A 72,089-nucleotide genomic window follows, 5' to 3' on the forward strand; every position below is an offset into this window, starting at 1 on the left:
AAAAGCAGCTACTGAAAGGTACCTTTGCCTCGTCCTGCATTCACAAATATGAATTTTCAAATAAAACTGGCTATTTATTTTTTTTGTAAACATCTAGATAGTCTCACTAAAATGTCTAAATTTCACATCGTAAATGTCATTGAAATAGGAAAACTTTTTGAATATTTTACACTCCTGCATTTGGTGATTGTGTGTCAAAGAAAACTAGAACCCATTTTGCTCAGTCCAGCAATATAAAACTTCAACAGGTATGAAGCATTTCTCATTGTGAATATATTTGAAAATAAGATATTATTCATCATGTCTAGTATGGTAATTCCTTAGGACCAATCTTTGTGCTAAGCACTGTAAATTTTGGTAGACAGTCTCTGTCCCAAAGAACTTACAATCTAAACAGACTAGTGTGACAGAGTCTTACATATTGTCTCTGCCCCATGCTGGAGGCATTGGCACCCTGACACCACTACTGCTTAAGAAAGGGCTACTAACAACACTTAGTCCTCCAGAGGCCTAGAAGGACCAGGAGACACTAACAATTGGGAGCCAGCAGGCCTTTTGAGAAGGCTTGCCTGCTTCCTCTCAGAGCCAATACTGGGTGAGACGGGGACAGCAGAGCTGTCCCGTAGTACTAGCCCAGAACTGGATCAGGCCCTTGGCTTAAAGCACTGTGACCAAGCAGTTGCCTTTTATGTTTGTTTGTTTAAAGGTGAAAACAGCCAAATTCTGAGTTTTATTATTTAACTCTTTAAAGACTAATGCTGAGAGTATGGCACAAGCTGCCACCTCTTGGAAACTTAGGCAGAGAATGCATGCAGTGTCATGTATGACCAGATGGGGGTGTGATGGGGCAGCCATAGCTGGGACAGGAAAATAGACACAGCACAGGGGAAAGAAAGTAAAACACATAACCAGAAAAATCAGTATGATGGTGGCAAGCATCCTGTCGTAGTTGTTTTGGGTGGGGTTTACCTGGCAGGGGATATGCTAAATGGAATGAAAAGGGAAAGGGAAAAGAGAACAGTAAGAGGGACAGGTGTGGTGTGAAGATGAGGTGAAAAGACTCTGAGGAAGGAGGCTGGAGAAGGGTAGAACAAACAGACAATCAGTGCAGCGCAGAGAATACCCAGTCAGAACTGTAGAAAATTCTCTGACCTCATCAGTGTCTTTGGGTCCCTGCTTTGGCTGTTTCTGCAGCTGTTCCTGCCAGCTTGAGTCTCTGGCTGGCTCCTTCTCTGAAGTTTCTTTCCCTGACCCCACATGGCTGCAAGGAGCAAGGATACAACCTGGGTCTTAGTGTGCAGTGGGGTAGTCTCCCTGCACAGTTCTGGGTCTGGGGGATTTTGGAGTAGGGGGAAGGATGTCCTTGGTTGGGATCTATTTTATCCCTCCCCTCCCTCAGTGCAGCCGTCTCTGCTTTAGTTGCTTCTGCAGCTGCTCCTACTGGCTTGAGTCTCTGGTTAAGTTGTAACTGTCATTTATCCTTTGTGTGTTCAGATTGTTTATTCATTTTTCAAACAACACTGTAATGGAGTGTACCGGCCCTTTGAAGCCTGCAAAGGGAACTCTGCTGGGCCAGCCTCATCTCATTCTAGGTTATTCTTTAAAAACATGTGGGGCACAGTCACTGATGAGGAAGAAACAGTTTTAGGGTGGCAGACTGGAGTTTTTAAAGAAGCCCATGCTATTGGTCTCACTTTTAGGTTCAGAGTTCCACAAGTAGGATGGACGGTAACTTGCCTCATTGATGAGGGATCAAGAGGGCTCTTTGTGGATCCATTGCCAGTCCAGAAGAGTTTCGCGTTGTAGGGCTTGTATACTTTCCTACACAAATATTTCTTCTCTTCTCTTATGCCTCTCTATTCCATGTGGCACATAGGGCCTTCACCACTGCCTTCCATCTTTTCCAGTCTCCTGCTGCAGTCTTAGCTTCTTCCCATGTCATTTTGACAGCTTTACATTCTGCTTCTCCATGTTATTCTTGGTCTACCTCATCCCCTCTTGCCCTGGGAGTTCCAGTCCAACTCCTGCCTTGTTACATTCTTCAGCTCTTTCTTCCGTGTCATGCTATAATTTCCAGTCTTTTCAGTTTTTGTTTCATTTTGCTCCAGAGTTTTTTGTTTGTGATTCTCCCCCCCCACCCTCCAGGGCCATTTGATATTGAGGATTTGTCTAAGGCACCTGTTTATGAAAAATTGGGGTTTAAATAGTAGGGTCTTAAGTCTCCAAGTTTCAGTGCTATATAGTAAGCATGATTAAAAGTGTTAAATATTCAAAGTTTTCTTTGAGGGGAAAAATTTCTGTTTCTGGACATCTTGTAGAGAAGAAATATCATTTATCACAGTGGAAAACTATGTCAGACTAACAAAAGAAACAAAAAAACCCAACAACTTTAGTTCTCCCTTAATGCTGTTTTAACCATAGTAGAATAAGCAATTTCAAGGTCATATTCAGTTTTTCTATGTCACACCCCCATGAAGTAGGAACCCAACAAGGAATTCTGATTCAGTCAGCATCTCTCCTGGCGCTCTGGCACAGGGCAAGCTGTAGCAGCAGCTCTGTTACCCCATGCCTGACTTCATGCCATCTCAGCTCAGCTCTTGTGGCACTGCCCTCAGCCTTCCCCTGCCTCAGCTCAGAGCTGCTGTTGTGTTTGATACAAAAATATGGAAGAATCTCCTTTTTCCTTCACGCACTCGGCGCAACCTGGCACTCAATGGTAAAATACTCTGCAGTTCTTTCTTCAGTCAATGTGAGGTTTCCCCTGTACTAGACTGCAAGGTTGAGGTCAATATTTTGTTTAATGTTTAATCACTTTGTTCATTGATACAGTGCCAAATTTTCCAAAGTGGACACTTAAGAATTGGGTATTCAGAAGTGCTCCACATTGACCTATCTCTGCTCTCATTGAAAGTTATCCACCATGAGAACAGAATTAAGTCGACGCTGGACACTACTGAAAATCTCACCCTTTATGTTGACTCCTTCAGTTTTTGGGTGCCCACCTAGATCCTGTCCTGTCTCAAATCAAGCACCCAAAATCAATGGGCACTTTTGCTGTTATGCCACATGTAATGCCTGTCACGTGCGACTCACACCTGAAGCCCCCCACTTTACTCATTCTCTCAGGCCAGCTTTAATGTCACACAGACTGTTTGACAAGCAGGAGATCTTGGGGTGAAGGTGATCCAGTCTGTCACCGGGGGCTGATTTGTACTTGCTGAGCAGGCAGGCAGGGGGCCTCTCTGCTTCCCATTCTGTCTGCTGTCTGATCCCCCTCCAGCCACAGGAGGAAAGGACCCAGTGGCAGCAGCAGCATCTCACTGGGCATGTGAGGGGTAATGGGAAGGAAAGAGGGACTAAAAGGGCTGCAGGAGCTAATGGAGGAAGGGAAATTAATGGAAGCAGAAGCTCAGGAGTGGAAAGAGGGCAATGGGGAATAATAGGGGAGCAAGAATGAAAGGGCTGTGGGGGTCAGGAGCTAATGGGAAAGCAGAAAGGGGACAAGGATTAACAAGAGAGGGTAATGCCACCCTGTAGCAACCCCCCCCCAAATGTTCACTCCAGTAACCCTCAGGTGCCCCTCTGAGTGCCAAGCAGCTACACTTCCCACCCCCACCTCCCAAAAAGCTTTCCCCATCCGTAGGCCTGTTTCTGAGTGGTGCAAAGGGCTCTGTCAGCAAAATCTGTGACTTGTGAGTGCTGGTGTCAGTTAGATGCCATTTTGCCAGCACTACAACCCTACAATATTTTTTTAAAATTAAAGTTTATGGTTTTACGAACATTATTGGGGTTATGCAAATGATCTCATCACACAATTTCCATAAAATGTCACACGACTTGGCATCTATGATGTTTGAAAATGCATCTCTCTCTCTCAGGATTTTTCACCAGTGCCCATCACCACAGTATCTGAGTGGCAACAATGTTAATTAGCTTGGGATAGTGAGTTCCCTAGTGGAATTCATGACATATCACGTGTTATATGTGTCACTATCTGTGTTATAGGTATCACAAGCACCCTATTGATTTTCAGTATTTTAAACTACATTAATTACATATTGATGTGAAATGTGATAGACTGTAAATGTGATAGACCTCAGGCCAAAAATGTCCAATATATTCTCTAATTTGAAGAGCCTCAATTTTTAGCCAGAATCTACCCTAATGGTTCCCTTCACCTATATCCTTGTTGCCCTATTTATATCTTGTCTCTTAGCATCCCAAAACTATGGGTGTCTCTACATAGCAAGTTACTGTGCTTGCAAGCTAGGCTGTGAATCTATAGTGCACCAACTGGCTGCACAGTAACATCCCATCTGGACACTGCTGCAGCATGCTGCAAGTCCCCACATTCGGGTTGGCATAAAGACATAAGAACATAAGAATGTCCATACTGGGTCAGACCAATGGTCTGTCTAGCCTAGTGTCCTGTCTTCCAACAAAGGCCAATGCCAGATGCTTCAAAGGGAATGAACACAACAAGTGGTCCATTCCCTGTCATCCAGTCCCAGCATGTGGCAGTGAGAGGCTTAGGGACACCCAGAGCATGAGGTTGCATCCATGACCATCTTGTTAATAGTCATTGATGGAGCTATCTTTCATGAACTTACCTAATTCCTTTTTTTAACCCAGTTATAGTTTTGGCCTTCACAACATCTCCTGGCATTGAGTTCCACGGTTGACTGTGCGTTGTGTGAAGAAATACTTTCTTAAGTTTATTTTAAACCAGCTGCCTATTAATTTCATCAAGTGCCCCCTAGTTCTGGTGTAATGTGAAGGGGTAAATATCACTTCCTTATTCACTGTCTCCATATCATTCATTATTTTATAGACCTCTATCATCTCCCCCCTTAATCATCTCTTTTCAAAGCTGAACAGTCCCAGTCTTTTTAATCTTTCCTCATATGGAAGCTGTTCCATACCCCTAATCATTGCTGTTGCCTTTCTCTCTACCTTTTCCATTTCTAATATATCTTTTTTGAGATGGTGCACCCACAACTGCATATAATATTCAAGGTATGGGCGTACCATGGATTTATATAGTGAAATTATTATATTTACTGTCTTATTATCCATCTCTTTCCTTCTGGTTCCTAACATTCTATTAGCTTGTTTGTCTACTACTTCTGACTGTGAACCACTTCCATTACATTTTCAAGTAGTAGAAGTGGTTCACAGTCAGAAGAGCAACATTATGATTCATTAAAAGCCGGTACAGTCTCTCTTGTACAGTTAAAAGATATCTGGATAATTTTTATTAATCCTCATTAGCTCCATAAGGACAATCACTTAGGAGATCTGGTTCATTTTCCAGTATTTCAGCTCTGTCACAGACTTGCTATGTAACCTTCATCAAGTCGCTTCATCCACCTGTGCCTCAGCTTCCCATTAATAAAATGGGGATAATAATACTTCCTTTCTCCCATCTTTAATGTTTGGTGTTGATATAGATTGTAAATTCTTAGTGGCAGGCACAATCTCTTAGTATGTGTTTGTACGACACCTAGCACAATGGGGCCATCAATCTGTTGGGCCCTCTAGTTGTTAGTTAATGTAAGACAAATAATAACAATAATTATACATTTGAAGGCCTTTAGCTCTGAACTGAGTCTTTACTGCAGTTATGCCATAAGATTGCTTTTTCTTGGCGTTTGCATTAAAAATACATAAGAAAATCTGGGCCAGATTCTCCCCTGGTGTAAATCAGCATAGTTCCATTAAAGCTCGATGAAGCTAGGCTGAGTTACACCAACTGAAGACCAGGCATCCCCATCCCCAACACTTTTTCCTTTGCATTGCAATTTTGATTCTTAAAAAACATCTAATTGGATAAGGATTGTGGGAATGACTTTTCCATGACAATACGATCATTGTACACATTTGAAAGGTATAATAAAAAATAATCTTCAAAGGATCAGATGAATGCCAACATTTTGATTGCCATCTATTAGTCAAAAGTACAGCCATATTCCCAGGCAATGCAACATGGTTAAACTGTGTTTTATTAAAATTAGAATTAATGACATTATAGTTTTCATTCACTGAATTTATAATTGGCATATACTGAATTTTTAGGATGTTGAGTTTTGTAGGATTAAAAGGAAGCTACAGTCATTACATGACAAGCCACAATACCACTGTATGCAGTATAAACAAGACACATTTGAAAAAATCATTCTGGTTGCTTCTTACATGGTATGTCTGCATTAAAAGTTGATGTACAGCTACAGGTGTAAGTTTGACCAGATCAGCTAGTCTTAAAGGTCATGGCAGCAGTTGCTAGTGTTGAGTTTCTTGCACTTTATGCCTTGTAATGTTTGATCATTTCAAGCTAATGTGCTGATTTATCTAAACATGCCTTTGCACCACAAACTTCCACATTACTGAAAGAATGAAACAGTATTCTACTATACTTGCAGTTTACTTTATATCTTATCATAGGATTTAAGGTAAAGGTCAGTGTTTCAGCACAAAAGTGGTAGACTGGTTAATAGCTGTCACACGAATTGCATATGTGAAGTGTGGAAGTAGTATCCCAATCTAAAGCTTTTAGCACAAAGTCCCATGGACTCTCTTGTGTTTACAGCAGTGCACTTGCCATAGATGTTCTAGAGCAGAGGTTCTCAAACTGTGGTCCGTGGACCACCAGTGGTCCGCGAGCTCCATTCAGGTGGTCCGCGGATAGTTTGCTCTAAGGTGCGTACCTGGGCAGCTGCACACAAGAGAATGAAGGACCACCCACCTAATTAGTGGAGCTGTGCAGATATGGCACCACTAATTAGGTGCCTGGACCCTGGAGAAGACGCACATGTAAGGTGAGGCGGTGGCCTTGGGGGGAATAGGGGGTAGGTGGGAGGGGGCAGTGGGGTGAGAACAGGGATGGGGTCAATTTGGATGTGCAGGGCTGCGGTGGCCTGAGAAAGAGACAATTTTCCCCAGCTCCAGGGCTGCGGCTGCCGGGGAGAGACTGCCCTCCTTCCCAGCCTCGGCTCTGTGGCTGCTGTGGTGGGGGAGAGACCCCTCTCTTTTCCAGCCCCAGCTCGGGGGCTGTTGCAGTGAAAGAGAGAGGGAGAGACCCCGTTCCTTCCCAGCCCCAGCTCAGGGGCTGCTGCAGTGTGGGAGAGAGGGCACATCCATTGCATTAGAAAGGTAAGACTACTGATATTAAAATATGAGTTGTGTGCTTTTATTTGTAGAACAAAAACGTTAATCATTATTACATTTTTTATAAGCTCTTTTATCCAAAGCGCTTTACAATAGCTAGCTAATGGTACAAAGAACATTTGGAAAGATCATTAAGTGGTCCACCGAGACCCTCAGCAATTTTCAAGTGGTCCGCAAAAAAAAAGTTTGAGAACCAGTGTTCTAGGGGCTTGTTTACACAGTGCCTTAGTCCACGCTAAAGGGGTGTAAATTCTAGTGCACACTAGCATATTGTGCTCTAGTTGGCCCCTTGTAGATCCTGCTGGCATGGACTAAAAGTTTCTTAGTGCATTTTCATGTAGCATTAATGCATGCCAGGGATCTTTTACACTAGGTAATTCTTCACTACATATTCCTTTCAGCAGCATGTAGAGTACATACATTCTGTGCACCCCTAGCACAGGTATAAATAGCAGTGTAGGTGATGAGGCATTGCATAGGTGAGCAGACTAGAACCATGCCTGAATGCTGTGGGCATGTACCCCACACTGCTCTTTATTTGCCCAAGCAGTGCCTCCCCTGTCTACACAGCTATTTGTAATAACGTAGTGTCCCACTGCCTCCGCTTTGCTGTAGTCTTTTCCCACTGCAAGGAAAGGCTCCAGCAGCTCCCTGCTACCAGAGCCTTTCACTGATCATGTAACCACGCATCTCAGTGTAGATGCAGGCTACCTTTCACTGCAGTGTGTAGCTACACATGCCCTACATGCTGCCAAAAGTGGCGGGCAGTGTAGATGTACCCTTAGTGCACGCCAGTAGGATCCATACAGGCCAGCTGCTGCACAACACACTACTACTGCAAACTAGCATTTACCCCCCTGTAGGGCAGACTAAAGCACATTGTAAACAAGCCATAAGAGAAAGTGAAACATGTCTTTTACCCCAGAGACTGCAGTCCTTCATCATCTGCTTTCTGCTAATGGTGCTTTCATCGTTCTTAATATCACCCGTGGGGAAAAATATAAGTCTTGGTTGGTGTTGTGCCCTGTTCTGGATTGGGGTGTGTTTTAGAGAGCTGTGATGTGTTGATCACAAGATAAACCTGAATCTGGAGTAAGATAATACCCCCTTTTAGCCACTATTTAAGTTCTAACACACACATATACACACCCATGCTGCTCTTGATCTTCCTCCCTCTCTTTCTCTCTCTGCTTTAAGGGACTGTCTACAAATTCTGCTCAAATTCAACGTAAATTCTGCACAATATAAACAGGATTCTGCACTAAAAATGCATCACATCACTGTGTGATAGAGCATTTTGTATTTTAGAGGCTCCAGTCGTATTCTTTTATTAATCAGGACAGACATATACACTGGATAAAGCTTTATAAAGTGACAGACATATTAAATAACACCCATTAATCAAACTGTATGGTCTCCTAACTAAAACAGCTCATTAAACTAAAAGGGCCAGATCCTGACCCCCGTCCCATGAAACCAAGAGGTGTGTAAGCCACTTACTCCTATGATTGTTGACTGGCTTCATAGAGGCATAGCAGAGAATGCCAAGCAGCTCCTTAGCCACACAATATAGTAGAGCCTCAGAGGAGGGGTGTGAAACTGAAACTCAGACAAATTAGCTCCCCGCTCTTTTCATTATTCCTCCACAGATCCTGACCCCCTCTGTCTCTCTCACATACAGACCCTGCAGGCGTTGGAAAGCAACCTACAAGGGAAGACAGAAGCTCCTGGATGTGAGGGCTTAATTAACTCCCCCCCCCCCGAAAAAAGAAGTGTTTGTGGGTACCGGAGAATGGCTGTGTCTCTCTGCCTTGCCCTGATTACCCTGGGAGTGGGGCCATGTTTGTCCCTTAGCTGAGAAGTTCTCAGTCCCCCATGGCCAGATATAGCAGTGAGGGCCAGAGTATCTTATCCTGATCTTCCTCTGCATTAGGGTACTTCTAGCAGTGCAAAGTTGATGTAGAACCAGCCACAAAAGGATCTCCCCAGAGGAGAGGGAACCTTCAGGTGATACAGAACCATCATAGTGTGTGTGCACTTTCTGAAGCCATAATGCCCTCCTGCAGCCATTGACAGTTGGCACAAATCGAAGCAGCCCTCAGACTACTCTAAGTGATTCGGGGTAACCAAATAACCCAGAATGACTTCAGAAAGTGCACACACACTAATCTACACCATGTTCTCCTTGGTTACAGCTGAGAATTATGGCTTGTGGTTTCATCTCCATAGTCACAGGCCTGGATAGCCAGCCACTGAACCAAACTCATGGCCACTGGAGGATGGGGGCCTCTCAGGAATTTTGTAGTGTTCTGTGAGTACTGGCTGGGCCAGAGTTGTTGCCAGGTTCCCTGCCTATAGAACATGAAGGTCAGGATGTCCACTGAGAAGATCTGTACAGTAATTCCACTAGCTGGAAACTGATAAAAGTGTTCAGGTGCATTAGTGTCTCTTTTAATTTCAGCTCTTTTAATCTATATACACAACCTTGTCTGAACCATTAAACTGTCATGTAATTAGATAAAGGTGTTCAGAAGTCTTGCAAATGACTATTTTTTGTGGGAAACATTTTCTTGGTACCAATATGCTCCTGCTATCACCCCTCCAGTCTAGCTCTCACACTGCCGCAACACATCACATACCACCAATTCACACACAACCTTCTTCATCAGTTGATTCCATGTCCCTCTTCACCCAGCCCATTCCATCCCCCTCTCAGCTCAGAACTTTTCCAATCCTCACAACTTCCAACCCAACCCCATTCACCAGACACACACATACTCGCTTGTGTCTTAGGCTGAAAATCCCCCATTTCCTATATAAACATCTTCTTTGCTCTGCACTAACTGCTTCAGTTCTGAAACTTCCCCCACGCAATACTTCAAAGCTCAGAACACCATCCTGACTCCCCTCCTTCCCTATTGCCACCTTTCACTTCTCCAGCCCCAATACTCCAGGCTCAACAAGCCATTGCTAAGCTTAGAACCCTCCCCTGGCCCTGACATACACCACAACCAAACTCAGAACCCTGCTGCCCACCCACCAATGCAGAAGCTCCCCACTTGTTGCTGGGTTTGGAAAAGCAAAGGCAGAGGCAGGAAGGTGCATCTTTAGGCACTCGTAGCTCTACCTCTAGTGATGAACAAAAAGAGCCCCTCAGAAGCCTGTCATCTCCGCTCTGTCCCTCCTTTCTCTGCTGCCTGTGGTCTGTATGCTGCACAGACAGAAGGCCAACAGTGGCAACCAGCAATACATCAGCCACACAGTACATGTTTGTGACATTATTGGTGGTTTTAAGCCTCACTGTCTTCTACTAACCAGCTGCCCAGACACAAACTTCCTTGAGTCTCTTCAGAATTTTAGTTGAAAGTTACATTTAGATAAGAGGAAATGCTGAAATGCGAAAACTCATTTATCCGTTAGACGTATAGTTCAGACAGCCACCATGAGATATTCCCTAATTTGTACCCTTGATATAGTAAAGAAAGACTTTCTTTCAAATTAAATGTGATTTAGTCTCTATGTTAGATCAGTACTGGGCTTCTCATAGTGACAAGCCTGCAAGCTGTATAGAACCATACCATCCATTTTGTTTAGTGTGCAGCAGTGGCTATTATTGGCTAACCAGATTCATGCTGTTAGAACTACTAGACAGGTTAAATGTGATTTTTTAAATGCTTAAGCCAATAAACCATTCCTTCATGGAAATAAGTAAAAACACAAAGATGAATATTTTCCCAGTGTTATAAGGGTAGTGTTTTCAGACTACAAAGAAAGGTAAGAGGATTTTTAAAAGGTATATCAAATGTTAAACAAAAAAAAGATAGAATGAATAGCTTTGTTGTTTTAAGCACATAAGTAAAAGTTCAGGCACCTGTGTTCACAGATCAATCTAGAGCTATGTTTTGCAATCATAAGATATGATATGCTAACTAAACATCGTAAATATAGAATACAGAAATCCCATTCCAAATCTGAGAAATGCTAACAGTATTCCACTTGTATTTAGATTAAACTATGCTCACTCTAACATTCAAATATTTACTCTAAATTTCAACTCAGAATATTTGTACATGTTAAAATGGCAAAGTTTGAGATTCCTAACCTACTGGACACAGGGATGAATGGAACTCGGCTATCTGGAGCTAGCTTACCGTGTATATTTACTATATGAAGGGACAGAAAAAAATTATATAATTTAGATGATCTTCAGCTATTTGTTTAAACTACATTATAACACAGAACAGATTAGAAGGACACTGATTCTTTTTCTTTTGAATGCATATTCATAAAAAATGTATCATACCGGTGTAGCTCAAATACGTACATATTTATTCGGCTCATCTGTAGTTTGCATGTACTCTCCCAGGGGCTTTCCCTAGTTTTGCCTGGCTATTGCTCAAAGACTGATCTAGATGAAGTGCACTGATGTTCTTCCACCCTTAATTCTGGTCCCACCATTTATCCCTCCCTTCCTTTCTGACTGTGACAGGACAGATGAATCAAGACCAAGCGAAGAACACCAAACAAAGTTTGAGTTCAAATAAATGAAAGAAGCCACATGTGACCACTTCATTAAATACAGATGGCTTTCCACACCAAAGTGTCCCTATTCTTCTAGCATGGATCAGCTGCTAGTTCAATCCAACACAGAGCAAGAGAATCCTCCAGGTCTCATGCCTCTTGCAATCCCTCAAAATTCAGGGATCACCTTACCTGAGCTAGTCACATTTCCTTTCATGACTGGATTCCCTGGCTGCCCTTCTAATAAGGACTGTGTTACTACAAGTTTCCCTGGCAACTGTTTGAAGCCTCTAGGCACCTACTAACATCACCCAGGTCAGGATTGCAGTGAACAGTAGTCCATATATTCAACCACCAGTACATACATCAGCAGTAGGTCATCAACACCGTTCCATACCCCACGGAATGGATCACTTCCATGATGCTCCAAAGGTTCACCCTCCTGGAGAACAGGAAAGTCAAGGTCACTCCTGTAGCAAGGTCTCCTAACATTCTGCTACAAGTAAGTGAGCTTTCAAAAATTTGTTTCAGTGCTTAACTAATGATTGAAACAAGTGATTAACCTGACCGTTATCTAGCTTCAGCCACATTTTGCACTTAAGTCTTTTGCAGCCTCCACAATGGCCCAGGTCTTCAGCTATGCAGAGCTGCGAGGAGACGAACCTATGTGGCTCAAAGCCACTTTTGCCCTTCTTCAATCTCTGGGGTCTCAGTAACATTATGCAGCCTCAGGGCTACTCCACGGTATGCTTGGTTGCAATGATTCCCCGCAGGCTTTTCTGCAGCTAGAAATTGCTGGAGTGCTGCATGCTCTGGCCACTCCCTTTCCTCTTCTGACATGCTCCTGGCATGCCTGTACACTGGAAAAGAGTGTCTTAGAAGCAGTGAACCTCCCAGCACGCCCCCTACGTTCGGAGTCCCCCAACTACCTTGTTAGGGGCTATTGTGTACCGCCACAGCAGCACAATGGAGCCTTTTTGGAGGCAAGGCTCATGTCCCATGTTTTCCTTCAGGGTTTATTTTACTGTGCTCTAATGAGACCTAGTTAGCTTATAAAAAAAGGCCACAAACCCAATTCTGAACACGCCACACACAATCAAATCATTCACTCTTTTTTTTTTTTATTTAATGCTTTGAAGATACGAATGCCTTTCTTAAACAACACTGGTGAAAAACATCATTCAAAAGGTCTATCTGGAATAATTTTGAATTCAATTAAATTCTTCAGCTGTGTTACACAGTCTTCATTTACAAAAAATATATAAATATGATCTGAAGACAACCCATCTATAAATGTTTGTGCAAGTGAATGATAACAGGCTCATAGCTGTATCCTTCAGCTCGGTAGTATGAAAGTAGCGAATATATTCTGCTGAAGTATTACGTATTCAAAGTTACATAATGTTACTGGAGTCTAAGCTTGATATTTTCAGATATGAATATTATTATTGCACTAACTCAAAACAATGAAATAAAAAACTGAAAGAACTATTCAATCTACCAACAAATTTCACCTCTCAAAATGTATTGGTTAATTACAGTAGTAGATCACCATTTGCAAGATCAATATTAAAGTACTGACTTAGCCATAATGCCATTCCCCTGTTATCTACTGTATAAAACCTTAGAAAAACTCAGAAAAAACCATGAAGCTTTACTGCAAGAGAAATTAATGCAAGAAATGGTGTTTTTAAGTACTGCAGAGATATGAAGCATTGCAACCTCCCAGCCTGCTAAGGAGCAACATCTGTACTTAATTTTAACTTGACGTGCTTCAGATCTCATATTCATATAGGTATTTAATGATCCAAACATAATGGTCCTATATAGAATAATTACTTATATGAAGAAGCAAACTTCATATGTATTCCTTTTTGAAAGATGCTTCAAGAGAAAACTCGCTCTGGTTCTAAAAATGAATATTTCCTTTTAACAATTAAAATGCTTTAGGGTGGGGGGAAGTAATCAACCTCAAACCTTAAGTACAGTATGTAGACAATTAAACTTAATGTTATTCCTTTTTGACAGACTCCTTGCTTCTTCCTCCCTCCCAGTATAGCCAATACAAGGAAAATAGATAGAGTGCAAAGCAAACCATTAAATCATAGTGGTAGATTGTTACAACAAATACAACAAACAAGAGGAAATAAAAGATTCTGTAACTGATATGCTTTAAAACTAGAGACTCACTAGGTAAATTATGTGCTTCGCTTTTCTGGTCAGAAATATCTGAAGAATCAGAAATGTGCTGGTTTTCGTGCTCTGAGTCATCAGGCCAGTTTAATATTTTTCCCTCAGTTATTAAACCTTCAGATTCAGAGCTTGTCTCTTCTATTTCTTCAGTAGGCTCACTAATTAAAATCATTGGCCCTAATGACTCCTCTTGTCTGAACTCTGTTTGATGGAAACACTGGCCTGTATTCCTTTCTTTTCCATCACTTGAAGTCAACATGTCCGAAGTCTCAAGAACTTCTTTGTGTTCAACCTCAGCAGAGGTGTTTTTATTAATACATGTCATTTCACTTGGTAGGCTGAAAGAATATCCTGACTCAGCAGAAATATTGGCAATGGATTTGAATGCAGGGGCTGTATATGGATGCTCCATATTTTCTACATCCGCAGTAACCACCTCAATAGACTCTTCAGAAGTTGTCGCTGGAGAGCTTTCATAATGACAACTGGGCACAATATTTGTATCAGAGGGTGGTGGTTTTGTTTCAGCTTTGGCACCTGAATGGGAAAGTGTTCCAAAAATGCTTTCTTCCTTATGAAGTTCTTCAGCTTCATCACTGTACAGACACTGCTCAGGATTCGGGGGAGCTTTCGGTGATTCTTCTGAATATAAATCCTGCTCCAAACCTGCTTTTCCTTCTACAGCAGAAGCCCGTAATGTTTCCTCTACAGGTGGATTATTTCGAGTGTCATGTTCTGCTTTGGAAACTTTTTCCTTGGTATTGCATACAGACATCATTTCTCCTTGCAGTGTTTCACGTACATGTGCATTATAAATATCTAAAACTGATTCCTTTTCAAATTCGGTGTCATATAATACACCCACTGTATTGCGTTGACAAAGAGTATAATGTGAACCATCATTTCTCCCTTCATGTGTATCAAACGCTGTTTCCTTTTCCTCTGTGGGCCTGTCACTTACTGCAGTCTCTTGAGGTAGCTTAGCAATTACTGCTTTTTCACTAGCAGACATTTTTTCTGAAGCACTTTCTGATGTTGTTTTAATTATATAAGCTGTACCTGCTTCTGCTTCCTCTATATTACCATGTTCAGCTACAGAAGACTTTTCACACCTCACTGTTTCTTGGCAGGTAAACAATTCTTCTGTGGGAGTAACATTCAAATACCTTGTCTTATCCCTCATTCCCAACGTGACTTCACCATCTGTTTGCTCTTTAATCTCTTCTGTTCTATTTTTCTCACTCTCTCTTTCTACTGGTTGACTTCCTAAAACACTCCACTTTTGATTTTCACACCTTGCCCTACTTTGATCATCTGTAACCACGCTGTCTGATTTCTCAATTTGAAGTTGACAAGGATCTGTCTCCAAAATATTTTTGTTTGTTGGGAAATTATCTTGGCTGTACATTCGATCCTCAAAAAGCTTATGATCATTCTCCTTAGTATCAAGCGTATCCTCTGGGTTCAATGACGCAGTACTTGTAGCTCTTGCTTTGCCAGTTGTCACTGCAAAGTCTGGGTAACCAGCGGGGAAAGTAGTCATTTTACTCTGAGTAGCATCAGGGTATCTACTGTCTGTTTTCCTCAAGTCATCACTTAACTCACTGTATTCCTCTTTCCCTGGTTTGCCTTCAACAGAGCTTGTGATTTCTTTTCCTTGACTTCTGTTGTCAGAGCTTCCCCTATCTTTTAGCCAAGTAAACTCTTTGAATTCATGACTGTCTTCAGCTCTTCTTTCATCAGCTACATGGGAAATCATCCGGTCTTCTGCTTGTGAAGGCTTGGCTTCATGTTTATTATCTGAAGCTGATGGCAATGTTTTGGTTTTTGTTTCAAAAATATATTTTCCATGAACACTGAAAAGTTTCGGAGCTATGGTGTCAACACTCTCCTGCTCTTTAATTAGTCCTAACTCATCTAACTTGATTTCCTCCTCCTCTTTTCCTATATCAGAGTTATAGTCTTTCTTTGATACTTCTGCCACAACTTCTTTTTCTGTATACGGGCTTTTCGAGGAATCTATTGAGATATCAGAATGTGCAAAAGCATCAGCACATATATCTCCTCTTAAATGTACCTGATCTTTGCTTAAAATCATCTCGCCTTTCTCTTCATGTTTGTCACTGTCTGGCAATACCGAGGTTAGCATTAGGTGAGATGTTTGCAGAATGTGTCGTTCTGGAGCTGGATTAGCATTGTCATCCAGTGCTTCAGTTACGCATGTATTTAATTGCATTGATTCATCATGCTCTGAAGAAATTGTTTCTGGTCTCATTTCACAGGCCTCTTTGTAGATATCAGCATCTTCCCCACTGATGAATAACCTCTCCATCATTTCGCTTCCTGAGGCACTATCTGTTTCACCTTTTGAAATATCTACATGGCTCATTCCTTGTCTGCTTAAGACAGTATCTTTAATATGGATAGTCACATTTTGCATTGTTCCAGGCAAATAATCCTGTGATAAAAGCATTTCACTGGTACCAATGCATTCCAAAGGCTGCTCAGTATTGTTTACAGAGCCTGCAGTAAGTTCCTTTGCTAATGGCTGACTATAATCATATTTTATGGAATACTTTTCCTTATCATGTAATTCTTTTCCTAGCTCTTGTAAAGTATTTTCTGAAGGGGAACTGATAGGCACAGGCTCCCTGAGCAAGTCAGTGCCTGTTTCCATAAGTGCTAGCTTATTCGCCAGTCCTTGGGCTTCATTTGGAAAATTAACTGGCTCTGTTGTGCATAAATTCCTTTCATCTCTGGAAGAAGTACCTCTAGTTCTTGTGAACTGCCGACTTAGCTGAAAAAATAGAATAGAAAAGAATGATCAGAATGAGCTCTATAAAAATATTCAAAATGAATGAGGCAAGCTTTCATTATGGAAAGTTTTGTTTTCTGTTTCAAAGCTTTTATGGAAACATGTTCCGAACAATTTGCAAAATTTTCATTGTATGTATTTTTTAACATATGTAATGAGATTTATAGTGCGTCTGAAAGAAAGACATCAATAGTATTCAGAATGCTGTTTCTTTATTCATGAATTCAGTAAGCTGCAAGTGCATTTTATACAAATGAAACCTAAAGAGAATATTCTCTAAATGGGAGGCTAACATTTCAGTTAGCTCTGCACATTCAGTTCTAGGGTTGTAAGTTTTTTGTTGGGTTTTTGTTTGTTTGTTTGTTTGTTTGTTTGTTTGTTTGGGTTGTTTTGTTTTGTTTTTAGTGAGAGCATTGATACAGTACATCAAAGCCTGGTAACATTCAGTATTGTCCAGTAAAACAAAGACATGTTGCACACTGACAAGTACCGTTAGAATGATCTTTGCTTCATTTCTCTTAGGAACCATTTTGCAGACGTCAAACCAGAATGTTTTTAGACAATCTAGTAAGGCAGACATTGGGAATGAGATTAGTGAAGAAAAAGGCCAGAAACTAATCATTCTCCTTCCCTAGCTCCCAAATATCATATTGTATTATTCAGCTGTGCCTGCTTGTCATTGCACTCTCTCTTCACTTTAGGATACTCACACTGATAGCTCCATGCTGATCAATTAGAGGATAGCTTCTCAGGCACACCTTGTTACATTTACACTTGCTGTAGATATCCCCATTACAATTTCTCTTATTAATATGTTTTCTGCAAAGCCGCTGCAAACTATTAATAGTAAAACGTCACTCAAAGAAAAGTGAGGGAGCTAATGTCTCTGCAAATTCTGTTTTAATGACCCTCTGCCAACTGGTGCTCAAATGTATTTGAGCTCTTCGGTGATGCCAACTGTCAGGATTTAACAGTGAGATGCCTGTGGTTTTTTTGCTTCTCATAACTGACATTTGCATGATCTCAATAATTATATGCAAATCTTACGATTTCCCCTTCTTCTCACATAAGGCTCATGTTACTTGTCAACTGCACAGCTGTCTTGTGAGCCAATGCCTGTGGGTTTCAAAGATTTGATTGTATTTCCATCTATTATAGATCTTCATTGTTTAATTCATTAAAGAATGCATAGTACAAATTAACATCTAAATTACAGCTTCCCTCTTCATTTACTGTATGGACAATCTCTGTAATTTATAAACAAACTGTTATATTTGAACCTGCTCATTGTAACAGGGTAAATCAAGAAAAAAGATGTGATTTTTAGCGCCTTTTTAAAAAATATATGTTTTGTTTAAAAAAAAATGGAGATGTTGATTTTTCAGGCAGTAGGAGCTCCCACAATAGGTGACAACTTTGAACTTTCTTAAAGTTAGAGCTAAGAAAATTTCATACTTAAGTGTGAGGAAATAATTCTCCTCCCTATCAAAAAGACTGAGTGGCACTCCTCTTCCTCTCTGGTCTGATTCAGCATTCACATTTTCACAGACAGTAGCCATTTTAATCGATGATTATGAATCTATGTACCCAAAAGACATAAGCTCAGAACAGACACCGAGAATAATAGATGGCTGTATGTGTCTCATTTACTGCCATTTCTTCCTTCATGGTGCAAAATGCAAGCCAACTCATAAAAATCCCCAAATAGATTGAATGTTCACTGAATGTGAAATTTATGATAACAAATTTAATGCTAAATACAGGTCTAGAAAAGTCTACTGTAGTAGTTATATAATTTTTCCTGTTAAAACTATAGACATTGGAATTTTGTTCATGTAGTGTATTACATAGTTAATCTCTGAAACATCTGTAAGGCTCACAGTACCATAAATACAGGAATTTTACCAAACGTTAAGTGTTTATGTTAAGTATATACTCATCACAGAGGCTAGGAAGAGAGATCTTTGAAAGGTCACTGTTCTAATTCTTTGAAATGATCACTTAGATCCTCTGATAAGGAAGTAACAGAGAGAAGCCATTAATTTAAGACCACAAGAACTTAATGAAATTTACTGAAATCACCTTCTATTGTTGATTCAGAGGGAGATACAATGAAAATACAGACTATGGTTTTACATTTGTAAATTAGTACATCCGTCAGTTCTGTTAAAAGGGGCTTTTTCACCACCTTTGATGTGTAAATGGATTCATATCATCTAACACTGTGGATATAATTGTATAACACTTACCAGAAACTCTAATTCTTTTTCATTATCTTCCTTATTATCTTCATTGCATTCAACATTTATATCTTTTACATTTTCATGATGCGATTCAATGTCTTTGTCCTTCTCATGTGAATAAACAATTTCGGGGATGTTTGCCACTGAAGAGTTAACAAAAATATACTTTAACATCCATTTGGACTGTTTGTTACATTATCTATTTTAATTAACATGTGCAGTAAGGAAGAACTAATTAAACTAGCTGTTGTACCTGAAGTCCTTGAATTATTCCATATGTCTTCATCAGATATTGCCAATATTTCTTCTTTGCTGTTAAATGCAAAAGAAACTTAATGTGTTATTCTGCAACAATTATTGTTCCAAATCCTTTTAGACCTAAACCTAAAGACAGCTGGTTAATGATGCACAATCTTTTATGTGATTTGAAATTTGGCAGAAATATAACCTTGCTGATCACAATTTTATAAAAGAAATTTTTTTGTAATGATGTGACATTAACCCTTGGTGAGAGAAGGAACTGATGGAGACATTCTAGTGAATGAAATTTACTGAAATCACCTTCTATTGTTGATTCAGAGAGAGATACAATGAAAACACCTGAAGATAAATGCTGAGTGCCCACTTCAATGGGAGTTGATGGCACTTAGGATCAAGCCCTTGCAAGGATGTAATCTCAAAAAAAAAAAAAAATAGAAAGGACAAATGTAAATTATAATATCAGTTGTTGATTCCATTTCCATGAGACAGAACATTTTTATGTTGGTCTCAGTGAATAAGTTTTGTGAATTGCAAGACCAGTTGTGGTACTGGAAATGGCTTTCTAATATTTTTCAATTAACTTTTTTTCTGTTCCATTTTACTCAAACTTCATTCAGTTGAACTGATATAACATTACTTCTGTCACCAAAAATTCCTTAATTCAGAAGGAGGATGCTAAAAGAATTTGGATATCTACTGTCATCACCTTTTCACAAAATCCTGCCTTTACTCCTCTGGGAACATAGGAATTAGCATCACAGAAATGTAAGATTGGAAGAGACCTTGATAGGTGATCTAGTCTAGTCCCCTGCACTGAGGGAGGACTAAGTAGCATCTAGACCATCCATGAGAGTTATCTGTGTTTAAAAACCTCCAGTGATGGATATTCCACAGTCTCCCTAGGTAATCTGTTCTAGTGCTTAACTTCCTTTACTGTTAGAACGTTTTTCCTAATGTCTAACCTAAATCTCCCATTCTGCAGTTTAAACCCATTGCTTCTTGTCCTCAGTGGTTAAGCCCATTACTTCCTGTCCTCAGTGGTTAAGAACAATTTATCACCCTCCTCTTTATAACAACCTTTTATGTACTTGAAGACTGTTATCATGTCTCTCCTCATTCTTCTCTTCTACAAACTAAACAAATCCATTTTTTCTGTCTTTCCTCAGAGATCGTGTTTTCTAGACCTTTAATAATTTTTATTGCTCTCTTCTGGACTTTCTCCAATTTGTCCACGTCTTTCCTGAAGTGTGGCACCAAGAACGGAACACAATACTCTAGTTGAGACCTAATCAGTGCTGAGTAGAATGGAAGAATTACTTCTCATGTCTTTTCTTACAACACTTCTGCTAATACATCCTGGAATGATGTTCCCTTTTTTTGCAACAGCATTACATTGTTGACTCATATTTCATCTGTGATCCACTATAATTCCAGATCCTTTTCTGCAGTACTCCTTCCTAGGCAGTCTTTTCCCATTTTGTATGTGTGCAACTGATTATTCCTTTCTAAGTGTAGTACTTTGCATTTGTCCTTATTGAATTTCATCCTATTTACTTCAAACCATTTCTTCAGCTTGTTCAGATAATTTTTAATTTTTTTAATACTATCCTCCAAAGCACTTACAACCCCCCTCTTCCCCCGCAGCTTGATATCATATGCAAGCTTTATAAGTATACTCTCTATGCCATTTTCTAAATAATTTATCAAGATATTAAACTGAACCAGACTCAGGACTGATCGCTGCAGGATCCCACTCAATATGCACTTCCCTTGACTGTGAACCACTGACAGCTACTCTCTGAGTAATGTTTTCCAACCAGTTGTTCACCCACCTTACAGTAGGTTCATCTAGGTTATATTTTCCATTTGGTTTATGGCAGGGATCAGCAACCTTTGGCACGCAGCCCATCAGGGAAATCCGCTGGCAGGCCGGGATGATTTGTTTACCTGCAGGTCCACAGGTTCAGCCAACCGCAGTTCCCACTGGCCGTGGTATGCCATTCCAGGCCAATGGGGGCTGCGGATAGCAGCGTTGGCCGAGGGATGTGCTGGCCGCCACTTCCTGCAGCCCCCATTGGCCTGGAACAGCAAACAGCAGACAGGGGGAGCTGTGATCGGCCAAACCTGTGGACGCTGCAGGTAAACAAACTGTCCCGGCCCACCAGCGGCTTTCCCTGACCGGCTGTGTGCCAAAGGTTGCCGATCCCTGGTTTATGAGGTCATGTGAGGCAAGTCAAGATATATCACATCTACAAGTTCCCCCCATTCACAAGGCTTGTTACACTGTCAAAGAAGAATATTAGGTTGGTTTGACATGATTTGTTCTTGACAAATCTATGTTGACTGTTATTTATCACCTTTTTTTCTTTAGGGTGCTTACAAATTGAGTGTTTGTTTATTTGCTCCACTGTCTTTCCAGTTACTGAAAGTTCAAGATGACTGGTCTATAATTCCCCGGGTTGTCCTGATTCCCCATTTTATAGATAAGTACTATATTTGCCCTTTTCCAGTCCTCCAGGATCTTTTCCATCCTCCACAAGTTCTCAAAGATAATTGCTAATCATTTAGAGATCTTTTCAGTTAGTTCCTTAAGTATTCTAGGATGTATTTCATCAGGCGTTGCCAACCTGAAGACATCAAATGGTTAAAATAAAACACTTTGAGTCAAGAAATAGAAATGTTTCATTTTGAAATGGCAGAAACATTTCAACTTTTTCAAAATATGTTTCCTTTTTGGGGGCCAAAACTGTATGCTGAATTTGACCTAAATCTGCAAGTAGTTTTGGTGCTACAAAAAATTCATTTTTCAGCCAATGTACTGATATCTGTGACAAGCCTGAGAAAACAACCAAGATATTCTGTCTTCTTCTATGCCTTATCCACAAGAACCAATCATACAAATGATATGTTTTTAAAACGTCAATTTTCCTAAGTCAGACAGCTGGGACAACCTGAATTCCGGCATTTCCTAACTTTTGAGTGCTTGACTTGCAACCTTAATGTTGAAGCAATGTTTTGAAGTAGTTTTGTATGTAATTTTCTAGGTTTGAAAACAATCTGAACAAAACAAAAATTCCATTGTGTGAGTATTATGACATGGGTCGTCAACTGGGTTTGAAACCAACCTCTTTATATTCACAACACAGACCTCTCCACTCGAGTGAAAAGAACAACCCATAGCAGTAACAGGCTGTTATACTCTTTGTGGCTATAAGGGACCAGAGGGAACATGACACACACTTTGTTTACATGTTTAAAAGGACAAAACTACCTATTTTTCCTAACTTCCTTCTGAGAAATGGATGGATAGCTTTTGCGGAAATTTATTTTAAAAATTCAACCTAAGGCAGAGAGCAAACATGGAAATCTTCAGACAAAATGGTTAAAGATTGGCCAAGTTATAAGCAGCTGAAAACAGGAGCTTAAAATGGAACGTTTTAGGCAACATTAACTCTAGGATCACTACCAACTTCAGGCAACATTAACTCTAGGATCACTACCAACTTCACATATAGGATATATTCAAAAAATACTTTAAACTCTCCAGTTACTCACTGAATATATACAAATTTAAATGATAAATAAGTACATTGGAAAACTAAACTGTTTAAAATCCAAACCCTAGTCCTCCTTCTTTTACATGTGACAACTTGATTTGGGGTTCTGTGTTTCTCCTGTGATACATATAAGGACTTCAGTTAATACCTAAAGCATATACATTATTACTTAGTCTGCCATGCCTCCAGCCTTCTTTCAAGTTCATCCTTAAACTATACTTCTTCTAAAAAGCCTACAAACATTAGTAATCTCCAGGGAGAAATGGTAATTAGATGGGAGAAAATGTCTATTACCATCAAGAGATATTAAACGTCACCATTCAGTGTCACTGCATTTCATTGCATCCATTTCCCCTTCCACTGTTTCTACATTGTTTATCTAGACTTTAAGCCCATCAGGCTATCAGCCAATACTTCATACTCACCTGGAAAGTGCCTAGCTCATTATTGGGGTTATATAAAATATAAATAAAATAATAAATAATTAATGCAGCTCCTGTTTTATGTATTAATGATCTCATTGGTATTGCAGGAGACTCACTGGACTCTACATGCATCTCCCCATGTTTTGGCAGCCACAAAGCCTCTGTTCACTTTCAAAATAGACTCAAAGACTCTAAGGCCAGAAGGGACCATCGTGATCATCTAGTCTGACTCCTGCACATTTCACGCCACAGACCCTCACCCACCCACTCCTGTAATAGACCCATAACCTCTGACTGAGTTCCTGAAGTCCTCAAATCACAATTTAAAGATTTCAAGTTACAGAACGCCCACCATCTACACTAGTTTAAACCTGAAAATGACCTGTGTCCCATGATGCAGAGGAAGGCGGAAAAAAATGTAGGGTCTCTGGTAATCTGACCTGGGGAGGGGGGGATTCCATCCTGATCCCAAATATGGCAGTAAGTTGAACCCTGAGCATTCCGGCAAGACACAACAGCCAGACACCTGGGGAAGAATTATCTGTAATAACTCAGAGCCTCCTCATCTAGTGTCCCATTACTGGCCATTGAGGATATTTGCTACCAGCAGACGCAGATTGGCTAAATGCCATTGTAGGCAGTTTCATCATACCATCCCCTCCATAAACTTAAAAAGCTCAGTCTTTAAGCCAGTTAGGTTTTTTGTGCCCACTATTCCCCTTGGAAAGCTAAACATGTTGATGGTCAGTTTGTATCCATTTGTTCTTGTGTCAACATTTGTGCTTAACTTAAATGACTCCTCTCCCTCCCTGGTATTTATTCCTCCGATGTATTTATAGAAAATACTCATATCTCCCTTCAGCCTTCATTTGCTTAGGCTAAATAAGTGAATCTCTTTGAGTCTCCTCTCATAAGGGAGGTTTTCCATTCCTCTGATCATCCTCGTAGCCCTCTGCACATGCTCCAGTTTGAATTCATCTTTCTTAAACATGGGAGACCAGAACTGCACAATGATATTCCAGATGAGGTCTCACTAGTGCCTTGTATAACGGTACTAACACCTCCCTATCTCAGCTGGAAATATCTTGCCTGATGCATCCTCAGAATGCATTAGCCTTTTTCATGGCCGCATCACACTGGCAGCTCATAACCATCCTGTGATCAACCAATACACCCAGATCTTTCTTCTCCTCTGTCACTTCCAACTGATAAGTCCCCAGTTTATAGCAAAAATTCTTGTTGTTAGTCCCTAAATGCATGACCTTGCACTTTGCACTATTAAATTTAATTCCATTCCTATTACTCCGGTTTTCAAGGTTGTCCAGATCTTCTTGTGTAATATTCCAGTCCTCCTCTGTATTGGTAATACCTCCCAACTTTGTGTCATCTGCAAATTTTATTAGCGCACTCCCACTTTTTTGCCAAGATCAGTAAAAAAATGTTAAATAAGATTAAACTCAAGACTGATCCACTACTAACCTCCCTCCAGACTGACAGTTCACCTTTCAATATGACCCATTGTAGTCTCCCCTTTAACCAGTTCCTTATCTACCTTTCAATTCTCATATTAATCCCCATCTTCTCCAAGTTAACTATGTGGAACTGTATTAAATCCCTTACTGAAATCCAGTTAGATTTGATCTACTACATTTCCTTTATCTAAAAAAATCAGTTATCTTCTCAAAGGAGATTAGGTTGGTCTAGCACAATCTATCCTTTTTAAAACCACGTTGTGTTTTATCCCAATTACTGTTTACTCAATGTCCTTAATTACTTTCTCTTTCAAATTTTTTTCTAAGACATTGCATGCACTTGAGGTCAAACTAACAGGCCCTATAGTTTCCTATATAACATTTTTTCCCTGTCTTAAAAATAGGTACTATATTAGCAATTCTCCAGTCATAGGGTAAAACCCCCCAGTTTACAGATTCATTAAAAATCTTTGTAATTTGGGCTTGTACTTTCATGTGCCAGTTTATTTAATATTCTTTGATGGAGATTATACAGGTCCCTAATTTAGTCTCATTAAACTGTTTGAGTTAAGTTTGACCTCCACCTCGGATGTGGTAATTTTTACTTCCATATTCTCATTTCCGTTAGCCAGGCTGCCACTACCCCTAAGGTCCTCATTATCCTTATTAAAAACTGAGGCAAAATATTTGTTTAGGTATTGGTCCACGCTTAGATTAGCTTTAATCTCCACTGCATCTTCAGTGCTTAGTGGTCCCACTTGTTCTTTTCTGGTTTTCTTCTTATTTACATGGTTATAGAACCTTTTACTGTTGTTTTTAATTTCCTTTGCAAGGTCTGACTCTGCATGCCTTTTGGCAGTTCTCTATTTTCCCCTACAGTTTCTGACCTCCAAGAGATAACTTTTCTTTCTGATCCATCCGATCTCCCATTCCTTGTAGGCTTTCTGCTTTCTCTTAACAACCTGTTTGAGATGCTTGCTCATTCAGCTTGGTCTGCAACCCTTCCCTATGATTTTTCCCCTTGCTTGGGATACAGGCTTCAGATAGTTTCTGCAACTTTGACTTAAAGTAATTTCAAGCCTCCTCCACATTCAGATCCTTGAGTTCTTCGGTCCAGACCACTTCCCTAATTAATTGCCTTAATTTTATAAAGTTTGCCCTTTTGAAATCAAGGACCCTAGTTGCAGATCTATTTTTGTTTATCCTTCCATTTAGTTGAACCAAGATTGTCCCCTACAACCAGTTCTTCTATGAGTTCCTTATTACTCACCAATACCAAATCTAAAAGAGCATCACTGCTTGTAGGTTCAGTGACTATTTGGTATTCCTTTTAATCAACACACGTGTTTAGATAATGATATGGAGCCATAAAAGGCCAGGAGAATACCCATATGGAGTTTCCATTCAGATGGGAAGTCTTTGGGGCCACATGGATGGGTAGGTGTCTTGGGGTATATCTACACTGCATTTTAGAACATGCAGCAGTGAGTGTCAGAGCTCCATGGGATTTCACTATGGTGCTAAAAGCAGCTGAGTAGCTATTTAGGCTTGGGCTCTGAAACCTACCCTCCTCCCCAGGGCTTAAAGCCTGAGCTCCAGCCTGAACATCTACACAGCTGTTTTCGTAGCCATAGCCTGAGCCCCACAAGCCTGAGTCAGTAGCCCTGGGCTCTAAGACTTACTGCCACAGGTTTTAAAAAGCAGTGTATCCTTAGCATCCCAACTCCACAGATCTTGGGGATCTATGTGCGTAGGTTGTCTCAGTCATGTGAATGCAGATGCATCCTGTGTTGGGGAGCGTATCCTACACAAGCTCCGAAAGGGTTGATGTGGGCCTGAGACACCAATTAACCAGGCGGCCACCTGGACCAAGAGCCAGACTTAACTGAGGATGAAGCCCAGCTGGGGAGGGGCAGGGAGAGAACTACAAACAGAGGAAGTTGAGAGCAGAAGAGATCTGGAACTTCACAGGAGAGTGTCATTAGCCTAACCCTTTATAACAGCATCATAAATGACCTTTCAAAGACAATGAGCGCAGGAACAGGCATCACATTATTTGCTGATGATTCTGCTATATGGACGAAAAGCAGAAAGAATCAATAAGGCACTTCAGAGGAGTACAGAATGAGAAAACAAGTGGGTCTGCAAGTTCCGCATTGACAAAACTAAGGGAATGATGTTCACGATATGGAAGATTAAAAAAAAGTAAAATTATAAATACAGCAGATAAATATAGTGAAAAAGAAACAAACTCGTAGGTGTGATATTTGATAACCTGATCTGGAGGGGCCATATTGAAAATATTATAGATAAGTGAAAAGGAAGAATCAACTTATTTATAAGCAAATATGGAAGCTCCAGGGGAGCAGATAAGAAAATGGTGATAATACTGTTTGGAGGACTAATCAGATCTATTACTGAGTATGGCTGGCAGGCCTTTAGGTCAGCATAGAAAACAAATCTGAGAAAACTAGACTGTATCCAAGCACAGGCATTGCAGATAGCATGTGGTGCCTTCATTATTATGATTCTGTGTGTGATGCAGTTAGCCACCATAGAAATGCTTATCACTCTTAGAATGAAGTGCCTAGACTTAACCTTTTGGGCCAGACCACTAGGTAACACTGAAGATGATAAAACTAAACTAATATATGCTGATTGTTGCATATTAAGTGGAAACCAAGTAGGACAGAAACTCAAAATTCCTCATGTAAGTAAGGTAAAGAAGCGGATAAAGGATCTCAGTGAAAAGAAAGGCTTAAAAGAAGCCAAAATCTATAGTTATGGGAAAATACTCTATCACTGGAAAACAAGACAGACATTGAATTATATAATAAACAAAAGCAAAAGAATGATAAATCAATATACCCGTGAGAAGTGGGGACACTATTGCCAAATGTATTCTGACAGCTCCAAAGAGGAAGGAATGGGTAGAGTGGGAACAGCTTTCTGTGTGCCCACATTTGGCGTCAACAAAACCGTAAGACTAACTATCTTTATCTCTGTCTTTACAGCTGAGCTAACAGGGACATTGCTAGCACTAACTTGGCTTTTACATGTGCAGCCAGCTGCCATGGCCATCCTGTCTGATTCCTTATCAATCTTGCAGGTACTATACAATGGCAAGTCTGACAGCAGAAATGATATACTTAATGAAATATTACTACTAACAACCAGATTTCCACAACTGGATATGACCATAGCAGTAGCATGGATCCCTGCACATGTAGGCATAGCTGGCAACATTTTGGCAGACAAAGAGGCTAAAAATGCTATTAAGCATGAACTTGATCTAGAAGAAAAGGAGTACTAGTGGCACCTTAGAGACTAACCAATAGTACTCCTTTTCTTTTTGCGAATACAGACTAACATGGCTGCTACTCTGAAAGTTGACTAGAGATCCCCTTAAGCAAACTGAAATTTAAACACTTAATCAAAAATGAGCTAAGGAAGGAATGGCAAGAACTGTGGGCACATGAAACAAAGGGGGGAAATTTCATGTAGTATGCCCAATAGTTGAAATAATTGATATAATCCAAGGCCCTGAGAGAAAGAGCAAACTGTCTCTACTCGGAATTTTAACAGATCATTGTAGATTAAATAGTAATCTATTTCTAATAAACAAACATAAGGATGGACTATGTGAAACATGAAAGGTCCAGGAAATGACAGATCATCTCTTACAGATCTGTAAAGACTGTACCAGTGAAAGGAGATACTTTTATGGAAAACTCAGATGCCTGAGAGTAACAGAATTTTCTTTACAACACCTAACCAGAATATAAGAAAAATGGGGCACAATTAAAAATGCAATTCTTTAAGAATACTGCAAATGGTGACAGGTTATGACTTAACATCTATCTACAAAATCCAGTGAATGGCAGTCATAGACTCAGAAATGGAGTCTGCTTTGCCACAAAACCCAGGAAAAAGAAGAAGCGGGATGCAGGGAGAAAGTCTGCAGTCACTTTCTGGGATGACAGACAGACATCAAGAGGGACAAGGAGGAAGCGCAGAGGGGACACTAAAACCTGGGATTTTCTCCTGAGTACGGAAGCCTGGGAGGAGTCCAGAAGAGAGGTGAAACAGCCATTGGGTGCAAAGCAGGCTCCAGGGGTACACCCTGGAACAAGGGCATGGTCCAGACTTCCAGGGAGAGAGCTCTGGGAAGTGTTCAGTGGAAGAACAGCAAGAGGAATTTAACAAGCATGAAAGGCCAAGCCCAAGGAAGATGGCTTGAGTTTGTACATTTTGTTTTGATAAGGAATTCAAGGTGTGGGCCCGGAGAGTCCCAGCCCTGAGAGAAGGGTGAGCCTAGAGAGGCTGTGGGGCAAAATGTTCTGAGAAAGACTGAGTAGGAAGAATCCTAGGGAGGCAGCAGTGAGGAGTTGGATGGGGCAGTCCGTGGCTGCTAGTTATATGGTCTCTGGACTGTAACCCAGTATAGAGGGAGGGCCCAGGTTCGCCTATCTGCTACTGGTATGGTGTGCAAGGCCAGAGAAGGGTACAAGGATGATAGAGAGCCCTGAGAAAAGGATGGGAGGGCCACAGTGCCCAGAGTTGGGACTGAAGACCTGATACAAGGTCTTGGGCTTTGGTTTGTGGGACTTTTTGTTATCCAAAAAGGGGTGGACTTAAATAATTTCCTGCCTGGAGGGCCGAGTAGTGGGAAAAGGCAGACCACTGGAGGACCAGAGTGACTATTGGCAGGGTGCACCAGATGGGGAGAGCACCACTGTGCCACTCCTAGCCATGAGGAGTCGCTCTAGTAGTGAGTCCTCTCCTCTTCACATATCCACATGGAGGTCCCTCCATAATGCTCAGCTGACATCCTCCTCCCACCCCTTCTCCCATTTCACTTTAACAGCTTGGCTATTTGAAGAGACACACTGCCAATGGCTGACTAACTCCTTCCATGGCTGCTACTCTGAATAGCATTAAATCCTATTTGATTATAGGGTATAACGCAACAGAGAGCAGCTGCCCTCTACTCCTCTTCTCCTGCCCCTTGCCTACCCCCAAATTCCATGGAGTTCTGGCAGATGAGCTGTCCTGGGGTCATAGGAAAAATATGAATGATGCTGCAGAATCAGCACTCTGCCACAGACTACAGGTTGGTCCCCTCTGCTGGTAGAAGAGGAAGGGACAATCTAGCTCTTAAACAGCAAAACACAACTTAGTTTCCAATGCAGATACACATTTGGAATGCAAATCTGGGATTTTCAAAGAGTTTCATCCTGATTATCCTTGGGTTTTGAATTTTCAGTGAGAGCACTTAGCACTACCCAAATGGGAAACCCCCTGAATTCTTTGGCAGTATTACAGCCACTATGACAAACAGCTAAACATCTCAAGGGGTATGGGTTTCAGCAAATTCTGCCTTTGTGAGTTTAGCCTTTTTTCCTTCTTAAAATGAATGAAGTACATCTCTAATGAAGTATATCAGGATCTTAAGGCAACCACTGCATACACAAAAGATGGTTATGAGCATATGATTCATCCCAGTGATGAAACTCTTCATTGGCTCTTCTAAAGTTGTGTTGAAAGGATTTTCAGGGGTACACACTCACTTCATTTACAATAAGATTAACAATAACAAAATATGACTATGCAAAATGTTAATGTTCCTGAAGGGAGATGACACCTGACAATATCTGAAAATTTACATGAGTTGCAATACCTACAGGGAGATTACAGTGCAAAATTCTCTATTCTTTGTTTTTCATCTTGATTTCTGGATCACAGAATAATCCAGTACTTGATTCTCATCACTGCTGCCATTTCCCAATATAGTTATATACATAGGTGCTGACTCTGTGGGTGCTCCGGGGCTGGAGCACCCACGGGGAAACATTAGTGGGTGCTTTGCACCCACTCTCAGCCAAACTCCCCGCTCCACTCCCCCACCTCACCACCTCCTCCGCCTCCACCTCCTCCCAGCACACCGCGTCTCCGCTCCTCCCCTGCTCCCAGCGCTTGCCGCCGCCAAACAGCAGTAGCAAGCTCTGGGAGGGATGGAGGGAGGAGGAGCTGGAACGTGGCACGCTCAGGGGAGGAGGCAGGGAAGAGGCGTGGCTGGGGCGGGAATTGGGGGAAGGAGTCAAATAGGGGCAGAGAGGGGGCGGAGTTGGGGCAGGGATTTGGGGGAAGGGGTTGGAATGGGGCAGGAGGGGGCAGGGCAGGGATGGAGTCGGGGCAGGGCTGGGCGCAGAGGTGGGTTGAGCACCCACCGGCACCAGAAGTTGGTGCCTACGATTATGTATATATCTGAATGGATAGTTATGCTTTCTGTGTGTTCTAATGTAACTCCTTTAATACAATCTATTAGAGTTACCTTCAAAGACCACCCAGAAGATTCAGCTAGTGCAACATGTGATTACCTGCCTCATAAATTGTGCAGGTCAATATGAACATATAATGCTTGTGCTTTGTTTTTTGCACTGTCACATATCTGCTTCCAGGTACAATTCAAGGTACTAGTTAATATCTATAATATTCTGAATGTCTTAGGAACTGGATATTTCAGAGGCCCTCCCTTTACAGTCCTCTAATGGAAATTTTATTCTTCTAGGATGTTCTACTCCTAGGGTCTAGCGTTGACCCTCAGGACAGCTGACAGGGTATTCTTTATAAATATGCCACTAGTAACTCCCAGGATAAATTTTCTCCAGTGCACAGTTCACCAGGGCCCAACTCCTGAAAATTTTCGAAAGCAATGCAAGTTGAATTTGTTTGCTCTGACTTCTTAGATTTGGGCCTACAGCCAGAAGCTACTAATCTCTGCAATGGGTAGTGTTGGTAGAGGTTATAGTGGTTTTAATTTACACAAATTGTTGGCAGAAGTTTGTAGTGGTTTTAATGTATACAAAGCGTTGGCAGAAGTTGTTTCTGTATGCTTGTATGCCCTGCACCCACCAATCACAATGATAGGTGTGATATTCATAAATGTTATATCTTATACCTTTCTAAATTGAGATTTATTTTATGGAACTCAGGGGCCAGGCTCCAGTCTGAGCCCAGATATCTACAATGCAATTCTATAGCCCTGCAGCCTGAGCGCCACAAGCCCAAGTCATTGGCTAGAGGCCAGCTGCAGGTTTTTATTGCAGTGTAGACATATGCTTTGACACAAGCATTAGGAGAGTCCATTGAAAGACTCTATAGAGTAGCTGTTAATTTGTTTTAGTAAAGGTTTAATATTAATTAAAAAACCTACGTCTAATTACTAGGTAAAGTAAAAGAAGTGAAGAAAATCTTTATATTATACTACTTAAGGAAAAACCACAGTCTCAGATGGTATGTATACTCCTGAACAAAAATGGGAACCAGGAAGGCAAGAAGTAAACCAGCATAGCATTCTAGTCTTCAGGCTCATGGAGGGATACGGGTGTGGCTAGTGGGCCAATGAACTTCATGGATCGCAAACATGGAAATATGGAACAGTGCATTTGACCATTCCATGTGGTATTGGACACACAGCAGAGGCATGGAGGCTACTGCAGGATGGGGTTGTAGAGCCTATTCTGCAGTTCTACGCACAAAATCCCCTTCCCCAGGCTATGCATTCTTTTCAAACATTGCACCCAATAAGGGGAAAGGTGGACATTCAGTATAAAGGTAAATAGGAAAATCATTGTTACTGCAGGAATCAATGTATATTTCTGATTTGCTTACCTCTAAATTTTGCCAAAAATAAAACTGAACACTGCTTGTATGAACTGTATGCTCCCATTTGGAGCTGACATTAATGAATGCAAAGCCCTTTTCTCTCTGTTTGTAACATCAAATTAATTAGCTCCATTCTGACATTGGTATATTTTTCCCATGCAGTTCAGGGCTTTAGCATTTTTCTTCCTTTTTCCAAAGGGCATCTTTAGTGCTTTTTATCTACCATTAGAAGCATGCATCACTTCTGTGTTTCAAGACTAAATACTATCTATTATAAAAACGGATTGTGATGTGATGACTTGGGCCTGTGCTGGCAAAATGCTTTTCAATTGTTATACTACATGGCAAATTGCCCAAACAATTGCTGTAAATGCATGAGCCATAAACTGTACTGCCAAGGACACTGGTAGGTTAGTTCCAACAAAAGAAACAATTAGAGTCTTGAGGTGAAAACAACAGAGATGAGGTGACAATTATCGAAAAGGCAGAATATCTAATTTAATTATGTAAATATAGGTTTGTGGATAACACTGATACTTTTAATGTGTTCAGGATTTATTAAGTGGAATAGAATATTTTGTAGTTTCAAAATGGGACCATATTTTTTTGTTTTTTTAGTATGATGTCTGATTAGGGTGACCATATTTCCCTATGCTGAATATGGGACACCTGGTAAAATTACTCATATTCAAGCGAGTTCAATGGCAATCTATCAAAATTATCAGTACAAACATTCAAATTAACATCAAGTTGACTGAGCCATTGTTAAAAAGAAATACTGCGTAATCGGATTCTTTTTATTTACCTTCTTATCTTTAAGGCTTTAGGGTTCACACGGGGAGGGTGACACAAACACCACTACCCCTCACACACATACAGGGAGAGATGACACACACACACTCTTATACCCCTCTCTCACATGGGGTGGGGGTGACCAACCAACCCCACCCTCCCTGCCAGCTGCTCTCAGCCCTCCATGCCTGGCTGGGCCCCTGGGACATACCCACCTCTCCTGGTATCCAGTGCCATGTCTTCCCAAGGCAACGAGTGGACACATTCCCCGCTCCCCAGATTTCTGCCAGGGTTCAGACCAGAATGTGGCCAGCAGCAGCCTTTTGGCACTGTGTGGGAGGGAAGGGATAGGAGATACTTCCAGCCACAGGGAAGGAAGGGGGGCTGGGAGGGAGGGATGACCTGGCCTGTGTCTTTGCAGAGCTCATCTCTTCTCTCCCTCCCTCCCCACCCCCTAGCCCTCCACCATATGGCTGGAAGCAGCTTCCCACACAGTGCCCACACAGTGTCAAAAGGCAGCTAACACCTCCAGGATGCTGCTGGCCACTGACATAACCCAGCCACCTCCGGCTACAGCGTGGGCAGAAAGGGGTTAAGCCCTAAGGATGCTTTGTGCACCAGGGCCCAGAGAACCTGACTTCAGGGGCTTCAGTGTACCCAGCCACAGAGGTGGCTCAGCAAGGGAGAGTGCCTAGGGGACAAAGCAGCCCCACGCTCCCTGGGGCAGAACCCAGGGCAGGGCGGGGGATGGGTGAAGAGGGTGCTAAGCCTCCCCTGGGGCTGCTATGGAGCCTGCAGGTTCAGGGCATTAACAGGCTGGAAATTGCCTCCACCCCCTCCCGCCACTCCAGAGCTTAGCTGAGAGGCGGAGAGGCTTCCCAGGGCTTGGCTCCTCCTGGCCAGCATCCTGGGTCAGAGGGTCTTGGGCTTTCCCGGGGCACCGGCCCAGCCAGAGGCAGTGGGGGAAGGAAGGAGCCTGCTGGCCAGGTTGTTGGTGAGCTGGGTGATCCAACCAGGGCCTGGTTCTCCACCCAGTGCTGGAAATGGGACGCGCCCTGCTAGAGTGGGGGGGGCAAAGGGGCATGGAGTAGCAGTGGGCATGGGGGGCCAAGGGGCAAAGCAGGGAGAGGACAGCAAGAGGGGGAGCACATAGAGGGCCAATAGGTGGGCAGCAGAGGTGACACGTTACCGGCCACTGCCTGGCACCCGCCCACACTCACCAACCACTGCAGCGCACAGCCCGCACCGTCTGGAAATGGGATGGGGGCTGGGGCCCTGCTGGCTGAGAGCTGGCACACAGTAGGGGCTGCACTGATGGAGCGGCACGGGGAGCGGCTAGCCCTACATGCTGAGTGTTCGCCCTGCCACCAGCCTTGCACATCCATCCCCATTGTTGGCAACTGGGCCCTCCCACTCACCACTGGTGGGCGGGTGGGTGGCGACCAGGTATCTGGCCAGCAGTAGGACTCGCTAGTACTGATGTGGGAGGGGGATGAGAGACAGAAAATACAGGACAATTTGCCTGCTTTTTAGAAAAAGTCGGGGCACCTGCAGGAGGGCTTCAATACCGGACCGTCCCTTTAAAAACGGGACTCTGGTCACCCTATATCTAATGCATTTGTGAACAACTGTTGAAAACATGCTCCCATTATACTAACTCTGCCCCAATTATTAGCCGCCTATTCATTTTTTTATGTTTTTTAGTGTTTTGTTGTTCTAGGTCTGATTTGACCAAAATATTTTCTTTTGAGAAGCTTGTAAATGCTTAGAGTATTACAGCAATCTTTATTTCAGTTTCAGTCTACACACTTCGCTGCTTTATCATCATCATGAGAAAAGTTTCATCCTTCAGCAGCTCCTGCTGAGACAGTCTTAAACTCAGAGAAGGTAGCAGAGAAGAGACACTTTTCTTTATAGCAGACTGTATGTAATTTGCTAGAAATTAAGGGAGGACACCTTTCTTTGGAAATCACATCCAGACACAGAATGAGGCTTTATTCAATTGTCAGAAAGAATTCTGAGCCTTTAAAGCCACTTTTGCTGTATACAGTCATCAGGATGCAGACAAAACAACAACAACAAAATAAAACAGGAAGATGTTTTCGATGGTCTATACTGGATGTAAAGAATATAAGAAAAATTCACATTGCCATTTAAGTAAATAAGGAGAACAAAACCACCATTATCTCTTTAATTAATGACAGGGGGATAAAGTTCAGTGAAATCAAATTCAGCTACTAAATCCCACTGGAGAGTGCAAAAGAACTGAGTAAAAAATTGTGACTGGCTAAGAGGAAAAGTTGCTAGGCACGTAAACAAGACTAGAAGGTGTGCAGGGGAAAGAGAGAGATGTACAACAGGGAAAAGGTAGAGGTAAGAAGGCAGTCAGCACTACAGCATATATGAGTTCTAGAGCAACAACTCCGTTAGAAGGAACAAAACATGAAAGTGACTCTTGGACACAGGCAGAGGGAATTTTTATGAACTCATGCCCTTTTTCAGGGAAGTGTCCCAAATCATGCTCAGATTGCTGCAAACTATTAAGAGAAACAGTTATTAGTCATGCATTTCAACCAGAAGAGCCACAAATGAGTCAGAAGCTGGTTGTGGAGAAATTGGGGAGTGTTGGGGAAGAAAGGGATCTCATTGCCTGTTGAGGGATGAAAAGTTCATCCATTGGAGTTGACACCGGGGTTTCCTAATCCTGTTGAGTGGCCAAGGAGACTCATGTAACTATCAGCGGTAAGGCCAAAGCAGCAGCCTGGGGTCATGCAAATCTTTAACATGTAACTTGAAATTAAACCGTGGATTAGCCATCATTTGCGGTTTCATTGTCACTTCCCTTCTTTTCAGTCTTATGTAGGTTACAATTCAGATTAAAGAAGAATTCTAAGCAGAAATGTATGGCTCCTGTGATAATATATATCTTTAAGTTCTCCTCTATGGTCAGAAAACAATTTTTTTTTTACACTTTTTCTAGTGGAAATGGATACATTACCTTTCTTTCAGTATCAGTATAGACTTTTTCTTTCTACATGAGCACTGTTGCTAGGAAGCAAAGTTCATGTTTTCTGTGTTTGTACCTTTTAAGATGCTATTAAATGTATTCCAGGTAAATATCTTTGGCTGGTGTTTATATACTTGTAATATTCTTTTTCGTATGACTCCTAGAAAAACGGAGAATTGGGAAACACAACAGCAGATTACCTTCAATATAGACAAGAACAAGGTAAGGCATATTTGTATATTGATAGGTTCTGCATTAGTTCTTACTTCTCAAGAAAAGATCTAGAAATTATAGTAGAAAGTTTCGTGAACCCACCTGCTCAATGTACAGCATCATGGTTTTAGCTTTGTTAAAAGGTAAAAATTTTGTGCCATTAGTGGAGATTCTATGACACTGAAGTCATATGTAAAATTTGATACCTTATTGCAAATCTATACAAAATTGCTTTTCCAGAGACTTATTGTAGTACTAGGAGTTTATGTTTTATGTATTTTGTACAATTTAGAATGAAGGATAAAGAATAATAATGTAGCATGTATTAAATGTATTGATGTATGATATGATTTGACCATATTCTGCCAGCCACCCTTTCTGAAAGTGTCCTAATGTCCCACTGGTAAAGATGCATTAGCCAGAATCTTGTGTCTGAAGCTGATTTCAAGGCAACAGTAACAGACCTTTAGGGTCACCACTTTGTTGTAGGTTTAGCATTTTGAAGTAAGTAAAAGAATGCAATGATTGTTTTCTCCTGCATTGCAATTTGCAGTTCCTGTTCAAATGCTTTGTGTAAATCAATTTTGTTTTGTGTGTGAATGAGGAATGTGTGTGTTAGAAGATAAGTGTGAAGGCCATCACCGGACCAGATGTTCTAGGGAGGAATCGAGGATGGACATAAAGGCACCAGGAGATTGCAACTCACCCCTATTGAGATGTCAGAGGAGGGCAGATTGACGACTCTAAAAGATGTGGCAGGCACCCATCAATAGGGACAAGATAGCTGTGATCAAAATAAGCATGGGATAACTCCCTGAGAGACTGATGAAAGAACAAGATAAAGGATGAGAAGAACAATTTAAGAAAACAAGCACTCATCAAATGACAATTGATTACAGCATGACAGTGCAAAACTCATTGGTCCCAATGAAGGAAAATCACTATATAATAAACAGGATGCTTTACCATGAAACTTTGGGTTCATCCTGCCAAGACCTCCCCAGAAGCTTTGTGTCGCGACTGACAGAGCCTGGCTCCTCTCTACCCATGATCAACCTAGCTGGCCACTAGATTGATCCAGACTCTCAACTGGTAACTGTAACATCGACTGGTAACTATAACATCAACCCCAACCCCTCCCAGAGCCTGCACCCCCCCTTTGGCCCCCAAACTCCCTCCCAGAGCCTGCACTTCCTCCCTCCGCCATCCTCTGGCCCCAAACTCCCTCCCAGAGCCTGCACCCCCACCCCATCCCAGAGCTTGCATCCCCACCCACTTCCCACATATCCCCTCCTGCCCCCAAACTCCCTCCCAGAGCCTGCACCCCTCACCCGCTCCTGCACACCCACCCCCTGTCCTAGCCTGGAGCCTGCACACAACATCCAAACTCCATCCCAGAGCCTGCACCCCCACCCCCTTCCCACACACCCTCTCCTGCCCCCAAACTCCCTCCCAGAGCCTGCACCCCCACCCCCAGCCCAGAGCCAGCACCCAAATTCTGTCCCAGAGCTGTACCCCAGACTCCCTCCCCCACCCTCCATCCCTCCCCCTCCTGCACCCCCAGAGCCTGCACCCAGCACCCAAACTCCATCCCAGAGCCCGCACCCCAGACTCCCTCCCCCACCCAAACTGCCTCCCAGAGCCCAACCTCTCACCTGTCCTGCACCCCAATCCCCTGCCCCAGCCCAGGGCCTGCACACCAGACCTCCTCCCCCCACCCATACTCCCTCCCAGAGCCTTAGGCAGGTGGGGGGGGGTGGATTTGAGGGGCGGGGGGCAGGTTCTGAGCACCACCAAAATTTCTAAAAACCTGCCATCCCTGCGTGTGTGTGTGTGTGTGTGTGTGATTGACTGCATATGCTAATTGTTGTATTTCCAATAAATGCGGTGTATTGCCTTTTCCCCTGAAAAAGATCCCGTGTGCTTCTTATAAGCATAACATTATTACATAACCTTCTACTGCCAATCGTCTCAGACGGGCCTCAGTCTAATTCTTAGTGGGCAGATATCACCAAACAAACAACACAACTACCACTAATTAGCTTCTTTGTTGACAGTCATAGCATAGAGGCCAAGGATTGAATGGGTATGGAGACTGAATGACTCTCTCATCATCAAAGGACTAAGTCAGGGTGGAGATATACTAGTAAGACAGTGAGAGGAAGCTTGCATTGCTTCCAGTTCTGTGAATAGAGGACTTCAGTACCCAGGACAGTCAATTTGGTTTAACATAAGAACATAAGAATGGCCATACTGGGTCAGACCAAAGGTCCATCCAGCTCACTATCCTGTCTACCGACAGTGGCCAATGCCAGGTGCCCCAGAGGGAGTGAACCGAACAGGTAATGATCAAGCAATCTCTCTCCTGCCATCCATCTCCAGCCTCTGACAAACAGAGGTTAGGGACACCACAGGCATTATATCTGCACAAAAATTAATCAATCAAACAAGATACACAGCCATAGGGAATCTACATCTGACTGTTTCTACACATAGAGTGAGTAAATTATAAGGTTATATAAACCACTTTGAATATGTTTCCCACTTTTGGTTGCCTCATCTCTAACTAGGAGGTGAAAAAGGTCCATAAAAGGTCCATAAAAGGGCAACAATATTATTTGTGGTTTCAAACATGGAGAGATTAGAAAGAAAGTCTGGAAGCAAATGACTAGGTGGAGATAGTGTATGTAAGAGGAATATACAATAAGGATGAATAATATTATGAGAGCCAATTGATCCAGGGAGCAGCTGCGAGGGAATTGAATGTTTTTGCTAAATAGATAATATCCAATAGGGTTCAGGCAATGTTTGTAATAAACCTATTTTTGATTAAGATTATTTGGAATAGTGCTTCCTGGGGGATTATTGCTTGCAATTGCTAATATTTTCTTCTTTTTTTAAGTCTTAGTTTATGATTGAAATGGGAAGATAGATGGCACAGAACAAAGTGCCTGGCCAGGTCTGGGGATACAAATAATTATAGCCCCAAAGCAAACATAGGCCCTAGAAATAAGGATTTATTTTCTAGCTCATTATAAAAGAGCTTGAATTTAAGTGGCAATCCTGTGGAATCTATAATGTATATCTATGAAGTCCAGCAGCTTTCTAAGTTGGAGACTTTGGTACCATCAAATCCAAACCTGAATCCTAGCCTGGAACTGGGCTCAGACCTAAATTTTTAACCTTAGCATGGTCCATCTCTAATTTTTATGGCTCATCTTAGAGTTGTGATGCTTTTGAAAAGACGTAGACAGTGTATTGCTCATATCTTGAATGAAGCTAGAGTAGCCATATATATGATCGCTGTGTATCTTATCAGATATCACTGTAGCACAGTCATAGAGCATTAAGATATGGAGCATTATGGAGATAGTTGCACAAGAATAATATAAAGAACCTAATCCTGAAGACATGTTACATTGCCCTTTGGTACACAGAACTCTCAGAAACCAGCTTCAGTCACTCATAGCATGGGCTAACTTCTGCAGAGACAAGGTCTGCATGGTGGGCAAGGGGAATACTAAAAAAAGACAGGCATAACAAAGCTGAAGGGGGTGGGGTCTGTTAAGGAACCCTTGTAAATTAGCAATACTACTTCTTGTTACCTGTGTGTCCAACCCCAGTCCACCCTGCTGAAGCTGTGTGCTCTCCCCTTGTATAGCTGCAAAGAGGGAGAAGGATGAGTCAGTGGTTATTAGTTTTTTAAGCTGGGTATGAGAGTGAAAGGGGGGTCTCTTTTCCAGATCACTGAACCTCTGATTCCCATTGGACAAGGAGGGAGTACGGCCCAACCTCAAATTGCTGTTGTGGCAAGGGATTGGGGAGAGGTGTGAGGGTCCCATTCTCTTGTCCCTCCTGAATGCCATTGTGGGGTTTTCATCCTCTTATCCTCATCAGGCTCCTTTACCTCTATCATGTTAAATCTATTTTGGAGAAGTCAAACAGGGAGAAGGTTTCAGGCTACGTGACCTCCTTTAAAGCATTCCCTGCATTGTTAACTAGAAAAAAAACAACCCTCTGCTACCATATCAGGAGAGGTATTGAGAAAGTTTTTTGCTTTTTCCAGTCATTTCCAGAGCTCTGTGTGTGGCTCGAAAGCTTGTTTCTCTGTCACCAACAGAAGTTGGTCCAATAAAAGATATTACCTCACCCACCTTATCTCTGCAGCATACCAAGGCACTTCTGTAAGATGGCGACAGGTGCCATAGAGAAACCATAGATAGATATATGGCAGTCAGGTGAGACAGAGAGACAGATAGTGTCCTTGTGAAGGGGTCAGAATGGGTGACCATATAAAGCCCTACTCTGCTGCTTGTGAATGGGGACTACCTGAGGATAGTTCCCTGACTTTGGCGCATGGGAAGCTTAGAAAGCTTGCATGCAGTAGAAACTTGAAAGCAGGCATGGGTTGAATAGAGCTCTGAATGTGCATAAAATACCAAGATATGATCAATACCAAGGAGTGATTTTTATCTCTTTTTTGCATCACTAGAATTAAAAAGAGAAGGCAAGTATGAGATATCTATTAAAAAAGTGAGGAGACCAAGGAGATGTGTGCCAATTGTTCTCTTATGCTAACAGAAAATAAAAACAGCAGAGTTTAATACACTCATCTTCAGGAACTCTGCCACAAGGACAACCATTGTAAACTTTGATATTTTAAGTCCAAATATCTGCCTATGCACCCAACAGCCTGCATAGCAAAGGGGAGCGGAGGTTCTAACTCTTGTGTCTAATCCACAAGAAGTCCTAGTGTTGCAGGGCAGCATTGCATGCAGCAGTCTGGTACAGTACTCTTTGCTGTTGTTGTCAGCAGGGACCAGGGACAAATAATTGGTCATTAGAGTTGGAGGTTTTCAAGAAAAAGCTTTTCTTTTTTTCCCCATTGCAAAATGGTGATTTGTCAAAACTGAAACTCTTTATGGGAAAGTGCCAGTTTCAACAAACTTCTCATCTCAAAGAAATTTTGGAAAGAAAAGATTCAGAATTGTCAAAACATCCCATTATGACATTTTCAAAATGGAAAAAACAGTGTTGGGTTTTTTATTTTGTTTTGGTTCATGATGAGTATTCATTTTGCAATTTACCAAATACATAACACACACACACACACACACACATATATGATCGAAATCAAAACAAAATGTTGACTTGCCCCTAATTTTTTTATTGGGCAGGGGGAAGGTTGTTGGTTCACTAACATTTTTGAGATTTTGCTTTGTTACCCCAATTCAAAAGAGGAAAGAACTTTTCAGGACAGGAAAACTGTTTCTTGCCCTGCTCTAGTCACAAAGTCAGCTGGTTCTTGCAGCTGAGGCCACACACCAGCTAGAGGTATCTAGAAAACCAGGCCCTTATTGGGCATTGACATGTTAGCCAGCCACATCATCCAGCATTTTCTTGTGTGCCAGTGAAGGATTATGAACTAGATAGCCACTCCTAATACAGACATGGCTGCTTGTTTTCACTTTTGTAGCTGTCTTTCCCCTTCCCTCATCCCAGAACATAGGCCGCATTTAGCCGTTAAAGTGCCTATTTTACTTCTTTTTCCCTACTTCTATCTGGCAGGGGAGTCCAAGTTTTATGTTTAAAAATTATATGTGGTTAGCCTTCAGTAATTATTTCAAAGCAATTGAAATCTATTGTCTTCAGCTTCAGAGCCAGAAGGCTGTGGCTGGCTCATGACTTAAAATTCTTCATCAGAATAAACAGCTAGAGTGACTCTAATAACAAACCCGCTAATTAAATCTGTCTCTCATGCTGCCAGGCTGTGTTTCATGTAAACAAATTTTAGACACTTCCAATGTTTACTCATAGATACAGAAAAATATTACTTGTGATGTGGACACTTCCCAGCTGACAACTGGACTGACACCATCAAACAGTTCACTAAACAGCCATCAGGTTACTAATAATTTTTGATCAGTACTGAACTAGGCTGGATTTGAAATAATGAAACTTTCCAGTTTTTTGAGACTGTATTTAAAGAGCATTTATGAACTGTACAAGAATGGTGGGTCGAAGACAATATTGAAATGTTCATTATCGTGTTAGTTCAGCAGGCAAACGGACTTTGACAGACAATAGAGACGCTGAACAATGGAGTACAACTGTTCATTTCAGCAGTATATTTCCATTTGTCCTAAAATCCTTAAGCAATGGCATGAACGATTGCAGAAACAGGCTCTAGTTCTGCAAACACTTACACACATGAGAAGTCCCATGAAGTTCAAAGGGACTACCCAGATGCATAAAGTTACTCGTGCATGTTGCAGGATCAGGCCCATAGTTATTATAAATGTCAAAGTAGTGATATCACCTAAAGAAGCCAATGAAACTATAGTGGCTGCAGAAGCGTCTCACGCACTTAAACAGTTTAGCATGCCTAAATGTAAAATTAAAAATGAATAATGGACAAAGATCTAAGTTAGGTGATTTGGCCATTTAAGTAATATAATCAGTATGGCTGAGAAAAGATAGTCAAACCTTTAAAATCAAGTTTCATACAAGCAAGCTTCGCCATGACCAATATTTCTCATACTTTACAGTACCAATTACCCAAACTTAAAAAGAAAGTCTACCTGATGGAGATGGTGTTGTCATTACAGAAGGAGACCAAAAATAGGTTTTCAAATTCTATATGAAAATGAATAGCAGTCAGTACTGTAGCCGTTGGTTGTATGTTGTTTATTTTGTTGGTTCATTACATTTATTTTTCTGTCCCCTGACTTCAGTTTTGAATATGCTGCAAATTTTTGTAATGACAATGCCTAATTTCAAAAGAAAAGTTGTTGGGATGGACACAAGCAGCGAGTGATATGGGTCCGTGGTGCCTGTGCTCCACCAATATTTAGGAACTTGGGCCCAGCTCTACCAATGTTTGGGCTTACCGCGCTTTGGGGGGCGCCGCACTTCAGGGGGATGCCTGGGGAGTTAGCAGGGGGCCTGGCGCCGGCAGCAGCGAGTGACCCGACCCCAGCCCACCCCACTGTACTCCGCCTCGCCGGCTCCCAGCATTACTCAGGGGAGGGGGCAGAATCCAGAAAGAGGCAGGGCGGGGGTGGGGTCTTGGGGGAAGGGGTGGAATGGGGGCAGGGAGGGGGCAGAGCAGGGGCAGGCTGGGACTGGCTCGCTTGCTGCTGCCAGCGCCAGGCCCCCTGCTAATGCCCCCAGCCACCCTGGACCCCACGTCCTCGTGAAGCACGGGGCTCCCCAAAGCGTGGGGCGCTGGGCAGTTGCTCCAGTCCATCCTATGGACAGGATGGCTCTGGGTCCAGGGCAGCCTAGGGGGTTAGTGGGAGGCCTGGCACTGGCAGCAGCAAGTGGCCCAGCCCCAGCCTACCCCCGCTCCGCCCTCTCACTGCCCCCATTCCACCCCTTCCCCCAAGACCTTGTCCCTGCCCCGCCTCTTTCTGGCTTCCGCCCCCTCCCCTGAGTGACGCCGGGAGCCAGCAGGGCGGGGCGGAGTAGAGTGGGGTGGGCTGGGGCCAGGTCACTCACTGCTGCCAGCACCAGGCCCCCCCGCTAACCACCCAGGCCACCCTGGACCCAGCATTCCCCTGAAGCATGAGGCCCCCCAAAACGTGGGGCCTGGGGCATTTGCCTCGGTCCATCCTATGAACAGGACGGCTCTGCTTGGACCCATTCTGGGCACCACCAAAAATTATACAAACCTGGCACCCATGGGGGTGGAAGCTGCAAGTTTTGGCAGGTAGGTAGCAGGACATTGGTCATTTTGGTACTTGAGAAGGCTTAGGAACATATTTGGGACAGTGGAGTTAGGCATATTAGCTAAAATGAACAGCTCTCAGATATAGTGTTTCATGCTGCTTGCAGACTCAGGAAGGCAGCACTGCAGTGTTTTGCAGTGTTTTGTTTCATATTTTCAAGGTTTGCTTCAAAACCATGAGAGCTAGAAACAGCATTTTGTAAAAAATGAAACCTTGGATTTATGAGCACAATTGTGTGGCAAGGAGTGAATTCCACAGCCAGGGCGTGATGGAACCACAGGCTCTATCACTGAGTTTAATGGGGGCGAGACTGGACTCCGTAAGCATGTTATCATCACTCTCACTGGAGGCAGGACCACTCTAGCTGTGAGAACTGCCCTCCACAGATTTTGACCTGGAGTGGTAGGAAGAATATAGAGAGCAAGCTGGGAATAACAGGGCTGGCTTGACAACAGCAGTAATGATGCTCTTTCAGCTGGTTCCTTGCAGAGGTGAAAGTAAGCCGGTTCACCACAGTACGGCGTACCAGCAAAAGCCAGTGCGCCGTACCAGGGTGGATCAGCTTCCCCAGGTGGCAATTTAAAGGGCCTGCGGCTCCCAGCAGCGGCTGGAGCCCCCATCCCTTTAAATTGCTGCCAGAGCCCCGCTGCCGGAGCCCTGAGGTAGCAGCAGCAGGGCTGGAGAGGCGATTTAAAGGGCCCAGGGCAGTAGCGACGGGCGAGCCCTGGGCCCTTTAAATCATCCCTGGAGCCCCGCTGCCACTTCCCCAGGGCTCCGGGAGGCTCCGGGGATGATTTAAAGGTCCAGCACAGTAGTGGTGGCTGGAGCCCCGTCCCCAGAGCCCTGGGATCCTGGGGCCCTGGGGAAGGGGCAGCGGGGCTCCGGGGACGATTTAAAGGGCCCAGGGCTCCGACCGCCGCTACTGCCCCTTTTCCTTTTAAACCGCTGCCAGAGCCCCCGGCTGCCGCTGTTGCCCCGGGAAGGGGGAAGGAGGCACTTGCTGGTCCTCCCCCAGCCCCGCCCCTTCCACCAGAGGCCCCACCCTTTCCGGGGGCCAGAGCCGGCCCCAGCCCAGCCCTGTACCGGTAAGTCCCTAGACTTACTTTCACCCAAGGCTCCTTGTGAATGGACAGCCTCTCTAACAGCAGTAGGGAACAGCTGCTCTCATGGTAAGAAATGTGAATATAGTCATTTCCTAATAATAGTAATAAGCTTTAGTCTAATCCCCATGTCTATATGTTGATCAAGGTGTACACTTACGATTTAAGATTCTCCATAACAACCTTGAGATTAAACAGCCGTCCACAAAGCAGGAAGCTTGTGTTTTAATACCTTTTTCACTCACTTTTTCCCTCTTTCTGAATCTGATGTACAATAAACAAAAGCAAAGATTAAAAAGGAAACATAATTTAAACCCCTTCTTTTATATATGCCATTTTGTCGTTGTACAGACACTCCTGGAGGTAGAGAATCCGGTATGCTGTTTGCAAACATGCTCTAGAGTAGTTCTCAGGTTCTTCCAGCCTTGATTCTCCACTCCATCCCAGCCGCACTCAGATGGGCAGGCAAAGACACAAGGAATTGGTTGCAGCTCATTGATTCAGGACCGTCTGACCCTGGCACAGGCTAGAGCTGCGAAGAAACAGCATTGGCCCTCAGGGACCTTATTCCAGCAGACGATTGGGCACCAGGGAGCTCTACCATGCTATGTCCCTAATATGCCTTCTTCTCTCACTTCTGCCAGGAGTGGGGAGCAGCTAGAGCAGAAGCCAGCAGAGCAGCTTATGCTAGCTGCCCACGAGCAGGCAGTTGTGCAGGAAGAATCTCCACCAGCTTTTTCCAGCAGCTTTAAGGCCACTCTGCACTTATGCAACTCAAAATGGCCAAAATGGACCAGAAAATCTGACCCTTTCAGCTTTCACCTATTCACTACATATAACATAGCCTTCACCCTAGACTTTGTCCTTATTTTTGTTTCTGTTTAAAACTAGCATGACTTCAGACAGTCCACAGAGAAAAGTCAATTGATGTATTAACCCTCGAAGAATGCTACAGTAAAACAATTAAGAATCTACTTCTAGGAAAGAAAGCACAAGACCAAGCAATCAGCTTATTGAACTGCACCATCAATTTAGGAAGTACCATTTTGGGCAAAGAGAGAGAGAGAGAGAAGCAAGTGGGTCATATCTCTAGCAGTTATGATAAAAATGACAGTATCCACGATCCATTTCAAAGAGGGTAGGGAGCCAAATGTGCACACATGAATTACACTGCACTCATGCTTCAATATACTCCAACTTTTCCATATCTGTTTCTTGGCGTAATATTGATGCCAAATCAGCCACATCTCTCATATGCTTGCTACCATTGTTCCAATGACTTCAGGCAAATAAGGACTAAAGACAGTATTGGCATTAATCCATGACACAATCATGTACGAAACTCTAGGACCAAGGGCCATAGTTCAGATTCATTGTCTGTGCCTTGTTGAAATATAATACAAATTGTGCCTTACTGAAAGTGTTTCCACAGCTCATCAGATACTTGCTACTACTATGTATTACAGACATTTTTCTTAGGTACAGGCTAATGGAACTAGTAGGAAATCAACTTCTATTTAAGAAAAATGGAGTTAAGATACTTCAACTATTGCTTATACAATGCTATATTTGTTAAACTGTTAGGATTCATGTGATTCAAATCATATGCATTTTCCAACTATTCTCTTTTCTAAATGCTGACCTTCAAATTATTAAATTCTAGAATGTAATTAGTTTGAGTCTAATATTCTTTCCCCCCCTCCGTGACTTTGTATACTTATGGGACTTTGTAAGGCAAATGCACAATCTCAAACAGGCCAACAAATAAAAAGCAAATAGTGTGCATTATAAAAATTCTTTTGAATGAGTTTTTGAACTATTCAAAACTCCATTGAATATAAATGATTTTTGAGGCTTGCAAAAGCATCCTATTATAGCAAGACATTTTTCTACATATTATACTGTCAATTCCGATACAGTTTTTGAAAGGTGTTATAAATCAGATATTAAAATTCATGTTGGATTGAATCTCAGCATGGAAGGACATAGAGGAAGGCAAAAAGTTTAGAACAGATCTGTTTAGCCATGTTTACGTACAAAAGTTGGCGGGGGGTGAGAGTGGGGGGATAGTATTGTGCCAGGATTTTCAAAAGCACTTGTGTGTTTCTGATAATCACACTCAGGTGCTTTTCAATTTTTATAAGTCAAGAGGTGCACTTTTCATTATGAAATTTGGTATGTGAGCCCATGTTGAGAGGTTCAGTTTCTTAAAAATAATGATGTTGTAGGGCCCATCCCTGCCCTGACTCAGACAAATAGTCTGACTCGTGACAAGATGGGCCATAAAGTGTATCCTCGTTTGACAAGATGGCCACTGTTGTGTATCCTCAGTAATTTATTTCTGACAGTGCATGTTATCTTTTTCTTTTTATTCTCCTAAGTAGGCCACACTGAAGTCACTGCATTAGGCAAGCAGGGTTTGGCCCACAGCTGATAAACCTATCTGGTTAAAAATCCCTTTCTTAAAAAGTTCTTAAATACTTATGTATCTGAAAGATGCATGAGCCATCAGGCAAATTATCCATGTTTTGAGAAGAGATTTAAAGACTTTTAAAATTTGTCCCTAACATTAGGCGTCTAAGTCCATATGTAGGTACCTGAGTAAGTGCCCTGATTTTTAAATATGTTGACCAGATGTTCTTATTGATTTGGCCTAAGTGTCTGTCTGATAGAAAAAACGCTCTAATCACATTAGATGAGATTCAACATTTAAAACTCCCAGTTTGGATGACTGGGTAGCAATAACCCTTAGCTATGGACGTACTGCATGTACTGCAAGTAATAGTCCTTTTGGAGCCAGAGAGCCTGAATCTGATCTTGCACCAGTGAAAATTGTAATTCTCCTGAAGTCCATGGACTCACACTTATGTGACAGATTCAGGCCCACATAGTCTCTCAGGGACCATAGAGAATTTTTAAGATAGATTCTATAGATACTTTGAGAGTGCTTTTATTTACACTAAGGCCCCTTTATGCTGCTCTGACAGTGTAAAGGGTATTTAAAGTGGATGTCAGTGCAATTTGCTGATGTCATGCAAAGGGACCTTCATGTCACTGACGCATCAGGACTTTTATTTATTCTACTACAAAAACATACATCCCCTGTGGTTCCCTGTTGCATAGTATGGGAGGGAACAAATCCACAATGAAAGTCACATGGGGCATTTTGGAGGGGAAGGTGGCTAAATGGGATGCCACCCCCTTTCTTATTTTTCATTCTTCTGTCTGACCCCATGTCAGAAGTTAGCATATACAGGGATGGCAGGAAAAATCCATAGAGTGGCATGCTTCTTTCCCACACCCTCATTCTAGACAAGCCATAGGAGAACTCAGAGAATTAATGCCTGCAGCACTATTAAGCCCCATTGCATGCTCTTCCATTCAGTTATTGAGAACAACTGGAAATGGTAGATCTTGCCCATATGCTCAGGGTTTAGCTGATCGCCATATTTGGGGTCGGGAAGGAATTTTCCTCCAGGGCAGATTGGAAGAGGCCCTGGAGGTTTTTCGCCTTCCTCTGTAGCATGGGGCACGGGTCACTTGCTGGAGGATTCTCTGCTCCTTGAGGTCTTTAAACTACAATTTGAGGACTTCAATAGCACAGATATAGGTGTGAGGTTTTTTTTTGTAGGAGTGGTGGGTGAAATTCTGTGGCCTGCGTTGTGCAGGAGGTCAGACTAGATGGTCATAATGGTCCCTTCTGACCTAAATATCTATGAATCTATGCTGATCACAGCATTTGGGTAACAGAGATAGAAGAGGTATTGCCCTTCAAGTCTTGCAGCAATCTTCAGGGTTAGGGCCCTCAACTGACTTCTTTCTCCCTGCACCTTCAGCTTCTGTTGCAGTTGGAGTACGGGTATCCTGCCCTTCACTTTTGCTCGGACGGGCAAGTATAGGCCATATGCATTTAAAACCACAAATGTAAAATAGCATTGTCCGACTGAGAAGTTACATAGAAAATTAAGGCTGAAAATTCATCATTAATTCACCTGTTGTGCCTTGATATTGCAGAGAGAGCTGTAGACAAAACATGGTCCTGATCCTGCCATCCTCGGTCAAGTAACATTCCCATCCCATGGGATGGTGCCTGAGCAAAACTGCAGGATTGGGCTCCATGGGTGTGATCATGAAATGGGAGTTTTGCCATTTTGCAGGGCCCATATATGTGCTGCTTTATTTATAACAGGTTGAGTTAAATAGAAAATAGGAATCCAGAAGTTCAGATTATTCCTGAATTTCCTTGAGTTTGTGGGTTTAAGTCATAATTTAACCATTAACTTTTTGTTTTCTAGTTACTATAGTACGTATCTGTAGGTAATTACTGCAGACATTGTTTTAAAATAAACCTACAGATTTGCATGATAAGCCTTCTTTTAATGTGCCTGTGTTTGTCTATTTTTTTTTTTATGTCACTGTTAGTCTCCTTTGTATCTCTCGCCTGTTTAGGATTTTTTTCAGTGCCCACAGAAACATCCATCACTGCTGGGAAGCAGATCTCACTACAGGCTGCCTGTGGCATAGCCAAACCAATGACAGAGAAGATTGTTCCAGTTTCTCTGAGTGAAACAAGTCCCTTCCCTGAGTTATTAGCTTCCTGAACCACCATTACTGGTTTTTGTTTTTAGTAATGACATTTAGAAATTTCCCATATGAATTCACAATACACACCTATTGTAACATATATCATAAAAAATCTGGGGATATTTTTTGCTTTGAAAAGAGTTTTGATATGGCAAAGAACTGAATTTAAAACTTTTGGTACTGTAAGCACACCTCAGTGTGCAGCCAAATTCCCACTGATGTTAATTGGAGTTATGTGCTGTAGAGATTAAAATCAGTATTTACCCCTTAATTTTTATTACTTGATATAGCTGCAGAACCCACATTGACCTCCCCAACCAATAGGAAACGTGGCATATTTAGTAATAATAACATTTGACCTCACAGCTTAACACAATTGTATTAAATAAGTATGTGCTTTACTGAAAACAGTTCTTGAGCAGAATGGTCTTACTAATCCTGGGCAACAAGTGGAAGCAAAGCTTAATTACAATGGTTGTAGTTAAAAAGTCAGCATTAACCAGCAGATACCACAAAGTTACCAATTATTTTCTTTTCTCAAATATGGAAAAACTGGTGTCAGATACAACTGTGTGATTCTTGTTGACAAAATGCTGACTTTTAAATAGTGACTGTTGTATCTGAGGACTTCGAAAACTATTAAACAGTAAGAAGTCACCTCACCTGCTTGGCGTTGTCTTTAAGCAACCTTTGATGTATTTGTCAGTAGCCTCTTCGTGAGATACATCATCCACCTCCTGCACAGTTTCTTTCTTATGACAGAGTAGTATGTAATTTTTGTCATCGTTGTTTGCCCAGAATGTACCAACAGATGTCTCGTAACGTATACAGAACTCAACTTTAGCTCCATTTCTCTGATAAGGAGGAACCAATGAAATCTTAAAGAAGAACTGGTCAGTTTCACCATCACAAGAATTAGGCACATAGTCTGCTAAGATGTCATAGTAAGTTAGCCAGTCATCTAGTGACATTCTCACATATATCAACTTTTCAAAAGATACATTTAGAACTCGAATAATGCCCTTCATACATGTTATCCCAGGTAGGAACTCAATTGACTCTAGAAGTACTTTCTGTACACGCACTTGTTGCAAAAGGTCTTCTTGTGAGGCAGGTAATATAAACAGTGGAGAGAGAAAATATTCCTCCACAGTTAAAACTTTAACTTCTAAATCATCGTTTTGTGATGTGGCTGGAACTTCCCAAGTATCAAACTCTTTAACAGACACAAGATCAAAGCCGAATGCATCAGCAAACGAAACTTTTCTTGCAATGGTAGATGGGGTTTCTGGTTCCAAGTCTTCTGAAGAAGCAGAATTCCGCCTTCGGGGAAGGGGGGAGAAACGAGGCTTAAGGGTATCTTTAATATCTTCATCTTCTGAAAGGGAATCATTTAAAGCAGAAACTTCTAATAAGTTATCCCTTCTAAACTGACTAGGTTCTTCAAAAGACTCCATTGGGCTCTCTGATATAAACTGAAAGAGAACTCTGCAACTAGTGGCAGCTGATATTTGAGACACTATGATTTAAAACAAGGATTAATGTTACAGTTGACATTGAAAGAAAAGTGAGTCAGGTCTATTAATACGTGCAGTGGTGTGTAAACTATGTTGGACTCTTCTCCAAAGGCCTTAAATCTGATAGCATTAGTGTTACAATTTCAGACATAAGTTTTAAATAATGCATTGACTTTTTTTTTTTTTTTAGGAAGCATCTGCAGGCAAAGCACCAAGGTAACATTTAAAAATCTGACTTCTTTGCATTGTCAAAATGTGAAAATATAGATATTTTTATACAATCAATCTATATTATAAAGCAAATGTATAACATAGCACAAATGTCAAGCCATAAATCTCCCATTGGATGTATGTTCTGTCAACACAATGTTTCTTTCCTGTGCATAATTTCTACTTTACTTCTCAAGGACATTATTTACATTGTGTCCAAATACAAAAATGCAAGGAACACAGAGAACCAAATTGTGTCCTGATTCTATACTATGCAAATTCACAGGGCCAGATTCGGGAGCTATGCCCATTTACACCAGGATCTTGTCATCAGAAACATTTGCCAATTTTAATACAGCCATAATAATATACATTCAAATGAACCCAGAATGCAATTAAAAGGTTTAGTGACTAAACTGAAGATCAAGTTATGAGGAATCACTATAATTATGTCTGTTTATTAACTGCTGGTTACGATAAGATCTTTTAGGGGTAAATTGTAGCTAGCCCGTATTCAGCTGCATGGATACGGAAACAAGGACCTCCTTATGCAGCCACCCAGAATCACAGCCCCCATGCAGGCCCTCCACCTTTTCTGCAGAATGCCTCCCAGTGCTCCCACTGGAGTTAAATGTCTCTGCATCACCCTCAGCATGGGACTGTGGATAAATGCCATAAATAAGCCATCAATCAGTCAGCATTTGGATATCACTTTCAAGGCACTCTGTACATAGAAACGTACAATGTTACACTGATCAGGAGGCAAAGGCCATGACCTGGCAACACCACTGTTTCCCTATCCATGTCTACTAACTGTCTTCCCCTACTGCCCCAATGTCACTCTCTTTCTCATGAGCCCCCTTTTCTGACAATACTGCCTCCCACACTGTGAGTGCATCTCTATTCCTGTTTGCTATTTCTCCATTATTCTCACCTCTGCCATTGCCTCATCCATTGCTGTTATGCCTCCCTACTCCCCTGTTGTCAATGTGTCTCCATTGATACTTCCTCTTGTGACAGGGCACATATAAGCCGTGCTTCCCTTTATTTAAAAAAAAAAAAGTAAAGTATTTTACCATAAATGCCTATCCCGCTTGAGTATCACTACAGTAAACTGGGCTATTGCTGTAGAATACTTTTTAATAAGGGGGCTAACATACTTTGCAACAAGGAAGAAGATGCGGCTTAGAGAGGCTCTGCGCACAGGACAGTAGATCTGTGCAGCATAGGCCTGCAGAGAATTGATGACCGCATGCTGAAGATAGGGAGGAGGGAGATCTCTGTTGGGAGCCTTCTGGGGTCCCAAAGGAGCAGCCACCATCTTCTCTCCCTAGGTAAGTTCTCATGTGACAGCAGTTTCTCTTCTGCCCTTGCTTATGAGGAGCAAAAGCAGTGCATAGCTGCAGCAACCTATATCCTGGCAGCTACATGCCCTTGACCATTTTGACTATGTGCAATTTGGGTCATGTGAGGCCTGTGGTAAATTGTGGCTGTCTTACACCCTCTTCGCCTAGATAACCTAAGAAAATATTCCAATAGCAATGATATAAACCATTGGAGCTTACTTACAGCAGTGCTACTGTAATGATTTGGTCCTTTTCTGTTGCATACTGCAATTTTCCCTTTTATTTGTTATGAAAGCCTTTTTTTTTAAAGGTTTCAGAGACCCAGTAGCTTGCAGACAGGGATTAACTCCCAGATGAACTCTCTGGAAGGCCACACAGGTGGGAAGGGCTGGGCTAGGAGGGCAGTGAGGAAGGCAATCAGGAGGTAAGGGCTTATCTTGTGCCAGACAGCCCTTTTAAAATTGGTTCACTGTTAGACAAAAAGGGAAGGACAGGTGAGTAAGCAGAAGGTTACCAAAAGCTGCAATGGCAGAAACTCTTGCTAGACTATAGGGAAGCCTGAGGAGAGATGGGCTTCGGGGAGGGGGTGTTAAGCCTATTAATTCAGAAAAAATGCTCTGTCTGGGCCTGCTCCAACACCCAAGGAGTAAATGGGAATCCTTACATTGACTTCAGTGGGCACTGGATCAGACCCTCTGTTCGGCTGTCTTGGCCAACTCTGCCAGCGTAAAGAGTGCTACATCACATGACTAGTAACTGTGCATTACAAGAAGCTTTAAGTAGAAAGCTTTATCCTCATGTCTGGATTTCTGTGCTCTTGTCACATAGGTCAGACTTTTATTTGCAATTACTATTTGTTCTCTTCAGTTCCTTCTGGAAAACAGAAATAGACAGTGGAGGGCAAAACATTTCCAAACCCAAATAACATCAGTTATGTCACAGTGTTTTAACTGAACAGGATTAGCCTGTGGTTCTGAAACGCTACCCTGCCGCTTGTGGAATTCATCCCCTAGTTGTTTCTAAACAATCCCGGCTTGATTTAGACTTTTAGTCTTGATTTAAAGAGAGACAGCACTTCTGAACTGAGGAGTAGTTTATTTCCCCTCTGGATCGCACCAAAGGTATTTTCAACCCATTTTCCTGGCACAACTTGCCTGGGCCTCCTTCTCTAGGGCTTTAGCTTCCCTTTTTTTATCTACCTTTGCATATTATTAAATTCAAATGCTGAATTAAGATTTAACCAGTTTTTGTATATTCTTAAATGCCATTTAAGTAATAGTCTAACCACTAAAAGCAATTGGGCCAGGAATAGGATCACTGTAAAATTTAACGAGTCCCAGCAAAGCTTTCACAGCAGTACAGGGACCAGCTTCTCCAGCACAACAAACTGTGCAGTCAGCATTCCAGGAGGGGCTTCATGGAAGCATCTTTATTAAAGCCACAAGAGAGGACTTCAGGCCAACTGACGATGAGCAGCAGGAACCCTGGTCAAACAGTATGTTCCCCAGTGCGCTAGAAAAATTGCATTCACCTCAGTCCAGTTCAACTCAGAGTATGAAGCCAAAATAATAGGTGGAGTAGGGTGAGACTATAGAAATGGTTTCCCCATGAAGAACAGACTACCTCAGACAGTTGCTGGATGGTCATAAAAGCTGGAGGAGAGATGGTTAAAAGGCCAAAAGGGTTTAGAAAACAGGGTCTTGGCATACCCTGAGGAATATCCTGAAATCATTGTTTTTTTAAGTCTGTGGTCTTAAGAAAGAATGCACACATCATGTTCATCTGTGTTCTGCCAAGATATTCTGGCCTCGTAAACAGTGATTTTAAGAGCAACACAAGTTAATAAAGGCTGTAACAGCAAATTTGTATCTGTGCAACTCTTGCTATCTTTATATTCTACCCTCAGTTACAGACTCTGAGTATCTCAGTGGAGCTGCAGAGAATTTGGACCTCCAGTGGCCAATTGGTTATCAGTTCTGTTGATCTCTGTGAGCCAGCATAGAAACCAGTCCATTCTATGAAACCTGTGCTGGTTTTACAGTGCTAACAGAAATAGTAAAAATATTTTAATAATAAAAGTAGTACATACACTGAATACACACAACACATTGCAATCAATAACAAAACTCCCATTGACTGCAGTGATACCAGGTTTTTGTCGCAAGGAGCAAAGCAACTGTGTGAGAGAGCCCCATTCTTACACAAAAACAACGAGGAGTCCTTGTGGCACCTCAGAGTCTAACACGTTTATTTGGGCATAAGCTACCCAGTGAAGTGGGTTCTAGCCCACGAAAGCTTATGCCCAAATAAATGTGTTAGTCTCTAAGGTGCCACAAGGACTCCTCGTTGTTTTTGCTGATACAGACTAACATGCTACCATTCTGAAACCTGTCACCATTCTTACACAGTCACTTGTCAGGGTAGAATTGCCCATTCCTGTCCCAGTATTCACCAAGGCTATCTTTTCAAGAAAACTCCATTTATAGCAAATTATAACAAAATCCAATTCAGCTAATCCACCTCATGCCCATTACAAATTGTATGATATCTTTCTTCTTGCCATACCTATTAGTCTTTGACTAAAGCATTATCTGAGTTAGCCTGAGATTTTCCTCCTCTTGGACAGAATGTGTTGACGCAATGATGGCAGTTTCCAATGTTCTATCAGCACTTTAGACAATGCATTACTAAATGCATTGATAACAATAATATGTTATCATAATAATAATAACAATATGCCCGCATGTGTGCTTGAGGAGTAACCTGCTGCTAGCTACAGATTGGAAAAAATCAGTACTGTCACAGAAGATTCTTATTTATTTGTATTACCATATCACCAAGTAGCCCTAATTATGGATCAGGACTGCACTGTGCTATTCAAACACAGAACGAAAAGGTGGTCCCTCTCCCAAAGAGCTTACAACATCCTTTCTCTCTCCTTGGTTCATGGCCTCAGACAATGGGCCAAATATGAAGAATGAAGGCTGTGATAGCAGTTTCTCACACGTTGACCCTGATTTATGCACTACTTCAACCTAGTGGTGAAGAAGTTTGTCCAAGATAATGAGCAGGTGAAGACTATTCTCACCATTGCCTGAGAGTGTTGCAGCCATTTCTGCTACATGTTGACTTCTCAAATGAGGCATCAACATCTCTGCCATAGCATGAAGCAGGAGATGGTGACACAGTGGAATTCCATCTGCCACATAATTAGCTAATACTGAACTATGAACAGCACATAGTCATCCAGAATTTCTACCTGCACAACTCCACTCCGGCCCAGAAAACAGCAGCCTGCACTTGGCACAGAGTGACCGCTAACAGAGACTCTGTGTAACATCTGTGACACCTCCTCATCAATTATTGGGAGTGGACTACATCCACCCTGACTAAATTGGCCTTCAGCATTGGTTCTCCACTTGTAACTCCCTTCTCTTCATGTGCCAATATCTATTTATGTCTGTATCTGTAATTTTCACTCCATGCATCTGAAGAACTGGGTTTTTTACCCACAAAACCTTATGCCCAAATAAATCTTTTAATCTTTAAGGTGCCAACGGACTCCTTGTGGTTTTTGTGTAACATCTTGAGGCTTTTCCATTAACTTACAAGGTTCATCAATGGGGATGATGCCAGACTGACCCAAGTCATTCCAATGATCTGTGAAGACACAGCTCTATGATTGAGCGGGACAAGAAAGAAGCTGACATTGCACCATTGGCACAAAAAATTCTGGATGCACTGAGACCTATGCAATATAGCAGTGGTGCCCAACCTTGTTACACAGGAGGGCCACATAAACCTAAGCACAAACTTGTGTGGGCCAAACAGATTCTACATATTTTAATAATATCTAAAGTCACCTGTATTGATTTATATTTTAAGTTCAGCTTGTTTCAGATGTATTTAGATAGATTGTTTCTATGTACATTATGGTCTATTTACACATTTGTATAAACTAAAATGATGTAAACATGATGATAAAACACTAATCAATCCCCTGTTAATATATTGGGTTGAAGCCAGCCATAAGCATTATGAAATGCTATGGTGGGCTGTGTAAGGCCCATGGGTGGTAGGTTGAGCACCACTGAACTTCAGCATTGTATTCTGGTAATGTACATGGGCACCTGATTTAAAAACATTGGGTTCCAATGACTAATTGAGATAAAGGCTGGTGCATTCAGAAGACCCATAATCCACCAATGTTGTGCCACTCTGAGGGACTATAGCATCAGCAGCAGAGTAAATGTGTCAGATCAGGTTGTCTGGGTTGATCCTTGTGGTACTTTGGCTTTGTCAACGCGGTCCTGAGTTCCTCGACAATGATGAAGTGATGTATCTAAGTTATGTTTGTTGTGTTTGCCAATACAGACCCTTTATTGTATTGGATGCTCAAAAAGCATCTGTGGCCACTTCTGTTTCCCATAGTTGTACAACACCTAAACTGTCCTCCTTCAAGTATATATCATGACTCATGAGCAGCATTTTAGGCAAGAAGGGAATAAGCTGCATCCAGAAAATGACCTGCAAGAGCTCTTGAAGGGCAATGTGACTCTGCACTGCTGCTTAGAATGGGCTGAAACTATGGGTATGTCTACACTACGGAATAAGGTCGAATTTATAGAAGTCGGTTTTTTAGAAATCGGTTTTATATATTCGAGTGTGTGTGTCCCCACAGAAAATGCTCTAAGTGCATTAAGTGCATTAACTCGGCGGAGCGCTTCCACAGTACCGAGGCTAGAGTCGACTTCCGGAGCGTTGCACTGTGGGTAGCTATCCCACAGTTCCCACAGTCTCCGCTGCCCATTGGAATTCTGGGTTGAGATCCCAATGCCTGATGGGGCTAAAACATTGTCGCGGGTGGTTCTAGGTACATATCGTCAGGCCCCCGTTCCCTCCCTCCCTCCGTGAAAGCAAGGGCAGACAATCGTTTCGCGCCTTTTTTCCTGAATTACCTGTGCAGACACCATACCACGGCAAGCATGGAGCCCGCTCAGGTAACCGTCACCCTATGTCTCCTGGGTGCTGGCAGACGCGGTACGGCATTGCTACACAGTAGCAGCAACCCCTTGCCTTGTGGTAGCAGACGGTACAGTACGACTGGTAGCCGTCATCGTCATGTCCGAGGTGCTCCTGGTCACCTCTGTGAGGTCGATCAGGAGCGCCTGGGCAGACATGGGCGCAGGGACTAAATTTGGAGTGACTTGACCAGGTCATTCTCTTTAGTCCTGCAGTCAGTCCTATTGAACCGTCTTATGGTGAGCGGGCAGGCGATACGGACTGCTAGCAGTCCTATTGCACCATCTTCTGCCGAGCAGCCATGAGATGTGGATGGCATGCAGTCCTTCTGCACCGTCTGCTGCCAGCCAAAGATGTAAAAGATAGATGGAGTGGATCAAAACAAGAAATAGACCAGATTTGTTTTGTACTCATTTGCTTCCCCCCCTCCCCTGTCTAGGGGACTCATTCTTCTAGGTCACACTGCAGTCACTCACAGAGAAGGTGCAGCGAGGTAAATCTAGCCATGTATCAATCAGAGGCCAGGCTAACCTTCTTGTTCCAATAAGAACGATAACTTAGGTGCACCATTTCTTATTGGAACCCTCCGTGAAGTCCTGCCTGAAATACTCCTTGATGTAAAGACACCCCCTTTGTTGATTTTAGCTCCCTGAAGCCAACCCTGTAAGCCGTGTCCTCAGTCGCCCCTCCCTCCATCAGAGCAACGGCAAACAATCGGGCATCTGACAGTGCTGTCCAGAGCAGTCACAATGGAGCACTCTGATGGGGCTAAAACATTGTCGCGGGTGGTTCTGGGTACATATCGTCAGGCCCCCGTTCCCTCCCTCCCTCCGTGAAAGCAAAGGCAGACAATCATTTCGCGCCTTTTTTCCTGAGTTACCTGTGCAGACGCCATACCACGGCAAGCATGGAGCCCGCTCAGGTAACCGTCACCCTATGTCTCCTGGGTGCTGGCAGACGCGGTACGGCATTGCTAAACAGTAGCAGCAACCCATTGCCTTCTGGCAGCAGACGGTGCAATACGACTGGTAGTCGTCCTCGTCGTGTTCGAGGTGCTCCTGGCCACATCGGCTGGGAGCGCTGGGCAGACATGGGCGCAGGGACTAAATTTGGAGTGACTTGACCAGGTCATTCTCTTTAGTCCTGCAGTCAGTCCTATTGAACCGTCTTATGGTGAGCGGGCAGGCGATACGGACTGCTAGCAGTCGTACTGTACCATCTTCTGCCAGGCAGGCAAGAGATGAGGATTGCTAGTAGTCGTATTGTACCATCTTCTGCCAGGCAGGCAAGAGATGAGGATGGCTAGCAGTCGTACTGTACCATCTTCTGCCGAGCAGCCATGAGATGTGGATGGCATGCAGTCCTTCTGCACCGTCTGCTGCCAGCCAAAGATGTAAAAGATAGATGGAGTGGGTCAAAACAAGAAATAGACCAGATTTGTTTTGTACTCATTTGCCTCCTCCCCTGTCTAGGGGACTCATTCCTCTAGGTCACACTGCAGTCACTCACAGAGAAGGTGCAGCGAAGTAAATCTAGCCATGTATCAATCAGAGGCCAGGCTAACCTCCTTGTTCCAATAAGAACGATAACTTAGGTGCACCATTTCTTATTGGAACCCTCCGTGAAGTCCTGCCTGAAATACTCCTTGATGTAAAGACACCCCCTTCGTTGATTTTAGCTCCCTGAAGCCAACCCTGTAAGCAGTGTCGTCAGTCGCCCCTCCCTCCATCAGAGCAACGGCAGACAATCGTTCCGCGCCTTTTTTCTGTGCGGACGCCATACCAAGGCAAGCATGGAGGCCGCTCAGCTCACTTTGGCAATTAGGAGCACATTAAACACCACACGCATTATCCAGCAGTATATGCAGCACCAGAACCTGGCAAAGCGATACCGGGCGAGGAGGCGACGTCAGCGCGGTCACATGAGTGATCAGGACACGGACACAGATTTCTCTGAAAGCATGGGCCCTGCCAATGCATGCATCATGGTGCTAATGGGGCAGGTTCATGCTGTGGAACGCCAATTCTGGGCTCGGGAAACAAGCACAGACTGGTGGGACCGCATAGTGTTGCAGGTCTGGGACGATTCCCAGTGGCTGCGAAACTTTCGCATGCGTAAGGGCACTTCCATGGAACTTTGTGACTTGCTTTCCCCTGCCCTGAGGCGCATGAATACCAAGATGAGAGCAGCCCTCACAGTTGAGAAGCGAGTGGCGATAGCCCTGTGGAAGCTTGCAACGCCAGACAGCTACCGGTCAGTTGGGAATCAATTTGGAGCGGGCAAATCTACTGTGGGGGCTGCTGTGATGCAAGTAGCCCACGCAATCAAAGATCTGCTGATATCAAGGGTAGTGACCCTGGGAAATGTGCAGGTCATAGTGGATGGCTTTGCTGCAATGGGATTCCCTAACTGTGGTGGGGCTATAGACGGAACCCATATCCCTATCTTGGCACCGGAGCACCAAGCCGCCGAGTACATAAACTGCAAGGGGTACTTTTCGATAGTGCTGCAAGCTCTGGTGGATCACAAGGGACGTTTCACCAACATCAACGTGGGATGGCCGGGAAAGGTGCATGATGCTCGCATCTTCAGGAACTCTGGTCTGTTTCAAAAGCTGCAGGAAGGGACTTTATTCCCAGACCAGAAAATAACTGTTGGGGATGTTGAAATGCCTATATGTATCCTTGGGGACCCAGCCTACCCCTTAATGCCATGGCTCATGAAGCCGTACACAGGCAACCTGGACAGTAGTCAGGAGCTGTTCAACTACAGGCTGAGCAAGTGCAGAATGGTGGTAGAATGTGCATTTGGACGTTTAAAGGCACGCTGGCGCAGTTTACTGACTCACTTAGACCTCAGCGAAACCAATATTCCCACTGTTATTACTGCTTGCTGTGTGCTCCACAATATCTGTGAGAGTAAGGGGGAGACGTTTATGGCGGGGTGGGAGGTTGAGGCAAATCGCCTGGCTGCTGGTTACGCGCAGCCAGACACCAGGGCGGTTAGAAGAGCACAGGAGGGCGCGGTACGCATCAGAGAAGCTTTGAAAACCAGTTTCATGACTGGCCAGGCTACGGTGTGAAAGTTCTGTTTGTTTCTCCTTGATGAAGCCCCCCGCCCCTTGGTTCACTCTACTTCCCTGTAAGCTAACCACCCGCCCCTCCTCCCTTCAATCACCGCTTGCAGAGGCAATAAAGTCATTGTTGCTTCACATTCATGCATTCTTTATTCTTTCATCACACAAATAGGGGGATGACTACCAAGGTAGACCAGGAGGGGTGGTGGAGGAGGAAAGGAAAATGCCACACAGCACTTTAAGCACAGCACTTTAAAAGTTTACAACTTTAAAATTTATTGAATGCCAGCCTTCTTTTTTTTGGGCAATCCTCTGTGGTGGAGTGGCTGGTTGGCCGGAGGCCCCCCCACTGCGTTCTTGGGCGTCTGGGTGTGGAGGCTATGGAACTTGGGGAGGAGGGCAGTTGGTTACAGAGGGGCTGCAGTGGCAGTCTGTGCTCCAGCTGCCTTTGCTGAAGCTCAACCATACACTGGAGCATACTGGTTTGGTCCTGCAGCAGCCTCAGCATTGAATCCTGCCTCCTCTCATCACGCTGCCGCCACATTTGAGCTTCAGCCCTGTCTTCAGCCCGCCACTTACTCTCTTCAGCCCGCCACTTACTCTCTTCAGCCCACCACCTCTCCTCCCGGTCATTTTGTGCTTTCCTGCACTCTGACATTATTTGCCTCCACGCATTCGTCTGTGCTCTGTCAGTGTGGGAGGACAGCATGAGCTCGGAGAACATTTCATCGCGAGTGTGTTTTTTTTTCTTTCTAAGCTTCACTAGCCTCTGGGAAGGAGGAGATCCTGTGATCATTGAAACACATGCAGCTGGTGGAGAAAAAAAAAGGGACAGCGGTATTTAAAAAGACACATTTTATAAAACAGTGGCTACACTCTTTCAGGGTAAACCTTGCTGTTAACATTACATACATAGCACATGTGCTTTCGTTACAAGGTCGCATTTTGCCTCCTCCCACCGTGTGACTACCCCCTCAACCTTCCCCCCTCCCTGTGGTTAACAGCGGGGAACATTTCTGTTTAGCCACAGGCAAACAGCCCAGCAGGAATGGGCTCCTCTGAGTGTCCCCTGAAGAAAAGCACTCTATTTCAACCAGGTGACCATGAATTATATCTCACTCTCCTGAGGATAACACAGAGAGATAAAGAACGGATGTTGTTTGAATGCCAGCAAACATACACTGCAATGCTTTGTTCTACAATGATTCCCGAGTACGTGTTACTGGCCTGGAGTGGTAAAGTGTCCTAACCATGAAGGACGCAATAAGGCTGCCCTCCCCAGAAACCTTTTGCAAAGGCTTTAGGACTACATCTAGGAGAACCGCAAATGCCAGGGCAAAGTAATCCTTTCACATGCTTGCTTTTAAACCATGTATAGTATTTTAAAAGGTACACTCACCAGAGGTCCCTTCTCCGCCTGCTGGGTCCAGGAGGCAGCCTTGGGTGGGTTCGGGGGGTACTGGCTCCAGGTCTAGGGTGAGAAACAGTTCCTGGCTGTCGGGAAAACCGGTTTCTCCGCTTGCTTGCTGTGAGCTATCTACAACCTCCTCATCATCATCATCTTCTTTGTCCCCAAAACCTGCTTCCGTATTGCCTCCATCTCCATTGAAGGAGTCAAACAACACGGCTGGGGTAGTGATGGCTGAACCCCCTAAAATGGCATGCAGCTCATCACAGAAGCGGCATGTTTGGGGCTCTGACCCAGAGCGGCTGTTTGCCTCTCTGGTTTTCTGGTAGGCTTGCCTCAGCTCCTTCAGTTTCACGCGGCACTGCTTCGGGTCCCTGTTATGGCCTCTGTCCTTCACGCCCTGGGAGATTTTGACAAAGGTTTTGGCATTTCGAAAACTGGAACGGAGTTCTGATAGCACGGATTCCTCTCCCCAAACAGCGATCAGATACCGTACCTCCTGTTCGGTCCATGCTGGAGCTCTTTTGCGATTCTGGGACTCCATCATGGTCACCTGTGCTGATGAGCTCTGCATGGTCACCTGCAGCTTGCCACGCTGGCCAAACAGGAAATGAGATTCAAAAGTTCGCGGTTCTTTTCCTGTCTACCTGGCCAGTGCATCTGAGTTGAGAGTGCTGTCCAGAGCGGTCATAATGGAGCACTCTGGGATAGCTCCCGGAGGCCAATACCATCGAATTGTGTCCACAGTACCCCAAATTCGAGCCGGCAACGTCGATTTAATCCACTTGTCAGGGGTGGAGTAAGGAAATCGATTTTAAGAGCCCTTTAAGTCGAAATAAAGGGCTTCATTGTGTGGACCGGTGCAGGTTTACATCGATTTAACGCTGCTAAATTCGACCTAAAGTCCTAGTGTAGACCAGGGCTAAATGGCATGATCTTGCCCACACACTGTACTTGGCTCCTTTTTCCCTAGTGACTGTTTGACTTCAGTTAGTTTATAAGTGATTGGGGTGGGTAGGAGGGTGATCCAGTGATACTTACAATTTAAGTTAATTCATGCACAAATTGATTCTGAGCCAGGGCCTGCCCACATCCCTTTCACCCAAACAGTCCTAATCTGGGTGTTTTTACAGCTGCCCACAAGTTTGAGCTGCTAATGCTAACAACCCAGAAAAACCTGAAAATGTCAAATGAGGGTTATTCATTGTAGGTTGGGAACAGTGTCACAGCCTGGGTAGCCAGTGGGATTGCACAGGGTCTGAGTGTTAGCACCAGCAGCCTTAATATGCTGAGGACTCTCTTTGTCATTGGTTACCAGAGTTATTACCTGGAGGAAGCAACTTGCAGGGTTTTTCAGAGCCCACGGAACACTCAAAATGCCAGGAGCTCCAGCCTCACAGGAATGATCCTCACAGCTGTCCCCATAGAATCATTGTTTTCTATCAGAAACACATATCTGAGCAAAGGAAATGCCCAAACAGAGGACAAACCTTTTGAATGCTTAAAAGTAAGCACAGGGACTTGTTCCTTTGAAGATCAAGTTTCTTCAAACTCTCGTAATGCTTCACCTGCTTTTTTTTATTATTATAAAACATGCTGGAGAATATGTAGTGAAGTTCCCCAGCCACTCATATTAGATGAAGTGACATTCATAAGCCTGTCCTTACTGGTATCAGATCTCAGAATTCCCTAAATTGGCTCTTAATGTAATGATGCAGTTCACGCTGTACTGTATGTTCTGCCAGCCCTACAGTGCAATGCCTACTTACTCTGAGTGGTACTTACTCACACAAGTAGTTCCTGGGATCAGTGGGACCAATCACATGAGTAAGTACTACTCAGCTTGAGGAACAGTTGCACAATTGGGCGCAGAGAATTAAGAATAAAGAGTTGTGCTTTAATTCAATTTCATGTACAGTAGGTAATGTGCAGCTATAGAATATGACATCATGTTTCATTTCATACAGTACTTTCTTTTAGTGTGCAAAACAAACATTTATTGTACTAAATACAAAATATTTGACTAGTGTAGAACACAGAACCCAATGTCTTGATTTCAATTTGTTCTGCATATCAGTGAAGGGTTCAATCTTTTCACAATGCTATCTAACCACAATCATTTTTTCATTAATCATTAGGTTTCAATGGGGAACACTGAACGGTGTTTTCCCAGATCGTAATGAAGTGAAAGGCTAATGCCATGGTCTATTTATCTTCATACTTAACATATTATAATTATTTTGCTTTTTTTTCAGTCAGCTACGATTTGTACCTTGATTTTGTAAATATAGGCAGTTCTGTTTTAATTGTTTAGGGATGTTGACTTAACACAGTATAAAATAGGAATCTGAACAAGTTACATCAGCGCATATAGTGCCTAACATTTACTTCTGCTGCAGTTTTGCTTCAATGAACAAATTCTCTCATTAAGTTCTTATGGTAAAATACCAGGAACCTTAAATTAACCATCACACTGCTATAATGACTGACGGTAGTCTTGAAAACAATGACGGAATTAAAGACACCTGTAAAATGGGAGGAGAAGAAGAATTACAACTGGTTCCTGGATTTCCATCCAACCCTTCCAGTTCTGAATTGTGGACTGACAGTTGTCTTTCCACTAGCAGGAATGAAAAAGGCTTTCTGGAAAAACCACCTTTATCTTACGTAGCCTTAATTGCAAAGGCAATTCTCTCCTCCCCTACAAATAAGCTGAATTTAGCTGCAATTTACAAGTATATTGAGGATAATTTTCCTTACTACAAGAACAAAGATCAAGGTTGGAGAAACAGTGTGAGACATAACCTTTCACTAAATGATTGTTTTATGAAAGTGGGAAGATGTGAGGATGGGAAAGGAAATTACTGGAGCATCCACCCAGCAAACGTAAATGATTTTGTTCAGGGGGACTTTAGGCAACATCGAAGAACACGAAAGCGAGGGCATCAAAAGGATTTGGAGCCTTATCTCTCTCTGAGTTACTTCGTGCCATGGCAAAATTGTTCCTGTTTAGCACCAAGTTCACTTTACCAAACACATTCCTATTTTCTGGACCCTGTTTGGAAAATGCTTTATGCTGACGGGCTGTATTTTGCACATGAATATCAAAAGTGGAATGTTAATTATGGCTTCAATATAGGAAAGTTTTCACCTCTGATACAGTCTGATGAACCAAAGGGGAATTATATGGACTGGTTCTATGGACTACATACTTCGTCAGCTGCACAGCAGAATATTTTTCTAAATGTTCAACAGTCATTCCCTAATTCTATTTTTTTCTCCTCTGACAGTCAGCAGAAAAGTTAAGCATTCATGCACATTGTGAGTACCAGAAAGAATGTCACTTGCACTTGAAGGGCAGTAATTTCAAAGGCAGCTGTATTAATGAACATGGATAGAGATACAACACCATAATATATAATGTGTATGTGTGTGGAGAGAGAAGGAATCTTACCTAGTTACGTAAGGCAATGATTAGCAATGATTATGAACTAGAGTATTAACTTTTGAAATTATAACAATGCGCTTTTTAAAAAATTTGTACTTGTACATCATTGGTTTGTATAGCCTATAAAGCATAAGAGTAAATCAAATATGGCTGATCACTCAACAGAACTAAACTAGAATCGCCCTATACCAGTAATACTGTTATATAAGGCCATGCTTTTTTAAACTGATGCCAATATGCATACGTGTATGTAATATGCTTACATTTACTAAAAAAATCATGTATAGTAATAAATATCACAATATATTCCCTTCTCCATTGCTGACATTTTTGAAATGCTATAATTATCACATACTTTTTAAAATACTACATGAACTATGCTTCTGATAATTGTATTTGATATTATTAGGCAAGACTCGCTTTATATTATTTATGGTCGGGCAGATTATGTTTGACAGGCACCATACATTTATAAAGGTCTTTATTACTGGAATTTCTACTTGCTTCTCTTTTTATAAATATCCAGATGAATAAACTTTTCACAATCAAAACATTCTTTCAATTTAATTTTTATTTGAAAAAACCTTTACATTTTGATTCTCAAACCCACAACTGCATATTGTATAACCTATTTAAGTAATTAATAGCTTAGCCATTAATTGTGTGTAACCTGTCTAAATTACAAAAATTACACTTTTTTATAATGTCACCTGAATTATAATATTGTTTACCAAAATAAGAAGCAGTTTTGCATGGGATTGTGTGAATATTTTTTCTCAGTTTATTTCTGAAATATTTTAATGACCAACTAAACTGCTCATTTACTTTTACTTGATAAATTATTTACATCTACCTTGCAATGTTTATTGTAAAATAGTTACAACATATTCCAGCAATATACCTTAAACCACCATGTATTTAATGTATCTGAAATAGTTTCTAAGTATAGAAACTGAAATTAATCAACCTACATTATACACAGAGATGGCAGCACTGCTTGTTATCTAGGTTGCTTGACACTTCCAATGATAAGTGTTTTCCTTGCTTATAACTTTGCCATACTTTACTTGTTCAGGCTGAAATTTTCCAAGCTGGTGTCTGTTTCAGGATGAATTTATATGGAAAATTTCAGCCAGACTGGTTTCAGCTCTTTCTGAGAATGACGCTAGGAAAAATGCATTGTCTTGTCCATGTTAAAGAATTTTGGCAACTTTTTTTAAAAAAAATTCTAGCAATCCCATGCTTTGGAGCAGGGACTTAAAATTTGGCAGAGAGAAGCCTTTTTTGTCAATGATGTGCCTTTTGCCATCTTGTGAAAATCTGCCCATATTTGATGAAGTTATAAACCTTTGAAAAATCAGTTTGCACATACTCAATAGAGAGTTAGATCTTAGCCCCAAGATTTCCCAAAGATTCCTTGTGAACTGAGCATGCTCCAGCCTAGGGATGATCAGGGGTTTATCTTCAATTGTACTTCTGGGCCGCTGCAGGTCATGGTAGGCCTAGGTCTAGGCATCTGAATTGAAAGCAGGAGGACTGTCTCTCCTGCACTCTCCATGACCCTCCTGCTGAGCCCAGGTAGCATGAGAAGGAAGCTGTCAGAATCAATTGCAGAGGGAACAAAAGCCAGACTGGTTGCAGGGAGGGGAGAATTGGGGTGTAGATAGGGACTAGGAACCTGGTGTGGTGGATGGAAACTGGGACTGGAGGCTTGCCAGGTTGGGGAGAGGGAAACTGAAATTGAGAATTAGGGTGGAAGAGGAGACTGTGACTGGATGGACAAGTAGCCTGGGACTGGAGCAGAGTTTTAGATTGAATGTGGAGGGCAGAGACTGGGACTGGGAATGGCTCGGCAAGGAAACTGGGACTGGGAGTGGGGGGGATACACCGGGATAAGAGTTTGGAGAGGTAATCCTAGAATGTGCTGGGCAAGAGGACTGAGAATGAGACGGCTGAGATGAGCAGATTGGGACTGGCTAGGTGAGGAGAATGAGGCTGGAATGAGGAGTCATAGGGTAGGGAAGAGACAGGACTTGGATAAGGGCAGATCTGAGGGGATGGGGCAGAAGGAATGGAAATTCCTTGGGGGAACTGACAGAAGAGTCTGTGCCAAGTAGAACACACTCCCTTCCAGAGCCTAGCATGGAACCCAAGATTTCTGAGTCTCACCATTCCTCTGCTGTCAGCAACCATCAGTGAAACCCACTGACAAAGTGTCACATGCCCCTCTATTGCTGGTCCACATAGAGAATGACAACCTACTACTGCTATGAATTACTCCATTAGCTCAAATGACAGATGTCTGTGTGGTGGATCTAAAAGTTCTAAGTCTGATGATGACCCAGACAGGCGTCAATGTGATGGCACATGATGGAATTTCTGTTTTTTTCAGTTTCCTTTTTAAAAAAAAACCTAGGAAATTATACACAAAAAACTAAGTTAGAAGAATACTATTAAGATTGCAAAGTCAAGTTAGGAAATGCCAAAATTAAGATTTCTTATACATCTTAATTTGGCATCCTTGTGCATAGGCATTGTGATAGTCATTATATATCATCATATATTATTTTTTTCAACATGTCTCCTGCCTCATTCAGTGCACAGAATGGATGCTGCTTGCTAATAAACAGCTATTTGATATTTTGCTTTCTCTTAATTGTTCAATAGGTGGCCCCAGACTGTTTTTACTACATACTTTTCAAACTCTGCTCTGAAAACAGAATAATTAATTTCCTCTTTGGATTTTTTATGGTGCTCACCACTACATTAGCTGAGAGCTTCACAAACATCAGTTAGTTTATTTTCACAATGCTATGATATTATCTCCATTTTACAGATGGAGAACTGAAGCACAGAAAACCTGTATCCTCTATTATCCACTAGTTTAGGGGGCCCAATTTATGACACCTTGGACCTGATTTTTTAGAGTAATTAGTGTTATATAACACATTAAATGTTCAAAGCACTGCTCACATTGACTTCAGCTGCAACAGCGAATACTTAGTAATTCTGCAAAACAGACCTCAGGATCTCAAGTCAGGCACCCGGAAGGTGAGGAATACACAATTAGTGACCACATGTCCAAAGTTGGTTTGAGTTACTTCCCTAGAATCATATGGAACGCTGTGGCATGGCCTTGGGTAGAAACCAGTTTTCCAGGTCAGCATTCAATTGCCTTAACAATGAGACCACCTTTCTGTTCCTACAATCCCCTGCCTCCTTCACTACACACTTCCAACATCTGTAACAGATGAGGCCAGGGGTCCTCTAGGCAATGGCCTCTTTCACTATACAACTCTGATTCATCCCCATAGCAGCTCAACTCTGTGTATTCAATGAGGCAAGGGTCCTTTGGAAAAAAATATGTAGTCATGTAATTAAAAACTGCATCATTATGCATATACACAAGAGGGCAAATTAAGATTGCATGGGCAACCTTTATTCTGGCATTTCCTAACTTCTGAGTGCTTGACTTTTCAAAATTAATCATGTTATTTTAATATGGGGGGTGTGGGTGCATAATATTATATTGGGACCACCAGAGGTGAAGTTCACAACTAAAATCAAATTTAAAGATCTGAGAAAAGTCCATACTTTAACTGAATTTAAAAAAAACAAAATCCATCCAGTATATGAAAACATATAATTTTCTGATTTTAAAATCCTCTCCTATAATTAGAGAGGACACCAGATTCTTGATACAGACAATTTTCATTTGATGTGAAGCCACGAATGCTCCTGAAAATTAGGCAGCTGCTGACATGTATGCTTGTATGGAGTGTCTGAGGCAGTGCATGTGATGTAAGAGGCTCTCTTGGAAGTGACAACTATCACAGGTACAAACTCCAAATTACACCAGATGTGACAGTAATACAATATTCAAAACCTGCATATTGACAACCTTAATATTTTCCAGCTGAAATGCATTAATGAGGTTGGTACAAACGAGAGGAAGCGAGAGAGAATCTCAGCATTTTGACTGAGCCTCTTCTGTTCTGCCCATAAATAAGACAGAGGTCATCTTTTTACAGCAGATCTACTTCTGTGGAGTACACAGATGAAATGCCAGTGTATGACATAAATAGCTAGAACTGAGGTCATGTATGCACTTATAAATAAATACTGTCAATTGCTCTTTTCTTTTTGCACCAAGTAAAACTTCCCAGGCATAATGAAATGGTGTATCCAATAATCACATATTGGACATCATCTGACATCCTATAAGTAAAATTTCTTTCAATAATTATAACTTAGCTGTATATTAAAAGAATTAGACCTGAAAGTGAAAACCTGTTATTGGCACTATTTACATGTAGTCATTTTTAAGCCATGTAAATAAAATTCATTTTCAGTTGACCTTCCCCAGTTTATGCAAACATTGATTTCTAAGTACTATGCAATACCTAATTTATGCAAAGCAATTTAGCTGATAAATACAATAATAACAAGTTTACAATTTTCAGGGATAAAAAAATATCTTTCCAAGAGCATGAGTGAAGTTTTTCCTTGGAAAAAGAAGCCCCTAACTTTTATATATATTTCTCTTCACAAGGCAAACATCCAAATCGTGCCTACTGCATCAGTGCATGCAGGAAATCTCTCCCCTTCTGCAAAGAAGCAAAGCTTAGACACCTCTTCTGGTTCTGCTAAGGCTTCTCCACGTGGATTCCTGAGGATCTGCCAAGTTTGGCCTGTACTGACACCATGACAGAAAATAAAACCTAATGTGTCTTTAAAAATCAGTAGATAGGACTACAAACACTCAAATGCCTTAATCATAATCACATGGTTATTGCATGGAATCACCAGAGGCCAGAGTTAAGTTTGTTTAGGTGCCTTAACAGTACTTTCCTATATTTCAACTTGTTTGGATTTCTTTTAAGTGTGACTTTAACTCAGAATTGCCTGAGTTTTATAATGCTTTGTTCGGAGCTAATTGCAACATCCCTGTGATTCATTTTAGTCTAATTTATGATACATACTCTTAAACTCAGTTCCATTTTGCATTTTGACATAGTTTGTGTGAGTATATGTTTGTGTGTATATATGGATTATATAACCAGATTTTCCACCATGTTATGACCTCTTTGAGCCACTCTGCTGGTACAAGAGGCTGATATCCAGGCCATCTGAGGAGTCCCCTGGCATGGGGCATCCTTGGGCAGTTTTGGGCCACTGTGAAACACCTCCTGTGCTATTCTGTCTCATCACAACTTCAGAATAGGGAGTATGGCTGGGAGAAAGAGGGTGTGGTCAGAGCATTGCTGTTCTCCAGTGATCCCTGAGGCTACACTAGACTATGTTCTGGACTGGTTTAGCAGATAAACCAGGATCCATAAATGAGCCTTTGTGTCTCCCACATCTCAGCTGTGCCCAGTGCTTATTGGATGCAACTGAGAATGTGGCCCATTATTATTTCATTACATTCTCTTCTCTTCCTCCTCCCCACCTCTGCTCCTATTACACAGTCTCTACTTGTTTTTCACTTTGCTAGCTCTCTGCGCCAGTTTCACCCTGCTTTTTTTTAAATGAGCGTTTTTCTCTTGGCCCTATGCTGTTCCTTTTCTTTCCACAGGTGCTTTGATGAGAAACAAAAAGCCATAAAGATTCAAGTCTAACTTCAGAAACCAGGCCACCTGAGTGCATTAGGATTGAGAAAAAGTTCATGAACCCTTGTTGTAATCATATTTTCAATAGCTGGACACAAGAACAATGCAAAAAGAAGATATGGGGCTGATTCTGAGCACAGTTACAACTGTACAGATGGATTAATTCCACTAAAGACAACTGAATTACACCAGCATGAGAATGGAGTGACTGACATCAAGACAGTGGTGCCAATTCAGATATTGGGGGGTGGGGGGTGGAGCGGGTTGGGAGTGAAGGGGAGAAAATTCTGGTCCCCATCCTGCTCCTGTCCCAGTAGGGACCCCATCTCTGTCTCTGCCTGTCCACCCACTGACACCTCTTGCAGGGATTCCAGGTCTCCCTCTGCTGGGAAGTCTCCCTTCTTTCCCCACTAGGGGGTATGCCCATTTTTTTGGCAAAACTGGGCCTGTGTCCCATTTGCGCTTGCCAACTGATGATCAGTTTTTTCCCCAAAATTGGGCCCTCCAGGGCAGGGTTTAAAAAGGGGAGTGTCCTTACCAAAACGGGACATATGATCACTCTAACATGGAGTCAAGTTCTCAGCAGACTGCCCTGCACTGTAATGTACAGGAACAGACTTCCCTCCGCACCAGGTCACAACATCACTCACTGATTTTTGGCCTGGCCACTCTCTGTCTGTACGGAGGGGTGACTGGATCATATTTTGG

General features: G+C 42.5%; 1 protein-coding gene across 1 annotated transcript; it reads right to left on the minus strand.

The window, feature by feature from the left end:
* Positions 1-13,696: 13,696 nt before the first annotated feature.
* On the minus strand, positions 13,697-51,202 carry PPP1R3A (protein phosphatase 1 regulatory subunit 3A). Its single transcript, XM_077841449.1, has 4 exons — positions 50,409-51,202; positions 19,190-19,248; positions 18,943-19,079; positions 13,697-16,675 (listed from the first exon to the last, which is right to left on the minus strand). Exons 1-4 carry the CDS (start codon positions 51,200-51,202, stop codon positions 13,697-13,699), a joined length of 3,969 nt encoding a protein of 1,322 aa, XP_077697575.1.
* Positions 51,203-72,089: the final 20,887 nt, after the last annotated feature.

The sequence above is a fragment of the Eretmochelys imbricata genome, chromosome 1 (assembly GCF_965152235.1).
Source record: "Eretmochelys imbricata isolate rEreImb1 chromosome 1, rEreImb1.hap1, whole genome shotgun sequence".
Classification (NCBI taxonomy): Eukaryota; Metazoa; Chordata; order Testudines; family Cheloniidae; genus Eretmochelys; species Eretmochelys imbricata.

What these genes read in the sequence shown, in the direction of transcription:
- PPP1R3A (XM_077841449.1), bottom strand. Translation starts at nt 51,202, where the DNA reads ATGGAGTCTTTTGAAGAACCTAGTCAGTTTAGAAGGGATAACTTATTA. An exon ending in TTAAAGACAACGCCAAGCAG is followed by an intron (nt 19,249 to 50,408) that starts GTGAGGTGACTT and finishes TGCATTTAACAG; the next exon opens with CAAAGAAGAAATATTGGCAA. An exon ending in GAATAATTCAAGGACTTCAG is followed by an intron (nt 19,080 to 19,189) that starts GTACAACAGCTA and finishes TTAACTCTTCAG; the next exon opens with TGGCAAACATCCCCGAAATT.